This window comes from Pelobates fuscus, chromosome 13, assembly GCF_036172605.1.
Source record: "Pelobates fuscus isolate aPelFus1 chromosome 13, aPelFus1.pri, whole genome shotgun sequence".
NCBI classification, from domain to species: domain Eukaryota; kingdom Metazoa; phylum Chordata; class Amphibia; order Anura; family Pelobatidae; genus Pelobates; species Pelobates fuscus.
The window spans coordinates 19,630,251-19,702,339 of NC_086329.1; the positions used below are offsets into that span (position 1 = coordinate 19,630,251).

The 72,089-nt window shown below is 42.4% G+C and overlaps 1 protein-coding gene and 1 long non-coding RNA gene across 2 annotated transcripts; both read right to left on the reverse strand.

Moving 5' to 3' along the window:
* Window positions 1-26,112: 26,112 nt before the first annotated feature.
* On the reverse strand, window positions 26,113-47,331 carry LOC134582967 (uncharacterized). Its single transcript, XR_010086289.1, has 3 exons — window positions 46,836-47,331; window positions 45,896-45,985; window positions 26,113-26,303 (listed from the first exon to the last, which is right to left on the reverse strand). It is a non-coding gene; the product is annotated as an uncharacterized LOC134582967 (long non-coding RNA).
* A 719-nt stretch (window positions 47,332-48,050) lies between these two features.
* SPTSSA (serine palmitoyltransferase small subunit A) lies at window positions 48,051-55,679 on the reverse strand. The gene is made up of 2 exons (XM_063440307.1): window positions 55,333-55,679; window positions 48,051-48,691 (listed from the first exon to the last, which is right to left on the reverse strand). Exons 1-2 carry the CDS (start codon window positions 55,469-55,471, stop codon window positions 48,588-48,590), a joined length of 243 nt encoding a protein of 80 aa, XP_063296377.1. The 5' UTR covers window positions 55,472-55,679; the 3' UTR covers window positions 48,051-48,587.
* Between the last annotated feature and the right edge of the window lie 16,410 nt (window positions 55,680-72,089).

The window sequence follows — 72,089 nt, forward strand, 5'->3', positions numbered from 1 at the left end:
CTAGGCCCCGCCCCCCGGAAGCTGCATTTTTAGTGAGAGGAGGGACAGTGTAGCTGCTGCTGATTTAATAGGGAAATTGATAGCTAGGCTAGTGTATTCAGTGTCCACTACAGTCCTGAAGGACTCATCTGATCTCTGCTGTAAGGACAGCACCCCAAAAATACTTTTTTAGGGCTAGAACATCAGTCTGCTTTTTTTTTTTTTTCCGGTGTAATCTAATTGCAGTTGCCTGCCTGCCTGCCAGCGTGTGTGTCAGGCTCACAGCGTATACTGTGCCCACTTGCCCAGTGCCACCACTCATATCTGGTGTCACAATAGCTTGCGTTTAAAAAAAACAAAAACAAAAAAAACTTTTTTGACTGTAATATAATAGTCAGTTTCCTTCACACATGTGCGTTTCAGGGCCTGCCAGGGCACAGTGTCACACCAGTGCAACTCATATCTGGTGTAACAGTAGTGTACATTTAAAAAAAGAATACAGGGGGCTTGTTGTCACCTTTCGGGGACCCTTGGTGTTGTACGTGGCTGGCTGGATGAAGAGACCTTTAATGACATCAGTGAGGACAAGGAACGGGACATGGCTAGCTTGGTATCCAACCTTGTGCAAATGGGGAGTTTGCGGTTGTGCAAATGAACTGTTTGCGGTGCATTAAACGGGGAGTTTGGTCTGTCATTGTGAAGCGGGCGTAACCCTTACACTACCTGATCAATACAACATCATACCTGATGTTTTAAAGCACGTTATTCCAAACAACTTAGGAATGTTAGGTGATTTATGCCCTTTATGGATTAAAACCAGACTCTGCATCAACTATGTAATTTTCCATGGGAGTTTTGCCATGGATCCCCCTCCGGCATGCCACAGTCCAGGTGTTAGTCCCCTCGAAACAACTTTTCCATCACGATTGTGGCCAGAAAGAGTCCCTGTGGGTTTTAAAATTCGCCTGCCTATTGCAGTCTATGGCAGTTCGCCCGTTCGCGAACATTTGCGGAAGTTTGCGTTCGCGAACGGAAAATTTTATGTTCGCGACATCACTACTTCTTAGGTTGAGATTTATTAATGTATGTTGATAACAAGCAGGAGATTGGACAATAAGGAAGCTGAAGATGATGGGGGTGGAGGGGAGGTAAATCTAAATTGAACTTGGAAGTCAATTGTTACATAAGTGAAAGAAAACAAAAGGACAAAGTAAGTTTGGGTAGTGTCAGAGTAAAGATGCATACTTACCGGTATATTTCTCATCTACTACTCTTGGCATAGGAGAGGACGGTATTCATTTTGGTACTCGTTTGTTTGTTCCTTTAAATGTTAAACATTTGGTACTAACAGGACTGGCTTACGTGCTACAAATAGAATTCAAACAAATATCTGGCAATATGTTATAGTCATGACATCATCCGATTCACTTAAGAACTTTCTAATCTAGATTGTCACTCTAAATTAAAAGTGACGTCAGGGTGCGCGTTTAACATGTGTTTGTCCATCAATATATCTTCTATATTGGGGTTTATGGAGTATTTAAAAAGTGTGGTTTGTGTCTTGCATATGCACATCATATTTTTTTTCCCCCTGTAATTCTGGGAACTTGCACAATAACCCGTAACAAAAACACTAACATGAAAGAAACTAGGAAGGATTTCTTCCTTCAAGATGAACGTCAACAAAACAGATTTTCTTAGGCTGGCTTTATAGAGTTTTGTTCTGTTTGCCTTTCCACTTGGTCAGTCATCCAACTGATGAATCGTAATTAAGAAGTGTCCATGATCTTACAGAACAGTCCTTATTATCTTGGTCACCTATTCTGCCATCCTGGGTTATCCTGGTGTCCCATTTTCCATAGAAAAAGCCCCCCAAAGCAAGACCACCTATGCAGCACCCTATGCATTAACAGCTGCATGGAAGCCTAGCAAATCCTGTGTCAGCTCTTGCATGTCAACACACAATATGGTTCTTCGAGGCAGGGCCAAGCTGCTGACCGAGACGGACGCATGTCGGATGAGCTCCGACAATTACCGCCGCATTTTGGCAATTTCTAACCCCTTACCACCGCTGGCAAACCGGACCACGGGTTCTAATAGTGGTCATGGGCCGCAAGCTGAAAAAGCAAAAGCCCGACAAGCCCAAAGCGGGCATGAACATAGGAGATCTACTCCGGCAGGCCCACGGCACAAGCGGGCCCAAGATGGCCGCTGACATGGATGAGTACTCAGACTCCTCGGAGGACTCGATAATGGGGATGGGATCCGCTGTGGTCCCCCTCCCAGCACGGCCCCAGACAGCTCCAAAGAACACTGACTCCGCTCCGGTGACAAATGCCACTCTGAAGGAGCTACTACACGGCCTCCAACTCACCTTGCAAGCCGACATGGCCTCACTCAGGGCAGATCTAACGGGCCTGGTGGGCCGCTTGGGGACGGTGGAGACGACAGCGGCTGAACATGCCCAGACGATCACCACTCTCTCTGGTGCAGTTCGGACCCTCCAGGCACAGCAAGCCACCTTGGAACAACGCTTGGCTGTGATGGAAGACGGCTGAAATAACCTCAAGATACGGGGTGTCCCAGAGGCGATCCCAGACGCAGAACTCCCGCACCTGGTAAGAAGGCTGCTAGGGTCGCTACTTACGCCCAAGCAGGCAAAAAGCATTATGACTGACGGGATCTTTCGCATACCAAAGCCTCAAAAAGCCCCCGAGACCGCATCCAGGGATCTGGTGGTCAGATTCAGCAGCGGCAGGGAGAAAGCAGCGGTACAGGCAGCAACCAAAGGGAATTCCCCACTTTCCTTCGAAAACATGGCACTCACGTTTTATTCAGACCTATCTGCGGACACCCTGAAATGGAGGAAGACTCTCCAACCACTTACCTCACTGCTGCACACCCACATCGCTGGAGACCACAGCGGCTACTCCACATCCTGAAAGAGGACTCTGTGCACGCGGTCAGGGACATTAAGGAGGCGGCGGCCATGCTGGAAACCATCGGCCTCCCACGAGATGCGCTCGCCCAAACTGGCCCGAGCTATACCGCTAACGCGCACACATGGGACCCCTCTAGGGTTACCCCGTTTGTCCCTCAGAGGGCCCGCTCGGATACCAATGCGGTGGCCACAACATGAGGTGAAGCAGGACTATCCAGGCTCCAAAGGGACATCACCCACTATTTTTTTTTACCCACGGTTTGGGGTTTTATATGAAACTCCTCTTCAATAAGTTATATGTTAGCTAAATTGTATATAGTACATGATTTTTCTTTAGATATGACAACCTATATAGTCTCCTTTAAGCTAGACTAGTTAGAGGACAGTACTGGGTTAATGTAGCTTGGTATCAGTGTACTATTTATCAGACCTGTCTACTGTTTAGCCATATCCTACACGTGACTATTTGTATATTGCTAGACGGATTGTATGCCATCTGCACTTGTTCCTAGGGAAAAATGTTGTCCTATTTTAATTAACATCACTCAGACGACACACATAGATGACTAAGCGTGTATAATATAAAATGTATGCAACCTATCATGCCACTGTCGGAATATTGTGGAAACTGATGATACGCTGATGTGGTGCCGACCTATAGAATGTTTCCTAACTCACTCGTTATGTTAAACGAATTTACTCTTATGTCCCTATAAAAAAGCAAAAATGTGAAAAAAGAATATTCACACTTGTGCATTGGCCTGTGGGTCTCTGTTAAATCTGTTAAATCTACTTACAATTAAACGTACACCACTTAGAACAAGCATAGCTGTTTCAAGACACATGCAGGGAGATGCATCATCACGACTATACACATTGGTTATACATTGGTTATACCAATCCAACTTGCGAAGTGTAGCAAATAGCTTGTTTACTTTACTATGTTATACCATGGTGTAAAAACACGGCAAGCGAATCCTATTTCATTGTTTTTTATCAAAAGTTAAAAGCCTGTTGATATCACGTGACGCCTCAAGCTAGTTATACTAATTTTGTTTTATCTTAACTTTTTATTCTTATGTTCAAACTCTGCATGTCAGCGATATCAGGATGCCGCAAGCAAGCTCGATCACACACAAATAGATATCGTTTAGACATGTCAGCATAGCATATTACGTTTAAAAAACAAAAATTGTGCAAAATCTTCCAAGCCACTGTATAATCTATCTATCTATGTTTAAATATGTATGCACGCTGATGTGGCGTATAAATGCGCTTTGTATTTTCCTGCACAACAAAAATAAAGAATTAAAAAAAAAATATATGGTTCTTCACTGAATCTAAACCAGTTGTCTTGGAATAACTCTGCAAGCGTTGCTTGCATAAAAATCATTACATAAAGATCTGTTAGATCCAGAACATTTTATAAATCGCCCACCTCCTAACAAAGACAAACCTGAATTTCTCTGCGTAGAATACGCAAAGTTACGTATCCAACAACCACATTTGCTTATGAAAAGTCTTGGATTCAGTTATATAAAGTGTTGTCAACTTTGTAACCTCTCCCGCCTGTCTCAGCCTCATTGAGGTGGATAGTTCAGTGTTACATTGGGAGCAGAAGGTACAGTTGCATAAGACAGAGCTAACGTAACATTCTGAAATAAGAACTCAACTTATGTAAACATTCTTAGACCGAGCTAATCTCTGTATATACTGGTATTACCACTGGGCTGTAGGCTTCCAGTCTGCATTTTCCTCTCCCCGGCAGGGGTTTATAGGATATAATAGTGAAGAGGTTGGCAGGGATCAATTCACAGAAAGTTTAAATTGAATTGATGCCTGGGTTTCAGCGCCTCCTCGGATGATGGACATCCAGGGGAAAGCTTATGGTAGCTGCCTTTACTGCAAATCAATATAGTTATAATACCTAATGGTTTGCAGAGAGACAAGGAAATGGGTCCTGCTTGCAACACAACCTGTGCAGGTTACATTTATGGAAACTGCGTGACAATGTTGCCAAATTGAAAGTCTCTTTTTTATGTGTAATGTATGAGTCGGCACTGTACGTCCATTTTATATATATATTATTCGGTGCATATTGCCAATTTAAAGTAATGTCTGTATCTTTAAATAATCAGCCCTCTGGTGAGGGTGGGGGGAGAGATTCTAAGGAGTGTAATTTACTAATTAGTCAGCACTAATTGCAGACTTAGATCTCAAGAATATCTAGACAGCATGTCTCTGTAAGCAGTTATAATTTAGGAGCCTCCATGACCCGCCTTTTGACATCCTTATCTTCTCGCCCTTAACCCCTTAAGGACACATGACATGTGTGACACGTCATGATTCCCTTTTATTCCAGAAGTTTGGTCCTTAAGGGGTTAACTAGTCTCCAGTCACATGCAGGGATGGACTGACAGCCTTCTGGGCCCCCGGACAAAATTTGATCCAGGGCCCTACGAAGACAAAATATTAAAGGAGCACTATAGTGCCAGGAAAACAAACTCGTTTTCCTGGCACAATAGGGTCATTAGGTTCCCCCAACCTGCTGGGCTGAAGGGGTTAAACTGTTTAAGAATAGTTTGACAACTTACCTGGGGTCCGCTGGGATATGAGGCTGTAGTAGGGCATAGGAGCAGTGGTGTGTGTGAGTGGTGCAGTGTGTGTGAAAGTTTCAGTGTGTGTGTGTGTGTGTGGGGGTGTAGTGAGTGAATGTGTAGGGTGTGTAGGGCAATGTGTGTATGGGGGCAATGTATGTGTGGCTGTGTGTGTGTGTTGGCAGTGTATGTGTGTGTATGTGTATGGTGTGTGTGTGTGGGGGCAGTGTATGTGTGTGTTGGGCAATGTGTGTATGGGGAGCAGTGTGTGTGTGTGTGGCAATGTATAGATGGGTGACCAGTGTATGTGTGTATATGGGTGGGCAGTGTATGCAGTGTGTGTGTGTGTGTATATATATATATATATATATATATACATACATACACACACACACACACACACGTGGGCAGTGTATGTATATGGGTGGGCAGTGTATATATGGGTGGGCAGTGTATATATATATATGTATATATATATGGGTGGGCAGTGTATGTATGTATATGGGTGGGCAGTGTATATATATGGGTGGGCAGTGTATGTATGTATATGGGTGGGCAGTGTGTATATATAGGTGGGCAGTGTGTATATATAGGTGGGCAGTGTGTGTGTATATATATATATATATATATATATATATATAGGTGGGCAGTGTATGTATATGGGAGGGCAGTGTATGTATGTATGTATATGGGTGGGCAGTGTGTGTATATGAGGGGGCAGTGTATGTATATGAGGGGGCAGTGTATATACATGGGGGGCAGTGTGTACATATGGGGGGCAGTGTGTACATATGGGGGGCAGTGTGTACATATGGGGGCAGTGTGTACATATGGGGGGCAGTGTGTACATATGGGTGGGCAGTGTATGTATATGGGTGGGCAGTGTATGTATATGTGTGGGCATGGTGTGTATGGGGGAAGTGTGTGTGGGCGGGGCAGTGTGTATATATGGGGGGCAGTGTGTATATATGGGGGGCAGTGTGTATGTATATGGGTGGGCAGTGTGTATATATGGGTGGGCATTGTGTGTATGGGTGGGGCAGTGTGTATATATGGGGCAGTGTGTATATATGGGGGAGGCAGTGTGTATATATGGGTGGGCAGTGTATGTATATGGGTGGGCAGTGTATGTATATGGGTGGGCAGTGTATGTATATGGGGGGGCAGTGTGTGTATATGGGTGGCAGTGTATGTATATGGGGGCAGTGTATGTATATGGGGGGCAGTGTATGTATATGGGGGCAGTGTATGTGTATATGGGGGGCAGTGTGTGTATATGGGGGGCAGTGTGTGTATATGGGGGGCAGTGTGTGTATATGGGGGGGCAGTGTATGTATATGGGTGGGCAGTGTGTATATATGGGTGGGCATTGTGTGTATGGGGGGCAGTGTGTATATATGGGGGGCAGTGTGTATATATGGGTGGGCAGTGTATGTATATGGGTGGGCAGTGTATGTATATGGGTGGGCAGTGTATGTATATGGGTGGGCAGTGCATGTATATGGGTGGGCAGTGCATGTATATGGGTGGGCAGTGTATATATATGGGTGGGCAGTGTATATATATGGGGGGACAGTGTGGGTATATGGGGGGCAGTGTATGTATATGGGGGCAGTGTATGTATATGGGGGGGCAGTGTATGTATATGGGGGGCAGTGTATGTGTATATGGGGGGCAGTGTGTGTATATGGGGGGGCAGTGTGTGTATATGGGGGGGCAGTGTATGTGTGGGGTGGGCAGTGTATGTGTATATGGGGGGGCAGTGTGTATGTATATGGGTGGGCAGTGTGTATATATGGGTGGGCATTGTGTGTATATGGGTGGGCAGTGCATGTATATGGGTGGGCAGTGCATGTATATGGGGGGACAGTGTGGGTATATGGGGGGCAGTGTATGTATATGGGGGGGCAGTGTATGTATATGGGGGGCAGTGTGTATATATGGGGGGCAGTGTGTATATATGGGGGGGCAGTGTGTATATATGGGGGGGCAGTGTGTATATATGGGGGGCAGTGTGTATATATGGGTGGGCAGTGTGTATATATGGGTGGGCAGTGTATGTATATGGGTGGGCAGTGCATGTATATGGGTGGGCAGTGCATGTATATGGGGGGACAGTGTGGGTATATGGGGGGCAGTGTATGTATATGGGGGGGCAGTGTATGTATATGGGGGGCAGTGTATGTGTATATGGGGGGGGGCAGTGTGTGTATATGGGGGGGCAGTGTGTGTATATGGGGGGGCAGTGTATATGGGGGGCAGTGTATGTGTGGGGTGGGCAGTGTATGTGTATATGGGGGGGGCAGTGTGTGTATATGGGGGGGCAGTGTGTGTATATGGGGGGGCAGTGTGTGTATATGGGGGGGCAGTGTATGTGTATATGGGGGGGCAGTGTGTATATAGGGGGGCAGTGTGTATATAGGGGGGGGGCAGTGTGTGTATGGGCCTGCTTACCTGTACAATGTGATGTTTTTCTCCCTCCATCTTCCTCCAGCAGCACTCTGGAGGCCAGGATCCTCTTCTCACTCTCCATCCATGCTGTCAATGTGCTCCGTGTGAGAGGGAAGCAGGGGGTGTGATGTCACTTCCTGCCCCGCCTCCCATCCTCACACTGGGCACTGAGCACGGAGCACGGAGCGAGAGACCTGGCAGTGAGAGCTGGTATAATGCTGCCAGGTCTCTCACGGAGTGGAGTGGGGGGATTAATGGGTAGCAGGGGCCCTTGGAGTCATTATGGGCCCCTGCAACCTTCTTACAGCACATTTTGCATAACTTACTTCTGCTGTGGAGATCCTTGATCTCCACAGCAGAAGCATGACTGTGCTGCCGGGCCCCCTGACTGCCTCGGGCCCTCGGTCCATGACCGATCTGCCCGACCTGTCAGTCCGCCCCTGGTCACATGGCTCTGCACTGCACCTTACACACTGTACAAGGATGTAAAAATCAGTACCTGCAGTCTTAGAGAAGCTTTATCTTGTCTGAATAGCCTTTAACGGTGTTATTGTCTCTTTTACTCAGTAATGGAGTTAAAACTTGGGTCCAGGCTTAACTCCACTGCATGAAGAAAGTCTTTCAGTCCATGCCACTTATATGTCCCGTACCATCACTGTGCAGAAAATAAACTAGAAATATAGTATAGGACGGAATGGGCACAGTTTTCCATTTTAACATTTCGTTGCATTCAATGTTAAAGTTGTAATACCATAAAGGCAACGTGCTTAAACTGGTTGCTAGGCTCCAAAAACCCGAGGCTCTAGCCAAAATGTGATGTCCCTGACATCTATACCACATCTAAAGCCAGTCCCTTTAATCATATCCAGCCAGTCCCCCAATCTTTCATAACCCCCTTGACACTCTCTACCAATCTACTGCGGCCCAAAAAGCGTGATCCTCAATGCATACTTTGGATGCCTTGCTTTGTAAGTATGCTAAAAATATTGAACTAAACACACGAAAAAGATTGTCCCCAAAAGGGATTAAAGGTGTGTAGAGGGAACTCCGAAAAAAGGAGTAACCAAGAAAATTACTTGAATTGTATACAAAAATGACCAATTGGACATGAAGTCCAGAGGGCACAATGAAGTCCCGTTTAGAATTGGAAATAATTAAAACAACAATTTATTAAAATATATTATAGAAGGGCTTCATTGTATTCAGGTACAGTGTGTAGTTTTTTAATTTTTCGCAATCCTCAGGTATATGGTAAAATGGTTAGAGCTTCTCAAGGTCACACCTTTAATTATTGTATTATTTATATAGTGCCAGTAAATTCTGTAGTGCTGTACAATTTTACAACGTGAGCTAAGCCTAAACGTTACATCAACTAATTGCGCAACTGTTCCTAGATGCATTTAGAATTTACCTAGTCATACAACAAAGTCACGATTACAAGAAAAGCTGTTTTGGGACACAAAACACAACAGGTTTCCGGTTTTGAAACAGATGTTGGTAAGAAATGCATGTCGCTCACGAACTTTACCAGCTAAATAATTTTTTACAATAGTTTACAAAAAAATTAAAAATAAATAAAGGTATTTTCCAATTAGATTTAGTAAAAACACACTAACGTACATTGCAGGGAAACAAGATGGTGTTTTACACGGCCTGCAGGATATGCTTAATGGCACAGAGTGTGTTTATAAACATGGGCTGATGTGTTATTAGAGCTGGCAAGCAGTATGCGGCGCGTGCACTGGTACAGGACGCAGAAGGAGTGCCGGGTCTCCTCGGCCTGTTCATAGAAGTAATATTTCTGTTAATCATTTCCTGATGGAAATGTAAAGACATTCCAGAGTGTGGGAGGGAGAGTTCTGAGGAACACAGAGTCAGATTGGAAACTTACTTTAACCTGTTGTGAACCGACAAAGTTATTCTGTAAAGCCAGTGATGCGGATCCCAATAAGTATGTTTTCCATTTCTTAAAACGGCTGTAGACATGAACATTTCTACAGGTATAAACCAGTGTGAAATATTAACCTACTGACCACTCAACTACGTCACCTTATTGTGCTAAAGGGTTACTCCAACACTTAACTAAATTCTTTTCAAAATCAAGAATAATAATTCTTTAGGTACCCCCCCATTAAAAACGGGAAAATAATTAAACTTTTTTTTTATTACTCAATTGCAATTCAGCACTAGGCGAAGGGAAAACACAGAGAACGTCTGTCACCAGCGTGCTATGCCTCGTCATAAAGAACTTGATGGGCAAGTGGAAAACAACTATAGAAGCCAAGTACAGGGCAATAACACAAGTGAACATCAAATGTGGCATATACCAAGGTGATTTGCCATCCCAAATGCTGTTCTTCATAGGCTTTAACCCCTTTAGCCAGGTAATCAAGAAAAGTGGATATGGATACAGGTTCAAGTGTGGAGCTACCATCAGCCACCTACTCTACATGCACGACATCAAGCTCCATGCCAAGAGTCGGTGGGACACTGACTCATTGATCCACCTAACTAGGATGTACAGCAAGGACATTGGAATGTCGTTCGAACCACTTAACTGTGGAAGGATGATGGAAGATGGTCATGACAGAAGGAGTTCAAGTACCAGAAGACCAAATAGGAGATGTAGAGAACAGCTACAGGTACCTGGGGGTACCATAAACAAATAGCAACCATGAATACTACAATACACGAGGAAGAGGTAAAGAAAATAGCAACATCCAAGCACCACCAGAGAGTTAGACAGGTCCTGAAGTCCCAGCTCAATGGCAAGAACAAGATCCAAGCCATCAACTCATATGCCCTACCAGTCAGCAGGTACCCAGCTGGAATAATAACCTGGCCAAGAGAAGAGCTGGTCACCATGAATGTCAAGACCCGGAACTACTCACTATAAATGGAGGATTTCACCTGACTGTACACCAGACGGAAGGAAGGAGGTCGTGGCCTAATGAGTGTCAAGGCCACAGTCCTGGATGAAACTGAATACATAAGACAACAGCATATAGAGTATGCTGAATAGGAGGAGGTTCCATGGCAAGACAAATCTCTCCATGGGGTGTACCACCGGCAGAGACTGGATGTGACTCACAGCCGCCCAGGTACCCAACCTTTAGAGACCCTGCCGAAAGGAATGGTGGGGCCCTTGGACGTGCAGCGAAAGCTCATTTAGAGGCAGGGGCATCACTGGGGGTACACCATGCAGTGCCCCCCCCAATCAGGGCCGGCGCGTCCATAAGGCGGCACAGGTGGCCGCCTTAGGGCGCACCGGCTCTGGGGGCGCCAGATTTCAGTGACCAGCAGGAGGGAAGCGCTCCCATCTGCCAGGTCACCTTCTGGACCCCGGCAGTCGGCAGTGTTCTAATGAGAGGCGGCGAGGGAGCTCTAACCTGTCTGCTCTGCTCCCTCGCGCGCTGTCTGCTGATTCTGCGGGAGCCGGAATATGACGTCATATTCCAGCTCCCGGCATCAGTAGACAGCCCGCGAAGGAGCAGACAGGTTAGAGCTCCCTTGCCGCCTCTCATTAGAACACTGCCACCCGCCGCACTGAAGCCCCACTGGACCCCAGGGACAGATCCACGTCAGCTCTCCAGGTAGGGAGGCTGGGTGGATATTATTAATAATTTGTGTATGTGTGAGTGTGTGTTTGTCTGTGAGTGAGTGTCTGTGAGTCTGTGTATGTGTTTGTGTTTGTGAGTGTGTGTGTTTGTCTGTGAGTGTGTGTGTGTATGTGTGAATGTGTGTCTGTGTGTGTATGTGTTTGCCTGTGAGTGTGTGTCTGTGTGTGTATGTGTTTGCCTGTGAGTGTGTGTATGTGTGAGTGTGTGTGTATGTGTCTGTGTATGTGTTTGTCTGTAAGAGTGTGTGTGTTTATGCATTTGTGAGAGTGTGTGTGTGTCTGTGAATGATGGTATGAATGTGTGTTTTGTCAGTGTGAGTGTGTCTATCTGTGTGTTTGTGAGTGTCTGTCAAATCAGTGAGAGTATGTTTGTGATTGAGTGTGTGTCTGTCAATGAATGAGTGTGTGTCAGATCAGTGAGTCTGTGTCTGTCAGTGACGTCTGTGTGTTTGTCATTGAGTGTGTGTGGCTGTTAGTGTGTATACACCACTGAGCGTAGCGTGGCGGAGCGGAGTACAGGAGCTTCTGTTTTCTGTACCCAGCCAGACTGACAGGAAGTGCTCACTGAGAGAGCACTTCCTGTCAGTCCAGCCAGGTACAGAAAACTGAAGCTCCTGTAGAGGATCTGCTCCGCAACACTAAAAGACAGGTAGGAGGCACACCAGGAAGGGGAGTGTGACCGCTAAGAGGGTGGGGGGTGCATCAAGGGACAGACAGGGGATGGGAGAGAAACACCAAGGGACAGGGAAAGGAGGGGGGAGGGGAGAGGAACACTAAGGGACGGGGAAGAGGGAGGGGCTGGTTAGGAGGCACATAGGTGAAGATGTTAATTTTAGGGGGGGGGGGCGGAAAAATGCATCTTTGCCTATGTACCCAAAAATCCTTGCACCGGCCCTGCCCCCAATTGAAATTGAAGTCGGGAGCCCTGAGTCTCTCTGCAGCTGATGGGCCCTCCGGACCGGCAGCAGAGCACACAGGTGAGATGGAAGTTCCCCCGTGTGTCCAGAGGGGGCGCTGTGCTGGGAGGACTTCCTTCTGGGTCACAGAGAGCAGCGCAGGGAGAGGAAGCTCAGCTGCACAGAGTGTGGGGGTAATGAGGCATCCAATCTGTGTGTGAGTGAGCAGTCTGTGTATGTATTGGTCAATCTGTGTAAGGAAGCAGTCTGTGTGTGTGTGTATGGGGGGGGGGGGGAGTATGTGGGTTTGTATGGGTCAGTCTGTGTAAGTGCTTGAGCTCCAAGAGAGATACCTCTCATCTTGTGACCTCCGCTGTACCCGAGCTTGTCTGTAGTGAGCTTGTGTGTGTATCAGTGAGCTTGTCTTGTCATTGATAAACTCAGCCATGGAGGCGGGTCCAGCAACAACAAAACTGGCACGGCGTGGGAACATTTTTTTGTAAAAACACCTCTCTCATGCGATCAGAGAAGGCAGGTACCTAAACATACACTCACTGACAGGCAACACACACATTCTGACAGACATACACTGACAGGCACACACTATCTGACTGAGACACACACACACACACACACACACATTTTCTCACACACTCACAAATTGCTATTTTTATTTTAATTGAAATCCACCCAGCCTCCATACCTTTGGGAGAGCTGAGTGGATCGTTCCATGGCATCCAGTGGGGCTCCTCTCTAATCTTACTGCAGTTTCTCTCTGCTCCCCTTTCTGTAGGATGCCCAGGCCGGAGTAAAGTCATGTCACTAAACAGTGTGCGAGGGAGCAGAGAAGAACTGCAGGAGGGTTACTGCTCCAAGTGGCGGCCAGCTTCAATGTATATTGCGCGGCTTAGAAAAGGGCTGACAAATCCCAGGTACCATGGAGAAATGTCTTGTTGCCATGGCGACCTGGCGCCTGGAATTTGTCGAGCCCTGTGTATGTATATGTGTATATATATAAAATGAAGAAAAATACCGGCACTCTAGGTCTTCCAATGAATGTAGTTTAATTTGTCAATCCAAAGTCAACGTTTCAGCCCTGGTTCAGGGCTTTCATCAGGACACACCATATATATATATATATATATATATATATATATATATATATATATATACACACACACATACAATATATACACGTTTTATAACTGCCCCCCTACTTTTGTCCTTGGCCCCTTATGTGCCCCCCTAAATATGAATCCTGGGGACGCCACTGCTTAGAGGCCGGGACAGGGAGGAGAAGAATCTTGGTGCAGCAGAAGTACCACAGCTCGCACACCTGAAGCTTGGCTGTCCTTAAGGTACACCTGGGGGGCGAGCATTGCCTGGACTGGAGCTATATCTCAGTGTGACCTGTGGGTGGCATGGGATGATTTTTGGGTAATTATGCTCTTGCTTCATCATAGCTAGCCCTATATGCAGAGCAGAGACTTCCACACTTAAATTGACACGGTTCTACTTAGTAACAAAATAACCAGGGGCTTTACTGCTACCTAGTTAAATAGTGCAGCATATCATGATTACCCATGTCTTTATCTTGTAATATTCCATTATGCTATGTCTTACTACTGAAACATGTTATTCAGTCTGCACTACAAAAATAAAGAATTAAAAAAAAAAAAAAAAAAATTCAACAAAGTAATAGCGCTTTGATGTAAATACTCATAATTATGAAAATTATAAAAAATTATAATTAAAGTGACATTACTATCTAAAACCTCCTCAAATTAATACTTTTCTGTGGTCACCTACGAAGGGGCCTCTGAAGCTGGCGGCCTGGATTCCAAACATAGTAAAGACAAAAAGGGACCCGGACCATGCATCTCACAGGAATGGTGCTGCCGTAGTGACCACAATTTTTACATAATACAGATTAAGGAACAGCGCACACATTAGAAGTATATTTATATATATATATATATTAAAAAAAAATTCAACTTCAGTTGACCCTTCTATACAACTATTTTGCTTACATTATATAGTAACTTTGTGTAATCACTTCAGTTACTGTTACATCTATCTATTGTGTTGTGTGTGTGTAGCGCTGAACATTCCGCTCTGCCAGGAAACGGTTACATCTGATGGAATTCTACACACAGCTGTAGAGAGTTCTCAACCTTGGCAGGAACCAACGAGCGCATATTCGGAGAAAAAGCCGGATGCCATCCCCTTGCCCTTCTCACACGGACGCTCTCTTAATTAAATCTAATTGTTTCCATCAAGTATCATTGAAAGTGAGGAATAAAGGGGCAGTGTGGGAGCAGCTTCGTCTGACAGAAGCTCTGGCATCTAACGCAGCATAGTGGAAATAATTAAAGTCCCTAATTAAAAGATATGTAGTGCTGATGAGGCCCTCGTAATGCGTGCCCCCCCAACCCTCGCCCATCGGAGACAGACGTGTTATGTCGCGGCCGTAATCTGCATGAATGTTAATTAGCCAAGTGCTGGAAGTCCTCTAATTAATATGTAGATGGGATGATTGTTTCACACAAAGTGATGTGGGGGGGGAGGATGTTAAACGGTCGAGACGAGGAGTAGAATAAAAAAACCTGAAATAAATATTCTAGTTGAAGACTTCAAAGTCAAAAGGATCGAACTCTTTACAAGAACACTGTCGCAAAGCCAAAGAAAGATCTCAGACTGGGAGGGACCATAATCTTTAGGAGATTAACAGAGGTATTCCCTACACTGAGAATTGTGGAGATTTGACTACGGTAGCGCTGCACAAATGGTAGATCCCCAGATGTTGTAGAACTACAACTCCCATGATGCTGTGCATGCTTTTAAAATGCCTTAACCCCTTAAGGACCAAACTTCTGGAATAAAAGGGAATCATGACATGTCACACATGTCATGTGTCCTTAAGGGGTTAAAGGACCACTATAGTGCCCTGAGGGTGCCCCCACTCTCAGGGTCCCACTCCCGCCAGGCTGAAGGGGGTTAAACACTCACCTTTCTCCAGCGCCGGGCTCGCACTGGGGACTCTCCCCCTCCTTCGGTCGTCATCGGCTGAATGTGCATGCGCGGCAAGAGCCGCGCGCGCATTTAGCCAGTCCATAGGAAAGCATTCTTAATGCTTTCCTATGGATGCTGGTGTCTTCTCACTGTGAAAATCACAGTGAGAAGCGCGGAAGCACCTCTAGCGGCTGTCAATGAGACAGACACTAGAGGCTGGATTAACCCTAAAGTAAACATAGCAGTTTCTCAGAAACTGCTATGTTTACAGCAGGCAGGGTTAATCCTAGATGGACCTGGCACCCAGACCACTTCATTGAGCTTAAGTGGTCTGGGTGCCTATAGTGGTCCTTTAAGAATGACCAAGCATTGTGGAAGCTGTAGCTTTAAAACATCCGGGGATCTACCTTCTGGGCACCCCTGGAAAAAGTTATTGCAAATTGTTAGGTCAAAAAAAAAAAAATAACTATGTTCTCTACAATTCCTGGTGTACTGAGTAAGGCATTTAATATCAGCATTTTGCTATCCGATAAAAAAAAATAATGTGCAGGGTTATTTGCTAAATTGAGAATATGGGGTATTTAAAATTATGTTCAAATTTAAGGTCAAAGTAATTGAACTGGAAAATTCTCAGTCAGCTGTGCTTCAAGGTTGGCTAGTTTTGCCTTAAATTGTCTCAGACATTCATGGCAATTCTTACTTCAGTAAACAACCCTGGTATAGTTCACGTTGAGGTTCTTCTTATACAAAGAATCATATACATACCTATCAAGCCTGCAAAAGAATCCCAAGATAGAGAGAATTGGAACTCCCTCATCACGACATTGCCACCAGTAGGGTTTGGCTTAGTGTGGAGGGTCTTTCCCTTTGGGATCCTAGCACCATAATCACTGCAGTCAGCCGTAGTGGTCATGGTGCCAGGAGGGAAAAATCCAGTTTCCAAAGTACAGTTTTAACTGCAATTATAGGAAGTGAAAAATGGAATCTCAAAAATGAGTTAAACGGTGATGATATGGAGAATCTGTCATTATGGTATCATGCTCAGCTTTAAGAGAACCAATAGAATAATTAAAGGCCCAACTTGCATATTTTGGTAAGCCCGGAGGGAATTTTGCTTTTGTGCAATTCTAGGTGACCGTGTCTGGGGGACTAGGCTGTTTATTTCTTACTTATTGAACGACCTATCTGGAGTAGTTTAGATATCATATGGAATTCTACAGGTTCACATTAAACTACAACTTTTATATCCAGGTCTGTCAAATGAAAGTGAGACACCTTATAGCAGGTTATCTGTCAAGCTTCCATGTTCTCAGTTACAAACGCATACCTGCCAAGTGTCCCAGTTGGGAGAGACAGTCCCTATTTTTAACCCAAATCCCTCTGTCCCTTTTTTACCCATCTGTCCCTCTTTTTTATCCTAATGCCCCGTTTTTTTAGGAGCTCCATGTTGTTGGTGTGTCTGAGTGTATGACAGGTCTCCACAACAATTATACTCCCAGTAATGTGTCTTTAAACTACAATAGATGTGTTTAGAAGTCATATAAGAGCCATTGTTCCTGTTCTAAATTACATTTTAACTGCTTAAATTATTATTAGTAAGTCACCTAAAATCTCTTTTTTTTTTTTTTTTTTTTTTATGTACTACATAGATTGAATCCTTTTTGAATACCATAATACCATTGAATTGATTAAATGGTGGAAATCCTTAAATCTCAGTAGGCTGTGATTTCTATAAACAATTTTCAGCTAATTTTAGAAATTCCTGTATAAGCTCCAAAAATACACTCAGGGATAGTCCAAGATAATGAGCCTGCTCCCTTGGAAGCATAAGGGTTTGGAAATAAACATGCAGAGTCTCCGAGCAACCTTATCTAACCTGATTTTCAAGAGATATATCTGCTATAAAAACCACAAACACAGAAGTCTTTCAAAATAAAGTGGTATGATTAAACGGTTTGCTAAATTCGTGTTAAAAAGAACACTCAAGGCTCAATTTATGGCCGTTTATTGCACTATCCATTCTTTAAAGTGAAACGTTCACTGCCTAGGACTTTTTATATTATGGTTACCCATCCTCTATAACTTAGCAAACGTGTTCTTGTGAGATCTAAAACATAATGATAAATATAGAAATCCATTCTTCTATCTTGGGACTGGACTCCCCCATCTTGGCTACCTGTCAATCATAGGCAGAAATGTTGCATTTTTTTGCCACTTAATTAAAAAGAAGACACTGACATACTATTTAAAAAGACGACAAGACAAGCAATGCTGTGAAAAACGTTAACACAAACTAGAAGTGATTTTTAGTGTTTTATTCAATGTTGAAATTTCCAGAGGTGTGACAGTTTCATTTTAATATAATTCAGTGGATATTTGACATAGCAAACAAGGGTGAGCACGGGGATATTATTCTGTCTTTAAATCTTTTTTTTTTTTTTTTTAATTGAAGAATACACACTGTGAGATTTATTTTTGTTTTGTTTTTCCATAGTTTGTGTATTTACAGAACAGTTGCGCGACTGCAGTCTTAAAACCTTGAGCAATATTCGGAAGGAAGGAAGATATTGCCAAACAGAGATGCTTAGAGTCTAAGTGTGAGACTAACCGGATAATTCACTAAAGAGATCTGTTGTCAATTCAAATGAAATGTAACATTTTCAGCAAAAAAATAGACGAAATGGTAAAGCCATCCAGTTCAGCTATTTTGGTCTAAAACGTTACCTTGTAGAATTGCCAACAATTCTAACTCTTTAGTAAACAACCCTGTTAGATTGTATCTCTGTATTTGTATACCATGTAACACACGTACAGCTAAGGCCAGATTCTGCAGTTACTTGTCTACATTAAGGGTTCTAGGAGAGCAACGGTGGGGGGGAGGGTGGGGGAGGAAATAAAAAAAATTAAATAGCGAAGTGATTTTAATTATTTCATATGGTGCTAGATAGCAGTCATTCAGACAGTCACTAGAGGCTTTGGATGAAAAGAGAACGATAATTAAATGTATTGGATGTCTGGTATCAGGATGCAAAATATGCCGACGACAGACAGTGAGTGTGTGTCCAATGCCTCTCTAGAACACACAATAGATTGGTGGATTGTGAAGAGAGGGACAGCATCTATACACCATAAACACTACATTAAGCTAAGGTGGCTCTGGTGCTTCGATTATCCGCTTAAAGCAAAGATCTGTAAAGACTGCATCCTTCCTTAAAATCTCATTTTAAAGCAGTTCTGTCACCTTCCTGGGTTCTTGCATATTCTGCATAGACGGCACATGGTGACTGCCCCACTTGTGGTGTGGTGGCCGCGGAGTGCCGGGGAACGTAGGTTTTACTAACATAACTCTGTCCCTCATGGGGTCGCCATCTTCTTCTGTAAAGTCATCTTCAGCTCCTGGGACTACCTCTGCCAGGAACTGACGTCATCGCTGTACTCTCGCGCATGCACAACACTGAGACAGCAGGATCCTCCATAGAAAGACCCTTTCCCCCCCCTCAGCCGTCATTACGGACAGCCGAGGGCTTGACAAGAGGTAGCTCTGCTTTTTGTCTAGCATACGAAAAACACATAGGACAAACTAGCCCCTATTTTGTCTTATGACCTCTTTTGACTAGGTTGGAATTCCAGTGAAATGTCAACCCAGTCCTTATGAGCCCTTCATAAAAGATTTTATCTTTATGAAATGCTTTTATTTTCTATTTTTCTAAAGGGTGGGGGTGGGAGGCGCATGAACTGACAGAGCCGATTTAAATAACCTGTTGAAATGCACACCCAGGACATACTTGAAAACAAGAGAAATCTCAATGAATCTTTCCTGGTAAAATATTTTATAAACAAATAAAATACTGTTGGCGTCTTGCAAATGTTTTTGGTGCCAGTAAATAGGTTGTAATTTTTTACTTGGAATGCCAAGCGTCACTGCAGGATCCTCTGTGGTGTGGGCTTATTGATGGTGCGAGTCCAATCTGCTGTAGCACGGCAATAAACGGAACGTTTTCTGCAAGCATTCCACTAGTTAATATAACCCGAGGAAAGCAGTGTTCTCCTTAATTCTTCCTCCTCTGCTGCTTCCAAACTGGTTTGGCCCAACTACCGATGGAGAACAGAACTGCTGAATTTGGCAGCTATTCACATATTCAAAGGGCATCTCAATACTATCAGATAGTCAGTAAAGGGTTACATTCTACAACTCTACATTTCGTTGAAATCCGATTAGCGTGTCTGGAGGGATTATAAAAATGGACATTATGTTCCTTAACATGTGTGTCGGAATTCTAAATGCAAGCCACTGATGTAAAACTATATTACTTAAATGCTCTCTTGTGCACAACTCTAATATTTGCTGTAATTTATGCCATTTCTTGGGTACTGAGATAACGTCTTAGCACTGCTGCCTTGACCCCCTTCAGCTAATTAATGCAAGAGCTGTAAAAACATTAAGGGCAAAAAGTACATTTTCTTTTAATTTGTTAGATTTGTGACAGTTTGAGTAAACTGGAGTCCTTCAAAACAATAAAAAGAAAGCAGGCCAATGTCAAAGATCTAAACCATAGTTACTAATGTCCATTGACCAATACTGGTAAATAAAACATGATATATTGAGCTTGTGATTACATGCCCAGTATATGTAACACAATGCTATATTACAATACAAGCAGATCATCATTTCAAAGACATAGAATACATTAAAAACCCCACCTTATACAGGGAAAGTGGACTCAAAAAACAACCCCCACCCCCCCCCCCCCACACACACAAGACTGCTTAAAGGGTTACTCCAGGAGTCTGTATGTGGAGCATTTATTCAGGGCAATCCTAGCTTGTAAACCTAAGGCACACGTGCAATTCTGTCCCGGGATGCCCAATATAAATTCTGTGCAGAAATGATGCTGGTCATCAGTGCTAGCAGCGTGTTGGCGACAGATATAACCAGCTTCTACATAGGGGAAACTTGATCTCCCCCTTGTCAATCGGTTTACCGTAGTTATTGTTAATAATGCACTCCCTCAGTGCATCCACGCATCCCTCCCTCCGCGGGGCACATACCGTCTGAGCCAGGCAAACAGTCCAATTAAATGCTTAGCTATGAAAAGGAGAGGGAAAGAGTGACACAGCGTTACCTTCTTTTGTAGAATGGTATTACAAATTTGGTTGTAGGCATGCCAATAGTGCAATATGTATACATATAAAGTTGGAGTAACTCATGCAGGTTTGGCACCTACAAGCGTTGAGGCAAAAAACCAAACCATCCCCCATTACATTTCAGGGGAATATACATCTTTAAATGACTTTAAATATGGGGTAACGCAAGATCATGACCTATAAGAAAGTTTAAAGAGGATTCAGACTTGGGGATTGTGATGCAGTTGATTAAATGTGTTTACAATTTCCCGACCAACTTATGTAGAGCTCGTTGAACTAGTCAACTTCCAAATCATAAACAATACATTGGGAAAAAAAACAAAGGTGCTGTAATCTGGATAATTTATCATAATTCCATTCCTATTAATAATTCAACCTTGCCAGGTTTGACTTATTCATTAACCTAATCTCTTGCTCAACAGTAATCTGATTAAGTGGCAAATTAATTTCTCGTCATTCTGTATTGCACATTTTAGAGAACTACTGGATTTTATTTTCTTAATTTTTATTTTATTTTAAACTAACTAAACCATGAGGAATATTGCCTGTGCGTACCCAGGGACTATGCAGAACACGTTGCCAAAGCTCTGTCGGTCAGCCTTTTAATATCTATGTGATATAGTGTGAAATTCTAAAATGCTCACATTATCTCCTTTATGTGCCATTGAGTTTACTTAGTCTTTAAAAAACAGAATCAAATACATTGTTTTGGAAAAGCCCTGATCACTTTATCACAACGTCCTCCTAAACCTTACTCGTCTACCTGCTTCATTTCCGGGTCAATGCTTCTAAATGGAAACACTGTTACCATTTGTAAACCAATGAATAAAATATTCATTTTTTTTTTTTTTTACCCCTTAAGGATACATGATGGAAATTTTCTGTCATGACCCTCTTATTCCAGAAGGTGTTTCTTTAAGGGGTTAAATGGAACCATTGGTAGGGCCTGATAGCTGCTCAGGAAACAATCTGTGCATCAGTGGTGCTGGAATCTTAAACCAATATATCTTTAACATTTAGCCACAAAGAGCTAGACATGTACCCTACATTTCAAATGCCTGATCGAAAGCCGACTTCCAGTAGGGCTTTACGGACCGCTGGTTTTCTGTAATGAGATATCTAGGGGTTAAAAATGCCATAATTACCCACATCAGGAAGTTACACCACTCCTTGGTGTTTGGGCATACAAAAAAAAGTCACTTCACAATTACAAGTACTGAACACAAAATTAAGTTCCCCTGTTCCCCACAGTCCAACACAGAGGCTTTACACTCGCACTGACCCTCATTACTCAACCGGCATTTTCTGCAACAGAGATTGAGACGGTTTAATGATTTAACCAAAGTTAACAATAGTAAACTGGATCTTTCTCACTAGAGTGTAGCACTGGTTGCAACAAAGGCCCCATTCCCTTAAAACTCGACCACCCACTTTAAAGGACAACTGGCGTAAAAATGCACAAACTTTGAGTAAATGAGAAGTGAAATTTTGATAACGGTTGTCCTTTAAATACCAGCTTGCAAAATGAGAGAGAGAATGTGGATGTTTTCACATCCTTTATTTTTTTTTTTTGTGGTTTGATGCATGTAACTTAGGGTATTTCCCCCACATGAAAACCAACAGAACTTAAAAGTGAAGTGGAAAGAAAAACGAGGGAAAAAAATACCCATGAAAGTTAAACCCTGACAATATGACAGTTACTTGCATTATTTGCTTTTTATTTTGAGGCATTTCACACCGGGTGCTGCTATTTTTTACATGTGATGATTGCATTGATTATACATTTTGGGTTCTGTAGAAATTCCATTTCTCATCATGTTCGGTAAAATAGGGGGCAGGGAGCAAGTTCCTTGTAAGAGTTTCTTGCATGGAAACACAAAGTCATAATAAAGTGTTATCTGCAGATAAAGGATTCCCAAACAGGATAAGGGCTGTTTATATCCCCTGCTTCTGCCAAGTATGTAGAGCAGGTGTTTTAAAGCAAGTGCTGCGTTGCACGTCTGTGTATCCATTGCCAAGGCCTGGGTGTGCCAGAATCTGACACATGGTATCATTTATCATCAGGGGCCTAATCCCCCTCATTGTGTCCAACACCTTCATTTTTATCCGCTGTCCTTCTGAGGCGAGAAGGGAAACACAGGAAAGAGATTTAGAAGGATGGTGATACACATCACCAGCGTGTTTAAAAAGAGAGAGAGACTACATGAAAGAAAAACTACAAAACAACGCGTGAGAAAAAGAGAAGAGTGTGGGCGTTCGAGAGAAGGAGGAAAAGAAGTACTAATGGTGGATGGTTAGTTGAATAATTAAAAGGAACAAAAACAAAAAAAAAAAATCGATCGGTAAACCCTGGTTTGTCCCCTGGTGTTCTGCATCCGGGTAAATGTCCCCAGAGTGCAGGGAGTACATCCATAAACATACTTACGTAGAGTAACCTCATGGAATTAATTCAGTGGCAGATCGTTTAAACAAGGGGTGTCGAATAGGCAAATCCCCAGATGTTGCAGGACTACAACTCCCATGATGCTTTGAATACATTTATAATAACCTTTGGGCACACCTGGTTTAAACCCACAGCAGCCCTAAGAGGGGAGAGTTAGAGCAGCCTACTCTGCATATATACCAGGCTGACAACAATTCCCCCCGCCCCCATTTTGGACGGTGCTGCTCAGTTTTATTGGGGGGTGCCTGCCTTTTTACTGGGTGACTTTACACCTAGTCAGCACCTCATGGTGGCCTGTCCACCCCAGCGTCACGTACATTGTATTATTGATTGGGGTCTCCTCTTCATAATCAAGACACAATGATATAAAGAAGCTCTACTAGCTAGACCAGTCTAAGATCTAAGATGCATCAGTGTTTGTGCAAACATATTTGTACTCCAAATCAGTCGGTTGCAGCGACCAGATGTAGCAGCTCCAAATTTTGCTCCAATAAACACTAGAGAGCTGTGTACAAAGCTGAAAATTATAGACAATGCATGTTTCATAGAATCACTGCTTTGTCTCTGGTGTACAAAGATTGCTCAGTAACTGATCATATCTGTCTAGGTGCTGGGCACTTTATAAAGAGAAGTCACGAGCAGTTTAACTAGATCTTTTGCAGCTTGTTCTGCGAGAGGAGTGGTATAATGTTTTGCCGTTTCTTTCAGGAAGCAAACATTTAAAAATAAAGTAAAGTATAGGAAACTAGCCAATAAACACCTTCCAGGCCCAGCTATACAGACATTTTTTGCATGTTTGAGTCCTGAATTGACATACATTGAAAGAACAATTTTATTTATTATTAGCCTTCAAGGCCAAGTGATCACCTGCCTAATACTTTGGTACTAGACTGCATTTGTGGCTTGATCAATCGAATATGTAAATTGTCTATAGAGGCTTCCTACGTAATGGCACATGTGAGCTAAACTGGTTGATGATTGAGGGACTAACTGAACAAGTTTTTACTTTTTTTCTGTTATCAGTGCCCTCTAACTTTCTGTTTTGATTACCTCTGGGGACATTTTAGAGCGGAGCACATTGTACAGACTTCAAATATCTGGCAGGGCCCAAAACGGCAAAGTTGATAAAATCTCAGCTATGATTCTAACGTGAAGACTCTTGCCTAAAGCAGCGTTTCCCAATTAGTGTTCAGCGAGAACAAAAATGGGGTTCTGCTGTAATATCGCCAACCAAAATGGCCACCACAATTTTATTGCTTAACAGGGGTCTGGTTGGGTGCCCCAACCCTGTTGTCTTGGCCGTCTGGGAGGAAGTAATCACTTCCTCCCCCTTCACAGAGTTGCAGCCGCACGGTAGAGAGGGAGGAGGAGGCTGGAGAGGGCCGCCCAGATGGGCAACAGCAAGGATGGCAGAGTAGAGGCTGGAGCTGCTGCATGCTCACTCCCATCAGCCTCAGCCAACACCACCAGGTCCACAAGCAAGTCACCCGCCTGGACACACAAGGTAGGCTAACAGGAGGGTGGCTCTGATGTATGTCAGATTGTGTGTGTGTGTGTATTTGTGTGTATATGCTAGTTTGTGTGTATCTGTGTGTCAAGGTATGTGTCACTGTGTGAATCTGAGTGTGTGTATGTGTATGTGCCAGTGTGTGTGCATCGGTGTGTCAAGGTTAGTGTATCAGTTTGTTTGTATATGCCAGTGTGTATCTGTGTGTTTATGTCAGTATGTGTGTATCAGTGTGTTTGTAGTGCCGGTGTGTGTATTTAAGTGTGGGTATGTATCAAGGTGTCTGTGTGTATGTGTGTCACTGTGCGTATAAGTCAGCATGTGTGTATAGGTGTGTTTGTATATGCCAGTGTGTGGGTATGTATCAAGTTATGTGTGTATCTGACTGTGTGTGTGTGTCGGTGTGTCAAGGTTAGTGTATGAGTCACTGTGCATATCTGAGTGTGTGTATATATATGTCAAGGTGTGTATCTTTGTGTATGTATTAGTGTGTATATGAATGTATTAGTGTGTATGTGGCAGCGCTAAGGGATGTGCTGCGCTATATAAATAAAATAATAACAATAATAATAATAATACATCCCAGCAATAAAAACACCAACACAACATGCAAACACACCCCTGCAAATACAAACATTGCATACAAAAACACCCCTGAATTCAAATGCCAAATTTAGATCGAACACTCAAACACCAATACTACACACAAATGTACCTCCGCATTTAAAAACCAACACTACATCCAAACACACCACTGCACGCAAATGCAAACATTACATACAAACACACCCCTGTATCAAAATGCTAAAACGATATACAAACACCAACTGGGGAAAATATTATAATTTATACAGCAAATTCCGTAGACACACAAAAGCACACCTACTCCTAAATACCATATGTTTACTATCTGCGCTATGGTGAAAAAACGTTTTTGGGGTTCCACGATGTGTATACAGTATGTCAAAGGGTTTCCACGGGTTAAATTAATTGGGGACCCCCTGGCCTAAAGTATGAAGATGTCAGTAGTTGCTGCAATTACCGTCTTTGTAAATACACTTCTAAATGAAACATCTGTACATTCCAGCTAACTCTACGCTTAACATAAGGCTTATTTGTCAGATATAGGGCTTTAAATGTCAAGATTCATTGAAAGATTAGGATGCTATATTAGAGCTCCCTCTGCAGGTCAAAGAAGTGAACACACGTTACGGGCGATTTTAATGTTTTTTCAGTTGCATGATTTCCAGAGAAATGACAATTCCCCTCTACAAACAGAGAGACATCTTTAACAATATTTAGATATGGATTTATGCCAACACAGAGCAATACAAATAGCCCTCAATTAAGTAAAGTTAACCCATTAAATCAGGAGAAAGTGGTTTCAGATTGTAGGATTTTGATATCATGTCTATTTACCTCGTGTCCTCTAAACGTTTTCCCAGGTGTAGGTGAGAACTTCAATTAAATGGAAAAGATACATTTAATAGGAAGAAGCAGGTAGAAACTAACTTACCTCTGCTGCACGTCTGGCCGAGGGGAACCATGAACTTCACAAAAGGCCCTGCCTGCGCATGCACGTACGTTAGATGACATGTTCTCATGATTCTCAAAGCCCATATTCTTGTTCACTGCCCAACATCGGGAATTATTCATCTCATATCTGCACCGAATGTTAAGCTGTTCCTGAACGATCTTTCATCTGACACAACTCTAAATAAAAACAAAAACCTGGTGATTAATGGACAGGGAAAAAATATATAAAGTTCTACCCGCTCACCTCAACTATTAGAATTTTCATTTATCTCCAACACAGCAATTGCTCCGAAGCCAAACTCTAAGCAACAGATCTACTACAGAGCTCTGTAATGCTAATGTTGCCTTGAATGTCCTGGACCCATCACCTGGTTTAATATCAAACAGTTTATGGACAATTTGATGTAACCTGTGAGTCTTCCAAGCACCCAAGGGCCACCTCTTCTGACATATCTCCCAAGGGTTCCTATTTTGGAGGGACAGTACTTATTTTGGACCTCAATCTCTATGTCCATTTTTTCTTGGAGCTCCATATTGTTTATGTCTGAGTGTATAACAGAACTCCAGCAATAATACTCACAGTAAGGTGTCTTTAAACTACAATAAATGTGTTTAGTCTGTGTAAATCAGACACATTGTTACATAGTTACATAGCTGAAAAGAGACTTGTGTCCATCAAGTTCAGCCTTCCTCACATTTGTTTTGCTGTTGATCCAAAAGAAGGCAGAAAACCCCAGTTTGAAGCATTTCCAATTTTGCAATAAACTAGGAAATAAAATTCCTTCTCGACCCCAGAATGGCAGTCAGATTAATCCTTGGATCAAGCAGTTATTACCCTACATTGAGAGATTATATCCTTGAATATTCTGTTTTTGCAAGTATGCATCTAGTAGCTGTTTGAACATCTGTATGGACTCTGATAAAACCACTTCTTCAGGCAGAGAATTCCACATCCTTATTGTTCTTACAGTAAAAAAACCTTTCCTTTGCCTTAGACAAAATCTTCTTTCTTCCAGCCTATATGCATGACCTTGTGTCCTATGTAAAGTCCGGTTTGTGAATAGATTTCCACACAATGGTTTGTATTGGCCCAGAATATATTTGTATAATGTTATCATATCCCCTCTCAGGCGACGTTTTTCTAAACTAAATAGGTTTAAATGTGTTAACCTTTCTTCATAGCTGATATGTTCCATTCCTTTTATTAATTTTGTAGCCCGCCTCTGCATTTTTTCTAGTGCCATAATATCCTTCTTTAGAACAGGTGCCCAAAATTGCACAGCGTATTCAAGATGTGGTCTAACCAGTGATTTATAAAGAGGCAAAATAAAATGATCATCCCGAGAATGAATGCCCTTTTTCATGCATGGCAATACCTTACTGGCCCTAGCCACTGCTGATTTACATTGCACATTGTTGCATAGTATGTTGTCTATAACAATCCCCAAGTCCTTTTCGTTTGTTGTTATCCCTAAGTCGCTTCCATTAAGGGTATACGTTGCTTGTGCATTCTTTACGCCGAAGTGCATAACTTTGCATTTTTCAACATTAAATTTCATCTGTCATTTTAATGCCCAGTCGATCTCAAACCCTCTGCAACAAAGTAATATCTTGCTCACATTTTTATTACTTTACAGAGATTTCTGTCATCTGCAAACACTGAAACATGACTGTGGCGAAACCAACCTCGCCACTATGTTCTGGAGAAGCCTGGTTGCCAGCCTGCTACCTCTGGACTATTGCACTGTGTTAAAAACCTTTATTTCTCCCCGCAGAAAGGCTTGTTCGTGCCTTTCTGCCAGGGTGTTCGGTGAATTAAATTTACCGAACAAACGCACGAATGACCGGACCACCTGGGTATGGAGTGTGCAGGCAATTGATCTCCCAGAAGCTGTGGTTAACCGCAGCTTAATTGACGAACGCTGGGTGGCTGTTGTTCGTATAGCTGAACACGTCGCAGCGGCCATCTTAAACTGCCAAACGGCCAGCGGTGTTCAGCTACAAAACTGTGGAACTAAAAACAGACACTTATATTCACAAACACCGCTGAGCCGCCGACCTCCCTCCTCCTGCATTTATCCAAACGTCCATTCAGTACTTTCTCTGTGTGAACAGTGCTACCCCAGATAGCTATGCCATTCGTATAACGAAAGACTATGGCTCCATGGCGATTAAACTGTATGTATGTGATCTGAGTGCCATTCAGTAATAATGTGCACTCAGATCTAAGCTATCTGGGGATATGTTGAACGTATATGTTTTATGTATGTTGACTTTCAATGCTTTTTTGAGGATCATTTATGAACATGTCAAATAGAAAGGGTCCCAGAACAGAACCCTGAGGGACACCACTGACACCTCTGTCCAGCTTGAAAAATTAGCCATTCATGACAACTCTTTGTACTCTATTTTTAAGCCAATGTTCTACCCAAGAACAAGAAATTTCATCTAGACCGATTTCTTTCATTTTGAACACTAATCTATTGTGTGGAACTGTATCAAATGCCTTGGCAAAATCCAAATAGATCACATCCACTGCAACACCCTGATCTATACTTCTACTTACTTCTTCATAGAATGCAATCAAGTTAGTTTGGCATGACCTGTGCTTCATAAAACCATGCTGATTTTTGCTGATTACTTTGTTCTTCTCAAAGAATTTTTGAATATTATCCCTTAATAATCTTTCAAATACTTTTCCAGCCACAGAAGTTAAACTCACAGGTCTATAATTTCCAGGCAAGGATTTTTTTTTTAAATTTATTTATTTATTTATTATTTCGTTTTTGCTGGTTGAACATTACAAGTCTCATATCTTGGTTAGACATTGGTATAAAGATATAAACAAAACGGTATTCATAAAGCTTACATACATTTCACTTACAGTACAAGTTTGGTTACAGGTATTGTGATAATGATATAAATAACATCTCAGTAATGTTGATGGAATGTCATAACTCTTAAATGTGTATATTGTGGTATAACTTATTTAGGTTGAATAAAAGTGTCACTTTATTTGTCAATTTGTCGATTCTTCCCTTATGTACATATGTGTGTACTTGGCCTGACATTTTTTCCCGTATTTTTATAATTTATTTTGAGCTTAGTAGAAAAGATTTCCATGCCATATTGATTTATATAATTTGCCTAAAGAAGACATTCTTAGTTCTTCCATTCTGTGAATTACTTAAATTTTCTGAAACCATTCCCTCCTAGACGGTCTTATATTTGTTTTCCAAAGTCCCGCTATGACAAGTTTAGCTGCGGTTAGTAGGTAGAATACCAGAGAGTTTTTGAATTTGTGACTAGAGATAGGGGTGTGGTAGAATAGGAGTGTTTCGGGGGTGAATGGTAGTCGGATATCACTGGTTTGTTCAGTGATTCTCTGCACTTCTCTCCATAAGCCCTCTACCCTACTGCATTCCCACCATATGTGTTTGTAAGTACCCTGTACTTTCATACACCTCCAGCATAATGATGAGGTGGTTGGATCAAATGTGTTGATATCTACAGGAGTGATGTACCATTGGGACAGGAATTTATAATTTATTTCTTGTAGTGTTATACTAGAGTGGGACTTCAACATTTTATTGAAGATCGTTGTCCATTGCTTCTTCTCAATTGGGGAAGAGAACCAGTTGTTATTTCTTTTTGTATACCACGGGAGATTACCCGTTTTTGTGTTTTTGTTTTTTTGTATCAAGTGATAGCATGTGGAGATTATTTTCGTTTTGGGTGGGAGTGAGCAAAGACTTTCAAATTGTGTAATCTCTCTAGGTTACCACTGTAGGAGCCCTTCTTTAGATAGGAAGTGTTTTATCTGAAAATATTGGAGAGTTTGCGTCATTGTTGGGTGTTTCAAGTCTGAGAGGGCCGTAAGTGGTGTGAGACCGTCTGAGGAGACTAGGTCTTGTAATGTCACTCCTCTATCTCTAGAGCTAGGTCTGATATTAGCCAGGATTGCGTTGTCCCTTCCTGGGGGGAATCTGGGGTTATGAGATATCGGGTAGTAGGGAGAAGGTGTTGGTGTAAAGTCTGCGTGCAGGTGCAGTTTTTTCCATGTTTGAAGAGTGGCTGAGACAGTAGGCAGGTCTCGTTTTAACCCCTCCTCACCTGTGGATATAATCCAGGGAAGAGATTTCAGAGGGGTCAGTAGCTGTGCTTGTTCTAAATTGACCCACGCTTTTGTGTTTCCCTCTCTAGACCATTCTAAAATCCTTCCTAGATGCCTTATGGTATGTTTGTATGTTGGGGCAACCCAGCCCTCCGCTTTCCTTAGGTTTGGTAAGTAAATTGAAAGCAATCCGTGGTCTTTTGTGGGCCCATATAAACGAGGTGAGCATAGTTTGAATAGTCCTAAAGAAGATACTCGGGATGTGTATTGGAATAGTGTTTAAGAGGTATAGAATACGTGGAAGAATATTCATTGATATAATGTTTATCCTACCCATCCATCTGAAGTGGGGTTTGTCCCATCTATCAAAGTCTTTCCGGATTGCTGCTATTAGATCAGGGAAATTTTCTTTATATAGAGTTTTGTGTGATTTGGTTATTTTAATCCCTAGATATTTGATGGAATGGGGAGCCCATTGGAACGGGTATATTTGTTTTAACTTCTTGACTTGATCTAATGGCGTGGTAATGTTAAGAATTTCGCATTTGTCTGTGTTGATTTTGAAGTTGGAAAATTTGCTATATTCCTCTAGAGTTTTTGTTAGATGAGGTAGGCTGTGTGTAGGATGATCTATGGTGAAAAGTAAGTCATCTGCAAAGGCCGAGACCTTATATTCGTGTTGTTGCACTTTAATGCCTCTAATATCAGGTTGGTGTCTGACCGCCTGTAGTAGAGGTTCTAACGACTGTATAAATAGCAACGGGGAAAGCGGACAGCCTTGCCGGGTGCCATTACTTATCGTGAAAGGTCTAGAAAGTTGACCATTCACCTTTAGTCTGGCTGTGGGGAGGGAGTAGATGGCCCTTATCCATTGAATCCATCTTGTACCAAATCCCAGCGACTCTAGAGTGTTGAACATGAATGCCCAGTCTACCCTGTCAAATGCCTTTTCGGCATCAATTGCCAGGAGTAGCGTTGGGTTGGTTGTGTATTTTGTAGCATGGATTAAATTTATGATTTTAGATGTGTTATCCTTTGCTTCTTTTGCTGGGACAAACCCTGCTTGGTCTGGGTGTATGAGATCTTGGAGGAAAGGCTTAAGTCTGGTCGCTAGCATTTTAGTAAAGATTTTTATGTCCACATTTATCAGGGATATTGGCCTATAACTGGCACACTTCTCCGTGTCTTTTCCTGGTTTGGGCAGAAGTGTGATTGTCGCCTCCAGAGCTTTGCTCGGAATGCTTTCATGGTGTGGGATGGAATTAATTGCTTCAAGTAGGTGTGGGATGAGCTCCTTTTGGAAAATCTTGTAGTAAGATGCTGAAAATCTATCAGGGCCCGGGCTTTTATTGTGTGGGGTTTGTTTTACTGCCATTTTAATTTCCTCGATAGTAAAGGGCTCTTCTAATGATCTTGTTGCAGCCAGGGGGAGAATTGTGTCAAATTTGTTTTCTAAGTATTTTTTAATGTAATTTGTGTTGTTCCCTTTCTCCTTCAAATTGTATAGTGAGGTGTAGTATGTATGGATGGTTTCAGCTATGTCTTCCGTGGTGTGGGCGTAAGACCCGTCTGCTCGTTTGATTTTAGGGATGTATATGAGTGTTTGTTTTTGTTTTAAGGCTTGTGCAAGAAATTTCCCGCATCTGTCTCCTTGAGCATAGTGTAATTGTTTAGTCCAGAGAATTGCTCTTTTCGCATTGTCTTGTAAGAGTGTTTTAAGGTCGGTTCTAAGAGCTAGAAGTTTACAGTATACTGTGTCTGACATATTTAGTTTATGGGAATCTTCTAGCTGCGAGATTTCGTTATGTAGATCATCAACTTTTTTATGTTTTTCGCGTTTGAGTTGTGATCCCCATTTTATCAGTTCCCCTCTGACCACTGCTTTATGAGCTTCCCATTGTGTGAAAGCATTGGTATCAGGGTTTTTTTTCTCTTGGAAATAGAGCTTTATCACTTCGTTAACTGAGTCTTTTACTTTTTTTGTTTGTAGTAAATTGGGGTTTAGTTTCCAGGTCCCTTTCGGGCGGGGGAGAGATGGTATGGTTATCGTGAGGTATATTGGTGAGTGATCAGACCAAGTCATTGGACCTATGGAGGTGTCGGATATTAAGCCCAGGTCTCTATGTCCTACCATTTAGTTACTGCAGCACCCTTGCCTTGAGTTAACCAATTACAATTTTTCTGCAAGTTTTTAGCAGCAATCATTTGCACATCTATTTCCATGGGTTCTTCCTTAATACATACGGAGGAGAAATAGTTATTTCAAATTTCTGCCTTTTCTTGGTTTTCATTAACTAACACCCCATTCCAGTTTTTATAGTGTACCTACACTTTAATTTTTTTTTTTTTTTAGAATTGATGTACTTAAAAATGCTTTGGGGTTGGTTTTGCTCTCTCTTTTCATTTTGAATCTAATCACCTTTTTGCACACATTGTTGGCTTCCTTATATCTTTTATAGGATGCCTCTGATTTGTCCGATTTAAATGCCCTTTTCTTATTGTTTTCCGCTTGTCAGCAATGCCACAACAGCATTCTCAGACAGTTTGAACATACAGATTCGTTAACTGTTATATAGCATTTAGATAGAACATACACATTTTCTTTTCTTATTTTTAATCTCGTTTTACTTCTCTACTAAGCCACATTGGTTTCAATTTGTTTCTTTTATATTTATTACCCAATGGTACATACTGAGCAGTGGCGTACATACCAGGGTCGCAGGGGTCGCGGCTGCGACCGGGCCCGGCCCACGATGGGGCCCGGCCGCCCTGCGACCCGTTATGTACCCACTGTGGCCAGCCTCTTCCCCTGGTGGCCCAGGAGCCGGCCACCTCAGGGCCCTAGAGGCTGGCCGTGGTATCACTGGGCGGGAAGGGCAGGCAGTCTGGCAGGCACGCGAGGGAGCACTCTCCCCTGAGTGCTTCCTCTTCAGCTCCCTCGCGCACCGCACTGATACCGGAGCCTGGAAGATGACGGCGCGCGAGGGAGCTGAAGAGGGAGCACTCAGGGGAAAGTGCTCCCTCGCACGCCTGCCAGCCAGATAGCCAGATAGCCCGCCCAGCAGCACCACCACCACTGGACCCCAGGGAATCCCCTCAGCACTTCCAAAGGTAGGGAGGCTGGGGGGATTAAATTAAAAAAACAAAAAAACGTGTGTGTGAGTGACTGTGTGTTAGTTAGTGTGTTAGAGAGTGTGCGTCTGTCTGTTAGAGTGTGTTTGTCTGTCTGTGTTAGAGAGAGTGTGTGTGTCTGTTAGTGTATGTCAGTGAGTGTGTTACTGTGTGTGTCTGTTAGTGAGTGTGTGTTTTGTCACTTACCTTTCTCCAGCGCTGGACACCCTTGGCGCTGGGGATCTCTCCGCCCCGATCTGCCACTCAGCTCCGAATGCGCATGCGTGGCAAGAGCCGCGCGCACGTGCATTCAAACCGCCCATAGGAAAGCATTACTCAATGCTTTCCTATGGACGTTCAGCGTCTTCTCACTGTGATTTTCACAGTGAGAATCGCAGAAGCTCCTCTAGCGGCTGTCAATGAGACAGCCACTAGAGGCTGGATTAACCCTCAGTGAAACATAGCAGTTTCTCTGAAACTGCTATGTTTTCAGCTGCAGGGTTAAAACTAGAGGGACCTGGCACCCAGACCACTTCATTGAGCTGATGTGATCTGGGTGTCTGTAGTGGTCCCTTAAGTGTATGTGTATCTGCATGCACTGGCGTACATACTGCGGTCGCAGGGGTCGACCCCTGCGACCAGGTGCCCGCCGCCATGAGTTGCGGACCCAGCTCGCGCAGAGTAAGCGCGGGGGGGCACGGATTAGTTTTCGCCCGGGGCCCCATGGGCATAAATTATTAGCAAGTCACTTAAAATTTCTCAGAACAGCCCTGCCCCTGGCTACACCCCTAAAATGCAAGTGTCCAATTTTGTCCATGTGAAATGTTTGGAGGTATGGCTGCTTATAAATTTACACTTCTGTATTATCATCAATATCAATTTCATACGGCTTGGGCAGCACTGGTTGGCTGATAGGTGGGAGAGTCAGGAGCTAAATTTGGAGTGACATGTCAGCAGAAAGAGTACTGTGGTTGCCATAGTAATTGCCCACGTATAGCACTTCACCAAAGTTATTCTTCAGATAGTAAAGTTTGGAATAAGTCATCTGCCACCAAGATATGTATGATGGGTTTCCTGTTTTGTTAGTATTTCCCCTTTAAAACTAAAAACAAAGAAGCCCACAAAACAAAGGGAAACATAACTGATCATTCTTTCTTGTTACATAAAATACAATCCATGTCAGCTAGCAGTGGAACTACCGCCGATGCAGGTATACTAGGCAAACATGCTGGCGAGGACCAAAAGGGTGGTCCATGCACTTTGGGCCACACGGTTGGCATGTGACACCGGTTGTTCTCTGTGGCACTTTAAAGGGACACTGTAGGCACCCAGACCACTTCAGCCCATTGGGGTGGTCTGGGTGCCAACTCCCATCACCCTTAACAAGTAATTATCGCAGTTTTTATAAACTGCAATAATTGCCTTGCAGGGTTAAGTCCTCCTCTAGTGGCAGTCTATCAGATAGCCACTAGATGGACTTTGGGTTCTTAGACGACTTTTGGTAGCCTAAACTACCCTGGATGTCCTCACGCTATGGACCTCTAGCATTGCCAGAATGCCCAAAGGAAAACATTGAATAGTTTTCTTATGGGGAGATCCTAAAGCGACTGCGAGCATTGCTGCGCATTCGCATTAGGTCTCCTCCGCCGGCAGGGGAGGAGCTGAGCCAGCGTAGAGGGACATCAGAGCCGTGGGAGGGGGCCTTGACAGAAGGGAAACCAATAGGCACTATAGTTTCTCTTTAACCGCAATGCCGGGCTCCTTCATATCTGCAGCTAGTGCTGGGAGGAAGTGAACGCTTTTTTGGTTCAGTGAACCTCTGTAGGATTGTGTGTATGGTACTTCAGTGGGGTCGGATCAGATGGCAGTCCCACCAGATATGGAAGAGTGGGCCTATCCCACATCTGCATCTCCAACACACGTCTTTAGGTCCGACAAAACCTGTCTCCCAGCATTCTCCTGAAGACTCCTGCCTCCAGTCCTGGGGAGAAATTATTTTAATAATGTTTTATTATTATTATTTTTTTTTATTTAATTATTATTATTTTTTATTTTATTTAAACTTTTTTCGTCCCCCCTCCCTGCTCGATACATGGCAGGGAGGGGGGCTCTCCTTCCCTGGTGGTCCAGTGGCATTTGGCAGTTCAGTGGGGGGGAGGGGGGCTGGCGGAGAGCACTTACCTCTCCTGCAGCTCCTGTCAGCTCCCTCCTCCTCCGCGCCGGTCCGTGCAGCTTCTCTGTCAGCTCACACTGTAAGTCTCGCGAGAGCCGCACTATGACCCCGCGGCTCTCGCAAGACTTACACTGGGAGTTGACAGAGGTGCTGAACGGACCGCCGCGGAGGAGAAGGGAGCTAACAGGAGCTGCAGGAGAGGTAAGTAAGAGCTCTGCAGCCCCCAGTCTGTATTATGGCAATGCAAATTGCCATAATACAGACATTGACTCGAGTATAAGCCGAGTTGGGGTTTTTCAGCACAAAAAATGTGCTGAAAAACTCGGCTTATACTCGAGTATATACGGTATGTACTTTTATAAAGTATTATTGTCATACAATAAATAACGTATGGAGAGACTAATTGGTCAAGACTATAACCACCTGGGTGCTAATCCTCACTGGTATTCCCTCAAATACCAATATAAATAGTCATCATCATCATAATAGAAAAGAGAATGCACACCAAAAACTCATAATAATTACTAACCTGGTTTTAATGAACCAATTTCAAATACAGGCAAAAAATAACAATAATCACTAAAGTGATACAAAATAGGCACAAATCATGAAACAAAAAAACAATAAAGATTTACCAAGAGTTCTCACAAGCCTAATAGGGCAGAAACAGGAAACAAAAATAACCCCCCAACGTTTCGGCACCTCCTGGTTGCCTTTATCAAGGGTACCCTTGATAAAGGCAACCAGGAGGTGCCGAAACGTTGGGCCCAATGTCTACTCTTATGAGATTAACCCACTGGGGGAAAAAATTCCATCTGGGGCTCTCTGCAGTACAAGGCTAAATAGGGTCCTGGGATGAGGCACCTGTGACAGGGAGGGGTGCAAAACCAAGGAGTTGGCTATACTCCCAAATATATATATATATTTATATGAAACAAAGGGGGGGGGGGGACTGCACTCACCTAAACATAAATGGGGTGCTGCTGGGGGCCAAATTATACAATACACAAGATCCAGCACACTCACCTATCCACTAAACAGCAACTTCAATGTTGACAGACATTAGGCTGTTAGAGTAGGACCTGCCAAAGATGGGGTACATTGACGTTGTGGTAGGCTTATGCAATGTATGATCATATAATGTAACTAAACTCCCATTATTTTTGCCTAGATTAGGTGTTTCTTTAAAAAAAAAAAAAAAAAAAAAAACTAATAAAATCTGTCAACATTGAAGTTGCTGTTTAGTGGATAGGTGAGTGCGCTGGATCTTGTGTAATATATATAATATATAAATAATTTAAAAAATGTATAATATTAAATCATTTGAAAAAATTTTCTAAAAATATTAAATCACGGCCTTAATGTTCACATTTCTTGTCAGATAGTGCCCTCTAGTGGGGGAAATGTATTTTGTTGCGTTGTGAAGAACTTCAACATCCTATTGTAGCCATAACATTGCAATGTGGCTATGGGTGCAATCAATGTCAAATCCGGAGGAAACCCCAGCACGTCAAAGCACGCAACATGATAATAAGGAAGTAATCAGACATATTTGTACAGAGTCACCCCTGAAAAACCGCTTTCTAAAGTCCCATCATTTTGCCAGCCTCACTCATAAAATAACACTAATCCTGCTGAGGTTTTATTATTTACAGCAATTAAACAGGTTCTGCCATGCACCTTTCTAATTTAAACTAATTGTGTCTGCGTTTTTATTGGGCAATACTTGGTTGATATATAACTAGCAGATAAGGGAATCGCCATAATTTAACCTTCAAGCTGCAAATGCATTAAAACTGATAGACTGGGGCAAGGCAGTTCCACTCACCGAAATTAAAGCCACTTTAATTGCAGCACTTTCATTTTCCAGGCACAGTGTGGAAGGTGAAAATATATAGCTACTGTAAGCCTCTTTATTGAAGTATTAACAGCCATTTAAAGGAACACTATTGTGTCAGGAATACTATAGTCTTAAAAGTGCCATTTAGGTGGCCAGCCCCCCTCATCTGCCTTCAAAAAAGGTGTTTAACTTACCTAAATCCCCGTATTTCGTCAGTCTCCCCGTGGCTGGCTCCGCCATACACCACCTTTGGGTCTGAGGTCAAATTTGACGATCTTAGCCAACCCAATCCTTTTTCCATAGGAAATAATTGGGAAGGGTATACAGTTAGGGCAAACCTGAGAGACAGGCAGATCTCGCTCATCAGGGGCTTGGTTAGGTTCTCCGGCCCTATGACAGTGCGACCGGGCCACTTTAATATGTGCACAGAGTTCTGGGAGGAAGTGACTACCTGTTTACAGACAGCGTGTGTTAGTAATAGAGAAATTGTTATTTATATGTGTGCCAGCTTGTAAGTTTAGATGTGTGTGTGTATATCAGTGTGTTGGTATGTATGCCAGTGTGTTTGTGTATGTGCACCTGTGTATGTGTGGGTCTCTGTGTGTGTGCACCAATGTATGTGACTGTGAAAGTATATAAACATATACTTTCACAGTCACATACATTGGCGCGCACACACAATGTGCGTGTGCCAGTATGTGTTGATGTGTGTGTGTGTGTGTGTATGTATGTGTGTGACAATGTTCTCAGGGAGGGGCAGTATTTTATGCCCAGCTAATGAGTGAACTTCCTCAGGTCAACTTAGATGGACAGGTAGGAGCCACTGGTGATGTCCAGCCCCCTAGTGCTGCAGGCAATGTCAAGAAAACAAGGTTAGAACCAAAGTTTAGAAGTGGCACAGAGGCATGAACTCAGGCTTAGGATGCAGAAGGCCCCAGGTTCAAATCCCTGTTGGGCATGCCTGGCTGTCTGGATGGCAAAGTGAGAACCATTTAAGAACGCCATCCGGGCATGAACAGGTTCTTCGTAGAGGTAGTATTTCTCACTGTCAAGGTCCTCATCCGTAGAATAACATCCCTTGATATCAGAGTACTGTTCCTTGAAGAAATTGAACTTCTCGCTGCAGCTCTGAAACAGTCTGGGCCAGGCTGGACAATTGCTGGGTAAGCAGCTTACACATCTCTGCGAACTCCATGATGGTCAGTTCATTATGTCACGGCTTACCTTAGTAGGCAGAGATTTGTGCTCACCCTTGCAGATAACCAGATCAGAAGCTACCTTCTTAGGCAGGAACAGTAACCGGGTACTAGGAATCCAGAAGAGTAGTCAGACACAGTTCCAAAAGTCAGGCAGGCAATAACGAATAATCCAAGGGTCACAAGCCAAGTCAGTCTTAGGAAACAGGATACATAAAACAACAAACTGACAATGTTCTCGGGAGGGGGGCAGTGTTTTATGCCCAGACAATGAGTGAACTGCCTCAGGTCAACTTAGATGGACAGGTAGGAGCCACTGGTGATGTCCAGCCCCCTAGTGCTGCAGGCAATGTCAGGAAAACAAGGTTAGAACCAAAGTTCAGAAGTGGCTCAGAGGAAGGAACTCAGGCTTAGGATGCAGAGGGTTCAAATCCAGATCCTCTGTTGGGCACTTCACACTGTCTGGATGGCACAGTGAGACGTGTGACAGAGGCTAGTTGGGAAGTAGGTGGTACAGTCTCCTGATGACAGGCATAGCTGCTGGGGGATGAAACTCAACACTCCTGTTGGTATACAGTCCATAAGCTCCATCATGTTGGAGACAGGTGGTGTTACACTTGTCTCCAGCGAGCATAGTCCTGTTTGAGCTTGCACTCCAAGTTAACCTGCAATTCCACCACCAATGTAAGCCCCATAAGCGAGCAAACACCGCTAAACGCGTTCACAGGAACAAGATGGCCGCCACCCCGCGTTCATCCATACGAATGGCAGCCACCCAGCCGACAGCTTAGAATGTTGGGGTTTTGAAGTGCACAGCCTTCCATAGGTCAAAAGGGTCAATTGGCAACACACCCCTTGCGTGGTCCAACTATTTGGGAGTTGTTCGGTATTCGAACACCACAATTATAATCCGTTCGATGAACTTCAATTACTGATACAATCCAAAATAAGGGTAAATAATCCAAGTAGGTGGCTGGTTCCGCCATACTTTCTTTTAGGTCTTGAGATTTAGGATGTATGTATTTATAACGTCATTCTAAATGTATTTTGATTTAAATATATATGTATATTAATATCAAAATACAGTTAGAACAAATTTACACCGGTATATTATTATTTTTTTTTAATCACATGGCCGAAGGGGGTGGTGGCGGGGAAATCAGCCTCATGGGGAATGCCTGGGATGCCACCCAAAGGAGAAAGGGCAGAGATGCACCCTGCCGAAGAGGAGCGTTTTCCCTCGGGGTAAAATGACCCTTCATGTTTTCCCCACGCTACTCTTAATACATGTGTAATATAAGGTGGAGCATGGAGGGCTGAATCCTGTGGCTAAACTCGTTATCCTAGATAGGTTTAATTTTGTGCCAGTTATGATCTTTAGCAATTTCTAGCAAGCAACATGAGTCTAACCTATGAGATTTTATATTATAAGAATACTAGCCTATCTGTATGTCTAGATATTTTTTTCCGTAGACAAGCTAACCACAACCTACCGCATACACATGCATTATCAGCCTAAAGGTTATTGACTCCCAGACTTGTGTAATTGCATCCAACTTTTATTAACATATCTACGCTTCGCTTAGTAACTCTCTCTTTAAAGTCAACCTAGTGATATACTGCTTGGCCTGTACTTATTATCCAAAAAATGTGCATGTTTTTTCTCACTACCTCAATTGTTATGCGGGATGATTAGCATGAGGACTGCTGTTGGGGCACCTGAAGCGTGTTTGTAATGTCATTATGCACTGCAAAAATACAAAAAATACAAAGAATTGAAGGAGGCATTCATTGAGACCTCGAGGTTGGACCATATACAAAGAGAGCAGTTAAAGGAACACTATAGTCACCTAAATTACTTTAGCTAAATAAAGCAGTTTTAATGTATAGATCATTCCCCTGCTCAATTCACTGTCATTTAGGAGTTAAATCACTTTGTTTCTGTTTATGCAGCCCTAGCCACACCTCCCCTGGCTATGATTGACAGAGCCTGCATGAAAGAAGAAAGAAAAACAACTGGTTTCACTTTCAAACAGATGTAATTTACCTTAAATAATTGTATCTCAATCTCTAAATTGAACTTTAATCACATACAGGATGATCTTGCAGGGTCTAGCAAGCTATTAACATAGCAGGGGAACAGAACTTGCAATAAAGAAAGCCTAAATAGGGCTCTCTTTACAGGAAGTGTTTATGGAAGGCTGTGCAAGTCACATGCAGGGAGGTTTGACTACGGTTCATAAACAAAAGGGATTTAACCCCTTAACACCGCAGCCAAATGTACAAGTTGTGAACGAAACAAAACGTAAACAAAACCTGGCATTTGCGCTATATGTCTGTCCAACCGTAATTCACCTCTTTCATATTAAATGCACCCCCCCTTATTATATATCATTTTATTCAGGGGAAACAGGGCTTTCATTTAATATCAAATATTTAGCTATGAAACATAATTTAATATGAAAAAAATGGGAGAAAATAAGATTTTTTTTGATTTTTTTCGTTCTTCATGACATTTTAACTGTCAATGTCATAATACTGTTTGCTTTTACTGCAATAAAATACACATATTTGTATTCAGCAAAGTCTCACGTGTAAAACAGTACCCCCTATGTACAGGTTTTATGGTGTTTTGGGAAGTTACAGGGTCAAATATAGCGTGTTACATTTGAAATTGAAATTCGCCAGATTGGTTACGTTGCCTTTGAGACTGTATAGTAGCCCAGGAAATAAATTTACACCCATAATGGCATACCATTTGCAATAGTAGACGACCCAAGGTATTGCAAATAAGCGATGTCCAGTCTTTTTTAGTAGCCATTTGGTCACAAACACTGGCCAAAGTTAGCGTTTGTATTTGTTTGTGTGTGAAAAATGCAAAAAACGCCAATTTTGGCCAGTGTTTGTGACTAAGTGGCTACTAAAAAAGACTGGACATACCCCATTTGCAATACCTTTGGTTGTCTACTATTGCAAATGGTATGCCATCATAGGGGTAATTTTCATTCTTGGGCTACCATAGGGTCATAAAGGCAACGTAAGCAATCTGGCGAATTTTAATGTGAAAAAAATTAAACACAAGCCTTATATTTGACGCTGTAATTTTTGAAAACACCATAAAACCTGTACATGAGGGGTACTGTTGTACTCAGGAGACTTCGCTGAACACAAATATTTGTGTTTCAAAACAGTAAAAAGTATTGCAGCAATAATATCGTCCCTGTAAGTGCTGTTTGTGCGTGAAAAATGCAAAAAACGTCACTTTTACTGGCGATATCATGGTTGTAATACATTTTACTGTTTTGAAACACTAATATTTGTGTTCAGCGAAGTCTCCCGAGTAAAACAGTACCCCCCATGTACAGGTTTTATGGTGTCTTGGAAAGTTATAGGGTTAAATATAGTGCTAGCAAATTAAATTCCCTATACTTTCGGCATGGGTGGTCAGGCAGGTCCCGCTAATTGTAATTAATTAGGATACCTAATTATGTAAAATTATTACATAAATATATGTGTAGAATTAATATATGTATATATATACATATGTGTATATATACGTATATATATATATATAATTTTTTTTTAATATTTTTATTTATATATAGGTATATATATAGTGATATATACGTATATATTTATGTATATAGATATATATATTATTTCGTTATAAGTGTATTTTGATATAAATATATATATATTAATATCAGAATACAGTTAGAACGAAATAAAACACATCTATATATTTTTTAATATTTTATTTTTAATTATTTTTTTTATGTATTTACATATTAATTTTTTTTATATTATTTATAAATATATATATAACAATAATTATATATATATTTAATCCGTATCAGTCTACGTGTAATTTGATATTAATATATATATATAATTATATATATATTAATATTAAAATACACCTAGACGGTGTATGTGTATGTGTGTATATGTGTATATATATACTTAGATCATATATATATAATATATATATATGATCTAAGTATATAATTTATTTATTTTTACACTGTTTTAAAACATTTTTATTTTATTTTCAGCCAGCAGGGGGACCAACTGTCATTACAGTTAGTCCCCCTGCTGGCAATGCAGCAGGCAGCTATACCGGCCATGTGATTGTGAGGTCCTCGCAAGGACCTCACTCTCACATGGCCGGGAGGGCTCCTGGAGGGCGGACGTGCCGCGGGGGGCTCCCTGGGAGTCCCCCGAACCGCGATCGCCGGCGTGGGACCGCCAGCGACCGGGTAAGTTACTAAAAACCGGAGGGCGTACTATTACGTCCGGCGGCGTTTAGAGCCGCTTTTAAAAGGACGTAATAGTACGCCCTCCGGTCTTAAGGGGTTAACTCCTAAATTGCAGGGGCATGTTCTATACACCAAAACTGCTTCATTAAGCTAAAGTTGTTCAGGTGACTATAGTGTCCCTTTAAAGTGCTTGATATGGGTAAAATGCCCAGAGTTAGGGCTGTGTGAGCATGTTTAATGTAAGTTACGGGTATAAAGGGACCCCAAAATAATATTTGGAAAAAGTGTACATTAAATGAACACGGTAGCCATCCCCCTGCTGTTTTTTCCCCATAAATCAATGTATCCAGGAATATAAACATAGTAACATTCAGTTTTTAAGCTAACCTTTTCAATCTCTCTGAGATAAAATGAGCACGCCAGCAGCTTGCTCCCCCAGTACTTCCTGCTTTCTCCTCAGCTTCCTGCAGGATCCAGACAGATATTGGCTGTCCATGTCTGACCCGGTATTGGTGAAAGGACCTGTCAGTCACTGCCTAGCCACGCCTACTCCAAGGTTGTTCTGAGATTTTAGGATTATTATTAGTAACAGTTTATGCAATTTACTCCATTTAGAACAAGTTATTTTATACACAGACTGATACCTAATAACACTCACTGTATTTTACAAAAACATTCCTGGGAGTATTATTGGTGGAGCTCTGATTTGCACTCAGACACACCAACAATATGGATCTCTGAGAAAAGAGAGACAGTGGGATTTGGGCCCAAAACAGGGACACTTGGGAGGAATGCAGTTACACCAACCACTGCTCTTTACCAGCAGCCAATGACAGTGCACAGTTTAATGAGTGACGGATACCTCCACCAGTAGCACAATGTGCGCAGTTAAATGACTTACCACCAATAACAAAAGTGTAGCATTCGGGGGGCGGGGCTGGACCGCCAGGCTGAATGGATGCACAATGGAGTAGCTCTTGTAAAAACCTCCAGTTTTAACCCCCTGCCCCCCCCAAAAAACCCACAGCTTTACACATACCTGACAACTGGCTGCCGTGCACCGGTGCAAGAGGCCACCCTGGTCCCGAGGAGAGGCTTCCAAGTCACACGAAGCAGACCGCTCGGGCGGTGAGCGAGGTAGACGGCCGCTGCCTGTCTATCCTGCTCACCAGCGACAAGGCAGCAACCCGGGGTTAGGCAGGTTCGGCTCCCCCCCCCCTCCTCTGGGCCAGTGGGGGTGATCCCAGTAACCACCCTGAAACCCATCGGAACACCACAATGCCGGCGCTTGGAGCAGAGGCAGAGAAGGCACGGCGCACAGGCCGTTTCCAAAATGGCGGAGACCACATGGCAAGCGACTCTGATCACAGCCGAACCAGTCAGAGTGAGAACCGGCAGAGTGGGTACTAAGACCCCAGCCTAAGAAGAGCTCAATAACTAGCATGCAAAACTTTATCACTAGCAGTTATCAACTACTTGAATGGTAATGGTGTATTTAGCGGGATAGAATACGCATACTTATTTACTGCAGTCACTAGTATGTAGCTGATATTAGCTTATACAGTCAGCAAACCCACTAACGACAATCTACTTATGTCTGTATAGTCGAATTAATCTATATAAATGCTACTCTAGTACTCCAAGCGTGACATTTTACAAAATCAAATGTGCTGACAACTCTGCCATGATATTGTATGCCAAAGTAAAGCTTGTACTCGCTGTTGTGGCGCTACAAGCCTGTTTGTGAACGTATGCACAAGAAAAATAAAGAGTAAAAAAAAATAAAGTGTAGCATTCAAATTTACAGATTTTGAAGAGAGGGAGGGATGGTGGAAACGTGTGTATGTGTAGATATTGTTACTAAAGCCCGCCCTTTCCATATAAAATAAATACTTTGTATACAATGCCATTTACAGGACATTCCATGTTTTTATGCTGGTATCAGGTAAATGATTCCATTTATATAAATAAGTTTTAAAAAAATTCTGTTTTTGGTTGCTATAATTTCTGCTGCTAGGATAAACTACAAACATTTAATTTAATAAACTAAGGCAAATACTCAGAATGTGTGTGTAACCCTTAAAAAAGCAAGTGTATTATGCTGTAAGAAGGGGTGTGTGTGTGTGTGTGTGTGTGTGTGTGTGTGTGTATATATATATATTTATTTGTGCTTGGAATTTAATACGTAATGGATAGTATCAGTAAGTGCAAAGTTGGTTGTGGTGTGCCGAAACCACCGTACGGGTGGGCCGGTAAATAAAAGAGGGCCCACCAAGGAGAAAGTAATTGTAACAGGGTGTAGGTGGGTGGGGACAATCAACTGAACGGCAGAGGTGAGTAGGGGGTGGGAGTTTATTTTAGAGATATATATATATATATATATAAATAAAACCTTATACATGCAGAACATAATTTTAAACCAGTTAGTCTTTGCAAGAAAGACAGAAAAAACCATTAGTGGCTCTTAAAGGACCACTCTAGGCACCCAGACCACTTCAGCTTAATGAAGTGGTCTGGGTGCCAGGTCCAGCTAGCTTTTACCCTTTTTTTTTAAATAAACATAGCAGTTTCAGAGAAACTGCTATGTTTATACTGAGGGTTAAGCCAGCCTCCAGAGCCTCTAGTGGCTGTCTCATTGACAGCCGCTAGAGGCGCTTGCGTGCTTCTCACTGTGAAAATCACAGTGAGAGCACGCAAGCGTCAATAGGAAAGCATTATGAATGGCTCCTGCCGCGCATGCGCATTCAGCCGATGACGTCGCGAGGAAGAAGAGGAGGAGGAGGAAAGCTCACCGCCCAGCGCTTGAGAAAGAGGTAAGTTTAACCCCTTCCTCCCCTCAGAGCCCGGCGGGAGTGGGTCCCTGAGGGTGGGGGCACCCTCAGGGCACTCTAGTGCCAGGAAAACGAGTATGTTTTCCTGGCACTAGAGTGGTCCTTTAAGGTAGTACTGGGGGAGTGTGTCTAGGTTTGCTGATCTATAGCCAGAACAGTGCAGCTCTGGTTGGTTTATTTTTGTTTTTTTTTTACGATGAAATCAAATCCTGTTTCACTTATGCTTTATTTTACACCCAACTTACATCATGCAGTACACAGCAAGCACGTGGGGGAGGATAGCTCTGTCAGTAATTTCAGTTAAGGTCGTGTCCACACCTCACTGACTCAATTTCCTGGAATTGAAGAGAATTACGTTAATAGGACAGTTTAATTTCTTGTTACTGCCACAAAATATCACTGCAGGTTTTACATTCTGACCTGGACAGGACACAGGCCATTGCGGTGATCTTTTGGGAATGGGATCCATCCTAATTTAAATCAGTTTCCAGATTAAATTCAGCAAGTTTTTTTAATTTTTTTTTTTTTTAAATGAATACGGCTTACTATATTGCAGTTCTGGTAACAATGTTTAAAACGTCAGGTGTCATATGAACGAAGATAATGTTTTGGCCTCCAATAACCTTGCTAGCAAAAAAAAGAATACCACCAGGCAAGTCTGTTTTTAATACAGAAGGCAGTAGCTTTGGTTACAATTAAATGATTCGCGCCGACGTCACAAGAAAGCAAGCAGTCCAGATACAGAGGTTGAATGCGAAATTCACATTATCAGGGACTTACCCGATTTCTTCTTATTAAAATACAGATGGGTATTACATAACAATGTGTACACTTTAGCCTAAAATAACCAAGCTATTATACATTTCAATAATTCAGTGATGATTACAGGTATCAGGTTAAAGGGGAAAATTCCATTACCGCTATCCTTCTGAGCTATTTTCGCTCTCACAGGAACGCAAAAGCCTTATCCTCGCACAAACAATACCTATACAAATAAAAGTCCTCGGGCTCCAATCTTTTTCATAAAGCGTCCTTTTTAACTCCTCAAAATGGTTTCAAACTGAACGCAGGGACAATGCCAGAGAAATCCAGACACTATAACCAATTCAAGATAAGTGTCTGTTTAAAACACCAAGGGGCTTTTTGTGCAAAACTCTAGGTTTCATATTTGTGATGACTTCTCACCATTCCAGGAAGACACGGATACTTTCAATGTTAATGGGCACAGAAAGGGTTTCAAGGAATTGTAATTCAAACATCAGCTTTCTCCAGTAGTAAGCATTGCAGCCTGTATATGGAAGTAGTTGAGGAGCTAGGAATGTCGTGAACCATATAACATGTCAAACAGTTTGCCAGCTTACCTGTGATTCACTGGGCACCAATCACCTACTCCACAAGAGCTGAAGGCTCTCTCCATTGAGCCAAGTCCAGCATTGCAAGGCTTAGCTCACTGGCTGAGAGTGACAAGTTAAAGTACAGCTAATGAAAAATGCACTCCACTAGCTTCTGGGGAGGGAAGAGGCTGCGCTGTCTGCAAGGGTGAAAGATGATTACATCTGTCGCCAGTGCGTGTGGACATCAGACAATTTTTACAATAAGTATCTCTGAATGGAGACACTTGTGCCTGGAGCTCAACTATCAAGTAGAAACGCTGCATACCAGTGGTGTACATACTGGGGTCGCGGGCCCGGCGACCCGGTATGTATGCCACTGTGGCCAGCCTCTTCTCCCTGGCTGAATGCTTCCTTGCGAACCGCACTGATACCAGAGCCGCTCCGGTATCAGTATGCGGTGCGCGAGGATGCTGAAGAGGAAGCACACATGGTAGAGTGCTCGCGTGTCAGTGAGACAGCCACTAGAGGCTGGATTAACCCTCAGTGAAACATAGCATAACATGTTTTCAGCTGCAGGGTTAAAACTAGAGGGACCTGGCACCCAGACCACTTCATTGAGCTGATGTGATATGGGTGTTTGTAGTGGTCCTTTAAGAGTATGTGTATCTGCATGCACTGGCTTACATACCGCGGTCGCAGGGGTGGCAGCCCTGCGTCCAGGTGCCCACCGCCATGTGTTGCGGCCCCAGCCAGCGCAGAGTAAACGCGCACGCGGAGGGGGGGGGCCCATGGGTTATGTGTATGCCACTGCTGCATACACATATTCCTACTTCCATGACCATTTATAAAAGCTAAAGTGGTCATGGTGGTTGGAGTAACCCTTTAAAGGCACAATTAATAAAGACAAGGAAAATGAAAAAAAAAAAATAATTTAATTGTCAAAAACATTAACTTACAGTAAAATAGTCAACACTCTACACACCAAAAAAATAGGACTTAATTATCTTTGGATTCCTCAATTCTTGTTCTTTGTTAAATACACATATCAAAACACAAAAACAGTTAATGTGGGGTAACTGCATTTATTGATTTGCTTTTTTTTTTTATTGGACCAGCAGCAAATCTGTTTAAAGCAATTAAAATTATGTTAGAGCAATAGTGAGAAGTGTTGCAGTCACACAATACAAAAAAGCCAAGTGCACTCTTATTTGTGTACAAAAGCAGTCACAGCTACAAAGCTTGACAAGATATATATACACATTGGAATTAGCTGAACGTTAAAACAAAAAATAAAAAAAGCCATTTACAGTGCAATATTAAAATTCATATTACAAACAAGAAAATAACACCAACACTTGTAAAGGAGTGCCCTGCATGGTTTTGCAGACCCTTCTGACTACAAATGTATTAGACAGCAGTTGTCTCTGTTAACGCAGAACTTCAGATGTCATGTGGAAGTTCACTGATGATACATCGTTCCACCACTGGATGTTCACGTTTCAAACACGATGCCAGCGTCCAGCTCCAGTGCCAGGTATGCCCTCTGAGAGAAATGAACCGTGCTTCTCTCACAGCCCTTGCTGAGCAGGGCTCTCCCCCTTGGTCACTGAACGATCTCAAAGTAATGCAAGATAGCCAGTATATGCTGAGGCATGAATATATATCCAGTGTACAAGGCCATTCCCATGATGGATATAAGCATGGAATCTGAGGTATGAAGGGTTAAGGAATTCTAACAACTGCGTACTAAAAAAGTTAAACTACAAACAGATCCAAAAACAGAATACAAATTGATCCCCGTTTATTTTTTTGGGGACAGCTTCTGCAGATGCCCAGGCAATCACAGTGACACTCAAATGCCGTGTAACAGCAGACCTCACCCCAGTAAACACTTCAATAAAGTTCAGTAGACTTGTGCACAAATCTTTTAAACCGGCTACAAATTAACCAAATTGCTGTTAATCTACTCCCGAACAAATTGACCCATCCAGGATTTACGCGACAGACTGATTTGTTCAGGCACAGAATAACAGGAATTTGATTTCTTAATCACAGGTGAAAAGGATTTGTGCACTAGTCTAGTTATAACATTCAGTGGTCTGCTTCAAAAATTTCATTTTTCAGCGATTTATACACTTAAACCAAAGCAGCATTTTAAATTAAGCACAATATGCTCGGAGCATTATTACATGACATCCCTTCACTCTGCACCAAGGTCGAAGCCGGATGCAAATGTTTAGTTTGCAGGACTCCCAACAGAAGAGTGACAGAGCTGACCCTGCACGGTAACCAAGAGTTATACAAACACTACAGGAAATTCTCAGTGAAATTCAGGAGTGATTGAACATGCCAAAATATAAACAGATTTATATGCCATTGTACATCCAGCAGACAAAAAAAAAAAAGCGTGCATTTTGAATATAAATATTTCTAGCAAACTCTGTGTGCTTACCAAGTGCAGAGTTATTAAATGTGTATCTTTTGTTGATTATGCGTCAGTAAATCAGGAGGGAGCATGTGTTGGACTAATTCTGTTATTCAGGATGACAGATCCTGTGGTCTCTCAAAAGCTCAATGTTATAGACAGGGTTCTCTTTTTTTTTTCTTTTTAGAATTCAAAGACATCCCACGTGAAAGCCATGAAGAGAACATAAAAAAAAAATAAAAAATTCTGCACCAAAGCCCAGGAAACATTTCAGCTATCTCCCCTTACCTTGATCTCTCCAATGAGAGAACCTTACATACCCCATACTAAATCCCTATGCAGGAACTTCTATTTCCACAATGAGCATTTACATGCTATACAAGCACCCCAAAGCAAAATCACTCAGGTTACGTTTTGTACAGCATAAACAAATAATCCCAGACCTTGAAAAGATAGGGGGAAGCTAGGTTTGCCCTAGAACTTTAAAGAATGGAGGGTGGTCATATAACAATGCTCATGTCGATTGATGAAGCTATAAAGGGACTCCATGGGCACCAAGACCACTTCACTTCATACTGACAGCCATTAGAGGCACTTCCCCTAAATAGTGGAGTAAAAGTCCACTATTTCAATCTGATGGTCAGATAAGACATAGGATTGGGGCAGCACACTAGCCTCTCAATGCTTTCCTATGGGAAAGCACTGGATTGGATGAGATCATTGACCACAAGCCAAAGAGAAGGAACTGCCTTAATGCTGCGACGGAGAAAAGGTAAGTGAAATCCCTTTTAACCCTGGCAGTGGGGGTCTTCCTAATGCTATAATGTTTAATATAACCTATACAAGAAACACCAGTAGTGATGTGAGTTTTTATGATCCAGACTACAAACTAGGAAGTAGTCATGGCTATATATTCCCTTTTATTTCTTGTTCCCTGAAGCATTACTTGTCCCCACCATGTTGTAGCATGGAAACCACAGTAATAAACTTGGAATATTATTCTAAGATCGGTTTGCTGGCAAGCAAGCGTGTGGATGTAACTTTCCCAGTTTAATTCATCCCATTACGTTAATATGGCCAGATAGGCTATTAAAAAAAATGCACAGCTGTAAGATTGTGCCTTCGAATTTTATGTAGTCACCAACAAAATATAAATAAATAGGAATCAATGTTCAAGCTGCTATTTAAATTATACAATTGTTTGTTCACTATACGCTGATTTGTAGAGAAGTGAAGTCCAAATTGGCTAAAATAAATAAATTATAAAAAAGTCAGAATTTCTCAAACCATCGGTTTGCCTTAATTGCAGGGCTGATATTTTACTTCCTGATTTCAAGAACAATGTGGTTTGTTCCCTCCATGTGTCAAATGCAACTACACTAACTTGTCATACACAACTAATGCAATCCATGTATAAGAATACATAATTATCTACTTATGACACAATGTAACTATTGTAATACTACTTAGCAACACATACCATATACACACACATACACGTGCAGAGCCCAGTGTGCCCACACCCCTGCAATGAGGCTACTTCACCTTTTACTTGTTTAGAATCAATAATGGCAAAATCTAAAGCCTTCTTGCTTACTCTGAGAAAGTAGCTGTCCAATTTAAGGGCTTTCCTGATATTAAAATGGTCTATCAGCTATCAATTCAGTCTGGTTGTATGTTTGGAATGTAGTCACGTGACTCACACTACACAAACTGCATGGTCACACAGAAAGTGACAGAGAGCTCTCAAACTGACTGTACTACCCCTCCCAGAGGGGAAGGGATGCTTGGCACTTACTAATGCAAATTTTTATATATGAAAGTGGCAGGGCAGCATGCACTGCAGTGATTTCTTAGCAATGTTGCACCTGAATCTGCTGCCCTCTTAAAGGGACACTCCAGTGCCAGGAAAACAAATTGTTTTCCTGGCACTGCAGGTCCCCTTCAGTGACTTACCTGAGACCAGCGCCGATGTCCCTCGGCTCTGGTTTAGGGTCCGCCCACGCACCCAGACCACTCCCAGGGTAGTGGGAGTTGGCACCGTGGTCTGGGTGCCTGGAGTGTCCCTTTAATGCCTGGTGTCAGGGTCCCCCCTGCCCCAAAATAAGTGGTGTCTGATTTTTGGATTCGTTAATCATGTCATTTGGAGTTAAAAAAAAAGAGTCAACTTCAAGTAATTTCAAGACAGCAGCTGACATCACTGGATTTTAGGGGCTAGGGAATTCATACATAATGGGCTTGTTTTAAAATGATATGATTCAGGTAGGTAAAGATCGAATCAATGCATTTTTGCAAATTTAAAGATTTTCATTGCAATTTGTGCTCTTATATGAGGTGCATAAAGACACTCCGAACACTGGTAAACTTTCATTGAACATGCAGATTTGTATTAAGCATGTGCCAATATACAGCAAGAATGTTGTCCTTCCGCAGTAGATAGGAACTGGCAATAATGCTTGCATTTTACAGTTATTTTGATTGACCGTTGATAGTGACCAATGATTTTGAAGCATACATTTATGACAGGCAATTGGTTGGCAACAAATAGGAGAATACTACACTCAAAACAAAACCCACCAAGTCAACACCCAGCAGCCTCATAACAAATAATGTGAGTAGCTTCCTACACATGGTAAGGGCTGTTGCATGCCACCGCATATTTTGTGTTCGGGGTTAGCTATGCATGTGACAGTTCCAAGCAGACTGTAGTTTTCATTTTAAGACCAATGACAGAGCACTCAAGCACAAGATTTTCCAAAATGTGTTTATAAAAAGTAATTCAATCATTAATTTGCTGGTACACTGCATCAATTAAAATGTATGATTGTTAAAGGGACACCAAATCAGTCGCAATGACAGGTACACTTTAAATCACAGTTCACCAGTCTCCTCTGGATTCAATGAATATTTAGGATAAAACACTTTGCAGTTGAAGACTGACATTGCCAAATAAATAAATAAATAAATAAATAAATAGGCGTGCTGAACCCAGAGTGAAACTATAGATTACACAACATGCTTAAACAGGCTGCAATTTAGGGAGTGTTGGAGAGACGTTTCGGTCAGTACACCATAAAAAAAAGAAAAAAAAAAAAAAAGTGGAAAGGGTTATTATGGGGTCTCTAAATGGGAAAAATGACTTTAGTATGTGACAAGGAGTATTTGTGCAGAATTAACAAGGGACTAATAGCCAGCATGGAAATATAATGGTTAGAGAATATTTCAGATTCAGCTATATGGCCCTAGAGTTTACCATTTTCTATTGAGTGACCTCATAATTACCTTTTCCACATTTTTTCTGTTTTACAGTTAGCGAAAAGTCTCTCCAACACTCCCTAAATTCTAGCCTGCACTGACTGTTTGGCAATCCATAATTTCCCTCTGGGATTGGCATTTTGTTTTGTTGAAAGTACAGACCAAATAGAAAATAAAATATTGGTGCAATTGTATTAGATGTGAAACAAGGATTTTAGTGTCCAATATTCCCCACAGTAACCAAACGTTTTAGGGATTACTGTCCAATTGACAGCACTTGCAGTGTGCAAGAATCAAGTCAACCTACAATCAGATATTGATAACCAATACCTAAATCTACACATTATTTCCTGTTCAAGAACAGATCATTTCCTTTTGTGGATTGCTTGCACAACATGTATCACACAATAATAGTATAAATAATTGTTTAAAAATGAAAATCATACAGAGAAAAATGAATGACAGCAGAATTCAACATAAAATAAGGCAGGTCTTATTAGTTAACAAATATATAGCAGTTAATTTCCATTAGACAATATTCAATCTACAAATTATGAATCCTATAATTCTCACAAATTCTTCTCTAAGAATATAAAAATACATTAAACCAAGTAGCCACACAGTACGGATCTAACGATTCTCAAAGTTATACATAGTTGCTTCCTAAAATATGCCAACACCTTGAATATTGACGAGTTGGTAAGTTTCCCAACATTCTTATTATATGGCACTTAAGTGCAAAGGTCATACTTTAATGAAATGTGCTCTACACTGGGCTTACTAAAACTACAGGGCTAGAAAGTTAGGTGTTAACGTATAGGTATCTCATGTAAAAATATTTAATTCCATAGACTTACTAAACCAATAGATTGAGACTAATCTTAGACAATCTCACAGCTATTCACTAAAGTGTACACAGCTGGGAAACAAACAAAAAAACACTGCTGAATTTTCCAATTCATTTATGTGAAAACTAAACTTTAGCAAAGAACACTGTAAGCAAAATAAATAAACCAATATCAAGCTTGGCTATTTTAAACTAAATGTTGTAAGTATATGTGTTCAGTGATTAAATCCCTACCTACCCTGTAGTCTGATAATCACCCTATTGAGCACATAACAAGCTGTGTTGAGCAAGGCACTGTACAGTACAAGTGTTAAATTGTGTTGTGTAAAACAGGGGAGACCAAAAATAGATGTCCAGTTGTCTAGAACTACAACTCCCATGAGGCTTTCCCAGTTCTAGAAAACATGGGGATATTATTTTTGGCTGCTGGCATCCCTTGTATAAAAAGTGTCCCCAATATACAAGTAACGAATAAATCAATAAATAGCTAGAAGTTGATAAGAGTCTGCCATCTGTGGCTCCCTGACTGCTATATTACATGTACCTGTGTACACCCTGGCTATAATTACACTATATCAGAGAACACACAGCCTGTGTACACCCTGGCTTCCAGCCTTTTGTTTAAGAGCTTTTCTGGGAAACTCCCACCCTACCTGAACGCAATGCTTTCCCCGGCTGTTCCCACTTCCTATAACCTCCGATCCAGTACCAACACTTTACTTAGTCTACCTCAATACAAAAAGAAAGCAGCCCGATCCTCCTTCTCCTACAGAGCACCGCATTTGTGGTACGACCTCCCGCACAAATTAAAATCTTCCCTAAGCTTAAAGTCCTTTAATAGATCCCTCAAAAAAGAATGCACCTGTCAAGGTTGATTATATATTTCCTACCTGTTCTATGTTAAATTTTGTATATATTGTATATTAATATTGTTTTTGTATTTTATTGTACACTAACTGTAACAATGCAATGATTTGTGGACCCAGGACATACTTGAAAACGAGAAAAATCTCAATGCATCTTTCCAGGTAAAATATTTTATAAATAAATAAATATTCTATATGACATTATAATATTACTCCCTGGCTCTAGGACATTATTATATTATTCCATGGCTATGTTACATTATATCACAACCTGGCTATAGGACATTATTATATTATCACACCCTGTCTCTCTATGTTACAGTATAATAATGGTTATAATGTAAAGGATACTGAAGATGGTCCTCTCCCAGGGCTCCAGCATGCAGAGCGCTGCTCTGTTACAGTATTATATTATTATTATCACACTGTCTCTCTCTATGTTACAGTATAGTATTATTACTCTGTTACAGTATTATAATGGTTATAATGTAAAGGATACTGAAGATAGTCCTCTCCCAGGGCTCCAGCATGCAGAGTGCGGCTCTATGTTACAGTATTATATTATTATCTCTGTTATATTATTATTGATAAAGGATACTGAAGATGGTCCTCTCCCAGGGCTCCAGCATGTAGAGCTCTGCTACAGTATATTATTACTCTCTGTTATATTATTATTATTGATAAAGGATACTGAAGATGGTCCTCTCCCAGGGCTCCAGCATGTAGAGCTCTGCTACAGTATATTATTATAACTCTGTTATATTATTATTATTGTAATGTTAAGGATACTGAAGATGGTCCTCTCCCAGGGCTCCAGCATGCAGAGTGCGGCTCTATGTTACAGTATATTATAATATTATTACACCCTGTCTCTATGTTACAGTATTATATTATGACTATGTTACAGTATATCATTATTATCACTGTTATATTATTATTGTAATGTAAAGGATACTGAAGATGGTCCTCTCCCAGGGCTCCAGCATGTAGAGTGCGGTTACCAGCAGGTACTGGTAGTACAGCCAGGACATGTGTTTCCAGGCTCGGCCCAGGGAGCCCCAGGCCCCGGACTCCGCCTCACACGAGGCCTTCATCCTCCCGCGGCGGGGAGCGCTCCGGGGCTGGGCGGCCGGGGACGGGAAGCTCGGAGCCAGGGTCACCGGATCGGTAAACACGACAGAACGACCGTATCCTCAGACAGTCTATCCCCCTACTGCCCGGCTCTCTATGGTCTCCGTCCACTCCCTGTGACAGTCTATCCCCCTGCTCTCTATGGTCTCCGACCACTCCCTGTGACGTCAGCGGCCAATGGTGTAACCGCTTTTCCGAGCGCGAGCTTGGTCAGCCGCAAGATCTCGCGACCTCTAGGGGGTGTGTCACGCTCTGACCACGCCCCCTTTATAACAGCTTCCCTCTCACACAGTGTGAGTCCTAGCCTGACTGAATGACCACGCCCCCTTATAGAGCTTCCCTTTCTTACATTGTGACTGTCATAGGCTGACTGAGTGACAGCATCATGGCACGTGACCCACACAGAGCCCCGCCCCTTTGTAAAGCTTCCCTCAGAGTGACTCCTGGTCTGAGTGACAGCAACATGTCACGTGACCCACACAGAGCCCCGCCCCTTTGCAGAGCTTCCCTCAGAGTGACTCCTGGTCTGACTGAGTGACAGCAACATGTCACATGACCCACACAGCATCATTATTATTATTATCGCCATTTATATAGCGCCAACAGATTCCGTAGCACTTTACAATATTATAATATTATAAGAGGGGGGATGTAACTATAAATAGGACAATTACAAGAAAACTAAATATAGAGTACCTATCTGGCGACCCTTAGGCAGGAGCTGCATACTAGTCACCTACCGGTTATACTTCCAGTAATAGTAACTCAATATACTAAAAAATGTGCTATGTTATTGATGCCAACAATTGTTAACCTACACTGAAAGAACAACTTGCATTAGCTGTTGTGGTACTTCAAGCCTATCTGCACCGTTTTTTGCACTACAAAAAAAAAAGATGTACCTCAGTATATAAAGTAAATATAATATTTCAGAGGTGAACATACTGTGCTACATTCCTTGTGGAATAATATGCAATATGAGCTAATGTTCAGCCGGCCTTAGGCAGTAATTTAATATCATTTATGTTTTAGTGTGACAATGAAAGTGAATTAGTAATTATCACTGCACATTCATCTATACAGATCCTAAAATTGAAAACTAAATTGCACATTTAAAGCCAATATAACAGAGTTTTAAAAATCAGGTTAATAAGAAACCAAGGCCAATGTTAAATGCCAAAAATAATAAAAGTATAAAAAATATACTTGTGATGTAAAAAAATGGCGTTGGTTGGATGGAGAGTTTGTGGTGGAATCTTGGTAAAAATAAATTTAGTAGGCCGAGATTACCACGTGGCATGTGTACGTGCATATGCTGACGTATCGATCAGTTGGTTGCACGAGGCAAGATACGATCAGTAGTGTACGGAGCATGTGCAAGAATACAGGATGTAGTATCCCCCTCCTCCATTGTGCTGGACAGGCCATGCGGTCAAGAGAATGTGCGGGTGGAGCTTAATATGGGAGGAGTTATGTGCCTATATAAGGAGCCTGCACTATTGTCCGGGGCTCAGAACTTGCTGTATTTTGGTGACATTAGTCCCTCTGAGTCCCGATCGGTGATCCAATAAAGAATCTCTTCCTTCCTGAAGAAACCTGTGTCCATCTCTCTGTGCTTGGCTTCCGTCAGTTTCTCCGGTATCATTTGGTGCATTGGCCGGGAAGCTCATCGTTCAACGGTAGCTGAGAGGCAGAGGCGTGAGACGGTCTATCTTTGCCCACGTTCTCTACGGCTGCACCCCTGAACTTCTGCGTGGACTTCCCTTCGTCTCGGCGCCACTGGTCTGTTGTCCAGGAGATCATCGGCCTCTACGTAAGAAGTGCTGGGGTGTCCCCGTCGATGAGTGTGAACTCAGGTTCAGGAACGAGGAGGTAAGACAACTGCTGTTTTAGACGGCAGACCCACTAGGGGTATACCGATTGTGCGGTAGGCCCAAAAGGGGTTTAAATCTGTGTATGGAATCTGCCCCCTCTGTCGGAGGGAAGGAGCGAAGGCGCACCGCTCAATCGAACGCTCTTTAGTAAGACCGTTTGATTTGGTTTGGAGTCAGGCGGGGTCCTGTGTAAATAGCCCTAGCCGGACACCGGTGTCTTGTCTAGACTAGCGTTCTAGGGTGTATATTACGTTCGCTAGGTCGGAGGGACCGGGAGACTAAGCGGCGCCTGTGTAAATTCGGTTCGCTAGATCTCAACCTATCTTGGCTAAGTGGGAAGGCGTGTAAATTTGGAACCCACTAGATTTTTGATAGAGTAAATAGACTAAGAGGGTTCTGTTGTAAATTCCGCCCTCTAGTTCGCTATATGTGGTGCTTGGGCAGTGTGGCTAACCAAAACGGGTGTAGATAGTTTTAGGTAGTCCATTCAAGGTACTGGCCAATAGTTTAGTTGGGATTGTATATGTGTTAAAGATTGTTAGTAAAGTGTATATCTTGTTAGATAGCGCGAGCTCAGCCGTCTAGCGAGAGTGTTAATAGTGTGTTGCTGTATCATAGTGCACGGTACCATAACCCTGTATATTTACTGACACTGTATATAAGTACTAATCATTGTCGTCTATTGCATGTTTAACACCATAACCACTAATAATTGTATTGTGACCTTAAATTGTGCTTTGACCTATGCTAACCGTACTGTAACCGCTGTTTGTAAAAGACGATGTTACTGGGGTGTGTTATAGACGGGTAATTCATATATAGAGAATTATAGCGTGGGTGACTGTATAGTTTCGCCAAAGGGCATAATATTGATCATTTAGTGACTGGTGTAACAGCTGTGGGTGTACGGGAATTCCCTGAGTGTTCATTGTGTTATTGTGTACGTTTCACTTGGTAACCGTACCACGTGGTGCTGTTGCCGAAGGAAACGGGTGTGACTGTTGAATAGAACACGTGCATAGTATTCGTTGTCAACGACGTTCCATTGATAAGTATGGGCGCGTCGGAGTCAACGATTTTGGATCCCTTAGGTTGTATGGTAAAGAATTTTAAAAAGGGATTTAAAACATGTGATTTTGGGGTTAAAATGTCTCCTGTACGTTTGGTCACTTTGTGCACTAGGGAGTGGCCTACTTTGGTTGCGGCATGGCCGCCACGTGGTAGTTTGGATCCAACTCTGGTACAGCGTGTACACGTGGCTGTATCAGGTAGGCCTGAATTTTACGGACAGTTTCCATATATTGATTGTTGGAGACAGGCCGTAAACGACTCGCCAAGATGGATTCAGATATGCCACGAGGAGCAATGGCGCCTCATGGTGGCCAGGACTTGTTTGTCCACTAGGACTATGGTTAGGCATTTTGGACACGCCCCCTGAGTCCGAGATCCCTTTGCCGCCCCCTTACTTCCCTATAGGAAGAGGTGACGCGAGTGCAGGAAGTTCTATACCCCTTCCCTCATTGCCCCCATCCACTTCCGCTTCCTCCTCCAGTACAGAATCCACCCCCCCTTGTATTAAATCTCCTCTTCCGGAACCAGAACCAACCCCCGTTAGATCTGAATATCCTGATTTGGCGCCACTTCAAACTTCCGGTCAAGCTTCTTCTAGCTCGGCTGGGAGTATTCTATTTACCAACTTTTCCCAAAATCAAGCTCCCACATCCTCATGCCTTACCACCCCCCGACTGGAACCTCTAACCGACGCCCCTTCACGTAGCCCTATACTAACCCGACAACTGACCGGTACCCAACAACTCAAACATTACCAGATGCCCCTTCGTCTGAATCCTGGGTCAGCCTATCTCGATGCCGCAGGTCAAATGGCATATGCTGACCCAGTCTTCGTATGTGTCCCGTTCACGACTACCGATCTCTTGAATTGGAAGACCCACAACTCCTCGTACACTGAGAAACCACAAGCTATGACCGATCTGTTCACCTCGATAGTTCAGACACATAATCCGACATGGGCTGATTGCCATCAGTTATTAATGACATTGTTCAATAATGAGGAAAGGACTAGGATTAACCAAGCGGCCATTAAAGCGCTAGAGGATGAAGCCCGTGCTTTAAACCAAGCCAATCCAGCAGCATGGGCCGCAACACATTACCCTAACACCGATCCCGACTGGAATGTTAATGGCGCAGATATGGTTCAACTAAAAGCCTATAGAGACGCTATAATTGCTGGCATGAAAGCCGGAGGGAAGAAAGCTATTAATATGTCGAAGACCGTTGAGGTGATTCAGAAAAGTGATGAAGCGCCCAGTGTCTTTTATGACCGATTATTGGAGGCATACCGCCTGTATACCCCCTTTAATCCGGAAGACGCTGATAATTCCCGAATGGTAAACTCCGCCTTTGTCAGCCAAGCTTACGGAGACATTAAGCGCAAGCTGCAGACGTTAGAAGGGTTTGCAGGAATGTCTATCACTCAACTAATGGAGGTAGCGAATAAAGTGTACATGAACAGGGAAACAGAGACAAAGAAAGAGGAAGAGCGCAAGATGAGTAGAAAGGCACATATGCTAGCGGTAGCAATCGCAGGCGTAGATAGACGGGGAACAGATAGAGGCGATAGTAGATGGAATAGGGAGCCTTTGAGTAGGAATCAGTGCGCGTATTGCAAGGAAGAAGGGCATTGGAGAAACAAGTGTCCGCAAAGAGAGCAGTATGAGAGAGACCTACCCAGGGGAGGTTACGGAAACTTTAGAGGCAGAGCGAGAGGTAGAGGAGGCCCCGGAGGGAGCAATGGTAATAGAGGAAGTAATGGGAACAGAGGAAGTGTAAGGGAAGATAGGTACTATCCCGCAGCGCAAAGGTCCCGCGATAGAGAAGGTAGGGACTTTGTAGGATTGGCTGACACGGTCATGGAGGACTATTGATACCGACCGGGCTCCATCCCCCTTGGTCGAGCGGAGCCTATGGTCGATGTATCAATAGGGGGAAAAAGGAGTGCGTTCATGATCGACACTGGTGCTGAACATTCGGTGGTGACTAACCTAGTTGCTCCTCCATCTGGAAGAACTATTACTGTAATAGGAGCAACTGGAAGAAGTGCTGAAAAACCGGTTCTTAAAAGTCGACTCTGTACATTGGGAGGCCACGTAGTAAAACATCAATTCCTTTACATGCCTGAATGTCCAGTCCAATTGCTGGGACGTGATATGCTATCCAAATTACAAGCGCAGATTACGTTCCTACCAAATGGAACAACATCCTTAAAGTTTAATGGACCTTCAGGTATTATGACATTATCCGTACCAAAGGAAGAAGAGTGGCGACTTTATACAGCGTTGACTATCCAAAACCCTAGGAGTGATGAATCCTTATTCAACATACCAGGAGTTTGGGCAGAGAACAACCCACCAGGACTGGCCCGCAATATTCCACCTATTAAAATTGAACTAAAACTTGGGGTTTATCCAGTGAGCCTACGGCAATATCATATCCCGCAGAAGGCTAAGAAGAACATCCAATCTTATCTGGATAAGTTCATACGGTATGGTATCCTAAAATTCTGTACTTCCCCCTGGAACACCCCATTGCTGCCTGTTCAAAAGCCCGGTACAGATGAGTATCGACCTGTGCAGTACTTGAGAGCAGTCAATGATGCGGTTGTTAGCATACATCCAGTTGTACAGCCAAAAAAAGTTAAAGCGCACACACACACCAAACAGGAGTGATTACCTGAAGTATAGCAAATAGGTATCTCCTCCTTAGTACACAATGATTAGATTGATTAATGGAAAATCCCTATACAAAAAATATAAACACAAAGAGGGACATAGTGCAACCTGTATAATATATATACTATAAAGGGAAATTTGAGATGGAGTCACTCACACTTTTTTGAGCCATTTAGAAGTAGGCTCAGGACTTATACAGCTTTCATGTCACTTAAATGGGACATGCACATTTCCTTAAATCCTCAGGCCGGTTCCCCTTAGGTCTCAATGATCATCAAGTTTGGAGTCAGGAGCCAGGAGCCAGGAGCCAGGAGCCAGGAGTATCAGGATAAGTAGTTTATTTTAACAAGTAGTTAAAAGATAAGTTATAAAAAGCAATATTGCACACACAGCGCGTTTCAACCAACTGTTTGTGGTCTTCCTCAGGTGCTCTGCCAGAAGAGCACCTGAGGAAGACCACAAACAGTTGGTTGAAGCGCGCTGTGTGTGCAATATTGCTTTTTATAACTTATCTTTTAACTACTTGTTAAAATAAACTACTTATCCTGATACTCCTGGCTCCTGGCTCCTGGCTCCTGACTCCTGACTCCAAACTTGATGATCATTGAGACCTAAGGGGAACCGGCCTGAGGATTTAAGGAAATGTGCATGTCCCATTTAAGTGACATGAAAGCTGTATAAGTCCTGAGCCTACTTCTAAACGGCTCAAAAAAGTGTGAGTGACTCCATCTCAAATTTCCCTTTATAGTATATATATTATACAGGTTGCACTATGTCCCTCTTTGTGTTTATATTTTTTGTATAGGGATTTTCCATTAATCAATCTAATCATTGTGTACTAAGGAGGAGATACCTATTTGCTATACTTCAGGTAATCACTCCTGTTTGGTGTGTGTGTGCGCTTTAACTTTTTTTGGCTGTACATGTTTCTTTAAGTATATATAGTGGTGATATACTTGGTTTTGGCTGCACCATCCACCGATTTGATCCTTTAGCGCCACTTCTATACTATTTCTTGTTACCTGTATACATCCAGTTGTACCCAATCCATATAACCTGCTTGCTTTAATTCCGGGCGGGGCTACTTATTTTACAGTCTTAGACCTCAAAGATGCCTTCTTTTGCCTCCGAATTGCCGCAGAAAGTCAATGTATCTTCGCTTTCCAATGGGAAAACGCTGTGACGGGCTCAAAACGCCAAATTACCTGGACAAGACTGCCCCAAGGGTTTAAAAATTCACCTACCCTATTCGGTTCAGCTCTAAGTCAAGATCTACTGGATTTCGAGTCCATCCCAGGAGAGTGTGTATTGTTACAATATGTAGATGACTTGTTGATAGCAGCAGTTACAAAGGAAATATGTCAGCAAGCAACGCACGATCTACTACACATTCTCTGGAAGGCAGGATACAAGGTGTCTAGAAAGAAGGCTCAGTTGTGTTTGCCAACTGTCAAATATCTGGGATTCCATATCTCTGAAGGTCAAAGAATTATGGGGCCAGAGAGAAAAGAAGCTGTATGTCAAATACCGATACCCAAGAATAGAAGACAAGTGCGAGAATTCTTGGGGGCAGCAGGCTTCTGTAGGATATGGATTCCCAGCTACGCGATACTGGCAAAACCTCTGTACGCAGCTATCAAAGGTACAGAGCACGACCCCTTCTTATGGACTCAAGAACAGCAAACGGCATTTGAAGATGTGAAGAAGGCTTTGATGAGTGCCCCAGCATTAGGTCTACCTGATCACACACGACCATTCTACCTGTATGTACATGAGCAAAGAAGAATGGCTGTGGGAGTATTGACACAGTACTTGGGATCATGGCAAAGACCTGTTGCCTACATGTCTAAGCAACTGGATGCAGTGGCCAGCGGACTTCCACCTTGTCTAAGAGCCGTAGCTGCAGCCGCCCTGCTAGTAGCTGAAGCCGATAAACTCACTCTGGGTCAAGAACTTTATGTACGAGTCCCACATGCAGTACAGACGTTGTTGGATTACAAAGGAAATCATTGGTTTAGTAACAGCCGTATGACCAAGTATCAAGCAATGTTGTGTGAAAACCCAAGAGTGCATTTAGAGACTGTAAATACCTTAAATCCAGCTACCCTTTTGCCACAACCTACTGAAAGTCAACATGATTGTTTGGAAGTGATGGATGAAGTATTTTCACGTAGACCAGATCTTCGTGATTTTCCCATCCAGAACCCCGATGTTCAATATTACACCGACGGCAGTAGTTATGTGAAAGAAGGGATCCGCTATGCAGGATATGCAGTAACAACGATAGACAAGGTGATAGAAGCTCGGCCACTGGCAAAAGGAACATCAGCACAAAAGGCAGAATTGATAGCACTGACACGAGCGTTACAATTGGCTGAAGGTTTAAGAGTGAACATCTACACGGACTCCAAGTATGCGTTTTTAACCACTCATGCCCACGGAGCTTTGTATAAAGAAAGAGGACTATTGAATTCAGAAGGCAAAGAAATCAAGTACGCAGCTGAAATCCTACAACTATTGGAAGCAGTATGGGAGCCGAAAGAAGTCGGTATTATACATTGTCGAGCGCATCTGAGAGGAGATGGTGATGTAACCAAAGGAAATCGGATGGCAGATAGTGCAGCTAAGCGTGCCGCTGAATCAGAAAGACAGGAATATGTGGAGCATATAGCTCTTATACCAACTCCACTGTCTCAATGGACTCCAGTTTATACAGCTCAAGAAGAGGAGTGGTTAAAGACTGAACCTGGAAAGTATTTGGAGAACAAATGGTATCAGTTAGAAGATGGAAGAATAGTCATTCCAGCATCACTAGCGGTAGAAATTGTCCAAAACTATCACAACGGGACACATTCTGGGAGAGACAGTACAGAAGAATCTCTCAGAAAACATTTCTACATACCAAGATTGTCCAACTTGACTCAGGCCATTGTACGAAGATGTGTAACGTGTGCTAAATATAATGCAAGGCAAGGACCAGTAAAGCCACCAGGAGTCCAGTTTATGGGGGGACTCCCCATGTCCGATCTACAAATTGACTATACAGTAATGCCTAAATCTGGTGGACATCGCTACCTACTGGTAGTTGTGTGCACCTATTCAGGCTGGGTAGAAGCATGTCCTACTCGTACAGAGAAAGCAGGAGAAGTTGTGAGATTCCTGCTACGAGAAATAATACCCCGATATGGACTACCCTGCTCTATAGGATCGGACAATGGTCCAGCTTTTGTTCATCAGTGCCTACAACAACTGACTCATATGCTTGGTATAAAGTGGAGGCTTCATACGGCATATAGACCCCAGAGTTCTGGTAAGGTAGAGAGAATGAATAGAACTATTAAGAATCAGTTGGCTAAAATGTGTCAGGAAACCCAAATTAAGTGGAACGTTCTCTTGCCCATAGCTCTATTGCGAATCCGCAGTACACCTACCAGAAGGATGGGCCTCTCTCCTTTTGAAATCATGTATGGGCGACCACCTCCCGTACTTGGTAACTTAAGGGGGGATTTGAGTCAGTTGGGAGAAGGAATTACCCGGCAGCAGGTTGTAGAGTTGGGTAAGACTATGGAGGAGGTACAGAAATGGGTACAAGATAGATTACCTGTGAATATTTATCCCCCAGTTCATAGTTACCACCCAGGAGACCAAGTGTGGATTAAAGAGTGGAATAATGTACCGTTAGGGCCCAAGTGGAGAGGTCCTTATGTTGTTCTTTTGTCTACCCCTACAGCGATAAAAGTAGCCGAAGCCGTGGATACATCACTCCAGGGTTAAACCAGCAGCAGTCGATTCTTGGCAATCCCTGCAAGATCCGGTTAAAGCGCACGACTCAGTCGGAGTGACGAGGGAACCTTGTGGATTACAAATTTTATTGTTTCAGAGATTTGGTAAGTGAGTGAGAAGGCCATAATAAAGCCTGTCCGCTCACCAACGAGTGTATAAGTCAGGAAAAGTCTCGAAGGGACCCCTGTGAAGACGAGCAGAACTCCATTCCCTGCAGCCCTTACATCCTGGAAGCTGAGGTGCCTTCGCACGGACGAAGACTGAGGATGACGACGAAAGATGTATTCTTAATAATGTTTTTATATGTGTATTTTTATATTCAGGAAGGTAGAGGTACCGACACTCCTAGCTGTGAGGTATGCATTAAGACTACAAGAACAGGTAACCATATTTCCTGTCACGTCTAAACATTTGTTATGAAGGAACACAACTGCAGATTTCTTATAGTTTGAATATTTATTATAAAAAGTAAAAGGTATTGACTTTAAGTCCAAATTACAGGTACTGTAGCTTTAATTAGTAAACGATAACTGAAGTCCACAATTACAGGCACTGTAGCTTTAAGTAGTAAACGATAACTGAAGTCCACAATTATAGGCACTGTAGCTTTAAGTAGTAAAGGATAACTGAAGTCCACAATTACAGGCACTGTATCTTTAAGTAGTAAACGATAACTGAAGTCCACAATTATAGGCACTGTAGCTTTAAGTAGTAAACGATAACTGAAGTCCACAATTACAGGCACTGTATCTTTAAGTAGTAAACGATAACTGAAGTCCACAATTATAGGCACTGTAGCTTTAAGTAGTAAACAGTAGTAATTAGCAGACACTGAATCAGAAAGAGTCTCTTAGTAGTATTAATGAATTAGGTGATAAGAAGTTACAATAGCTGTTCCATAGCCTTTAACTGAAGCAAGACAGATGCAGCTAACGGAGATAAAGTATGAGTTGAAGTTAGCTGTAACGGGTTTGTTTTATCGAAGGACTTTGGAGACAGGAAATAACAGCTTTGAGATGCAACGCTTATCACAGAGGTTTTACTTAGCTTCCGGCACATAGAACACTGGTTCCCGAGATCTCCTCAGAGGCGGTTATCCTGGATGGAGAGAGTTCAGCTTTAGTCGAGGATGAGGAGAGGTGAAGGGAACTTGAAGTCTTCCAGTCCGGTCCGGTAACAGAGGGCTTCCACAATGATGTTGTAGCCGGTTCGTGAGTACGGAACGTAGTTCAATAATCCAGCGTCAATCAGCTGGTGCGGTCGGATTAAATAGGGAGACCGTGTCATAAAGGGGTGTGGCTAAGCTCCGTGGAACCAGGAAGTAAGAGGATACCATAGTTAAGGCATGACATTTCCCAGACCCTAATTTGGCATTCGCAATACGAGTGTAAAGGAGATGTATCAAGATGTAGATACTTAAATATAGAATATAGTGTGTGCCATTTAGGAGTAGGAGAACCTAAGTGCTTCAGTCCAGAGTATCAACCCCGTACGATTTGGTTGACTCTCAGGAATGGAGATCCTCAGGGAACCCTAATTAACAAAACGGTGTTAGAATCCGTATATTCTTCAGGTGTTCTGCTATTTGATGCGTGTAAAGCGATATCGAGTGGTAGAAAGCCGTGGAATGTATGTGGGGATCTTAGATGGGAGAGAACGTATGGGTCTAACGATAAATATATTTGTCCCAGTAGTAAAAATAAGTATGTGAGCCCTAGATGCCCAAATAGAGATTATAACTTTTGCCCATATTGGTCTTGTGTGGGGTGGGCAACTTGGGGACAGACAGCAGACAAGGACATGATTGTGACTAAGTTGCCTACCAATCCATACTGTAAGTCTATGGAATGCAATCCAATCCATATACTTATAAATAACCCTGATAAGTTCTTAGATAAATATGGTAATTTATTTGGGTTTCAAATATATGGGACGGGCTTAGATCCTGGGACAGTATTGTTTATAGGGATAGAGACTGATACGGTATCCTCCCAAACTCATCAAGTATACCATTCCTTTTATGAAGAGATGAGCATAGATAATAAGATCCCCCATAATGCTAAAAACCTGTTCATTGATTTAGCTGAAAGTATTGCCGGTAGTCTTAATGTTACCAACTGCTATGTGTGTGGAGGTACTAACATGGGAGACCAATGGCCTTGGGAAGCAAAGGAGGTAATGTCCGGTTCTGAGGCAGTTGACCAATTAATATCTTCACAAGCCGATTATCATATGAGTGTTAGAGGTAAATCTGAGTGGAGATTAAAGACCTCCATCATAGGTTATGTTTGCATAGCGAGGAAAGGAATGATGTATAATACTTCTGTAGGAGAATTAACTTGTCTAGGGCAAAAAGCTTATGATGATGATACAAAGAATACAACTTGGTGGTCGGCTTCAAATGTCTCAGAACCATCTAACCTGTTTGCTAGATATGCCAATTTAAAGGACGTGTGGTTTGATTTATCCATCACATCTAACTGGAGAGCCCCAGCAAATTTGTACTGGATCTGTGGTAAGAAAGCCTATTCGGAGTTGCCACAGGACTGGGAAGGGGCATGTGTGTTAGGTATGCTCAAACCATCCTTCTTCTTGTTACCTATCGAAACAGGTGAGACTTTAGGTGTTAAAGTGTATGATGTGAATCATAGGAAGAAAATGGGACCTATAGAGATAGGTACCTGGGAAGATAATGAGTGGCCTCCCCAGCGTATTATAGATTACTATGGGCCAGCCACGTGGGCAGAGGATGGTACCTTTGGTTATAGAACCCCAATTTATATGCTCAACCGTATTATAAGATTACAGGCAGTGGTTGAGATCATTACTAACGAGACATCACAAGCGCTCAATCTTCTAGCGAAGCATAATACCAGGATGAGGACAGCAGTATACCAAAATAGATTAGCCTTGGATTACCTTTTGGCAGTAGAGGGAGGTGTATGTGGGAAGTTTAACCTGAGCAATTGCTGTCTTCAAATAGATGACGAAGGGCAAGCAATAGCTGAGCTTACTAGCCATATGGTTAAACTAGCGCATGTGCCTACTCAGGTATGGAAAGGGTATAATCCAAGTAGTTGGTTTGGTAGTTGGTATGAGTGGTTTGGAGGGCTTAAGGCAGTGGTAGGTGGAGTCCTACTGATTTTAATGTTGTGTCTACTCCTGCCATGTCTTATACCCTTAGTAGTTAGGTCTGTGCAAAGCCTGATAGAAAATATAGCAGAGAGGAAGGCTGCTGCACAGATAATGGCAATTTATAAATATAAGGCTCTGGATCAGGGAGAACCAATGCAGGAAGATGAGTGTTGAAGATTCACATCATAGATAAGTCTGGTCTGGTTCAAGGTAACTTGCGGTGTATGCAAACCAAGGTTAAGTGATGCCTCAAGTAATTGTGAAATATCAAGAGGCATCAAAGGGGGGAATGTGGTGGAATCTCTGTAAAAATAAATTTAGTAGGCCGAGATTACCACGTGGCATGTGTACGTGCATATGCTGACGTACGATCAGTTGGTTGCACGAGGCAAGATACGATCAGTAGTGTACGGAGCATGTGCGAGAATACAGGATGTAGTATTCCCCTCCTCCATTGTGCTGGACAAGCCATGCGGTCAAGCAGGAAGTTAATTCTTATTTGTGTTGATTGGTCAAGAGAATGTGCGGGTGGAGCTTAATATGGGAGGAGTTATGTGCCTATATAAGGAGCCTGCACTATTGTCCGGGGCTCAGAACTTGCTGTATTTTGGTGACATTAGTCCCTCTGAGTCCCGATCGGTGATCCAATAAAGAATCTCTTCCTTCCTGAAGAAACCTGTGTCCATCTCTCTGTGCTTGGCTTCCGTCAGTTTCTCCGGTATCAAGTTGTCACTATGCTAAGGGAGCATGTTTTTCACTTTTATGAGAAAATATACCCATAATATTTGCAGCCTATTTGTTTTTCTTGTTATTATTCTGCCGATGTGAGATGCATTTATATAAGATAAATGTATTGGTCCAAAATTACTGGATTAAATATCCAGAATGCCAAATTAATTTTGAACGTGAGCCATATTGACAAATTTCTCCCAGTTTAGCAACTTTGGGGTAAAATTTGAATTCACCTTGAATTCTTAATAATTCACACAAAAAATTTGGAAGTAGCTAGCTATTGATTATAGGAGCACTAAGGGCACGCACTGGTCTGGGTGCAGTGCTCCTTTGGTTTTAACCCTGCAATCTAAAGCATTGTTGTTTGGTAAATATAGCAATGCATACACTGAAGGGATTACTACACCTTTACCGGCTGTCAGCCTGACATTTCTGGAGGCACGTCTGCTGTAAGAACCAAGGCAATCTGGATTGTCACAGGTAACCTCCACAGTGACGTGGCGCATGCACCTGTTAGTCCCAAATGTTCCTCAATGGGTAGCATTGGACTGGACTGTAAAATGCACCGGGGGGGGGCAGCTGCATCTAAATAAAGAAGAGAACATTATAGCGTTAAGAATACAGGATTGTATTCCTAATGCTATATTGTTTCTTAAATATAAGTGGCATCCTTTGGAGGGATGGTTATTTCGAAGTCAGTAGTGCAGAAACAGGTGGGGGTAAGGTAAGGGGTGCAGTAGAGAAGCTTCAGGATCCAGTCTAAAAGTAACTCACAATGAATTTCGAATTATTAGGAATTGGACATGGAATTACAAATTAAAGGGACACTATAGTCACCCAGACCACTTCAGCTCAGTTCAGTTCCAGAGAAACTGCTATGTTTACATTGCAGGGTTAATCCAGCCTCCAGTGGCTGTCCTGACAGCTGCTAGAGGCGCTTCTGCAACGCTGGATGCAAAAATCGCATTCAGTGTGCAGAATGTCCATAGGAAAGCATTGAGAAATACTTTCCTATGGACTGTTTGAATGCCACGCATGCGCATTCCGCTCCTCTCGGGAGCTGACGTCGGCGGGGGAAGAGAGGTCACCAGCGCTGAGGGAGCCCGGCGCTGGATTAAAGTAAGAAACTGAAGGGGTTTTAACCCCTTCAGCGCCAAGTGAGGGGGGCCCTGCGGGTAGGGGGGGGACCTAAGGGTTGTATAGTGTCAGGAAAATGAGTTTGGTTTCCTGACACTATAGTGATCCTTTAAGCATGCGAAGCTGGAAAAAATTGCTGACTTGGAAAAGATTCGCTATTTTGTCCTAATATTTGTCATCAGAGGAGTGCACTCATTAGCTCTAAGCTGGTTACAATGTTGCTTGGAGTGTCCCTTTAATCTGCTGTCCCATAATTCAACGGCATAAAGGTCACCTTAGTAATTTAGACCATAGCATTAAATAAATCAATTTTCTACACGAACAGCAAGTATGGAAGGTTATGGTTCATATATACACAATAAAAGTACAAAGTTCAGCTCATTACAATAATTCTGTAATGTTTAATCGGCAAACAAACCATTTTACAGCTGATATTTTCTAGGAAACTCAACAAAAGAAAGGTGCTGAGCAACTTTTATTTAAAGAGACACTCCAGGCACCAGTACAAAACCGGAACAATGTACAAATTAATTCCCACTTTATCATCTCTTTAATTTATTTTACTAAAAAGAATAATTCGGAGTGAATCTATCAGCCTTAGCTACGCAGCCACTCTGCTTAGTATTCCAGAAAAAATAAAGGACTTGAGTTCAGGAAAAGCAAAAATGTTATTCTGGAGTTGGCCGATTAATATTTACAGTTATTCCATGCTAGAATTCAGTTGCGCACAGGGAAGACTGATGAATACTGTATGTAGATGATGTGGACAAACTACCTTGCTGCTGATGTGCGCTCCTATGTATGTTTTCAACCCTTCCACCTGCTTAGACGTAACTAATATAAGTGGCACTAATGTGGCCAGTGACACAGTAACCCTAAGTTTAATTATGATGCACAACAAGCCGCTTTCTTCAGCCAGTCTGCACTGGTGTCTGAGAGATCAGATACGAGATCTCTATAGATAATGAACTTCAGCACGACACCAGCAATGCGAACCAGAATGGGGCAGCTTCATGGGACATGGTTTGGGTTGAGCAAGATATGTCATCTCCCTAACTGGACTGGATTGTGTTAAAGAAAACATACATGACGCTATGTTTGAGCTAGCCCCTTCAGCATTGCCTGAATCCCTCTCATGCAGCCCTGTACTCAAAATAATAAAAATACGTAGATTTCTTTAAAAGAGCCACAGAGAAGTCTTTTAAAAAGTGATGCAACTAAAATAAGTGAGACATTCCTGCTGATCTCACTGGTTTCCATGCGGATTGCTCAACATTTAGAACTGTGTCCTACTTTTCTACTAGTGATATTTTTTCCTTAATATTCCAAATTGTGTTTACCTGCATGAGTTCATTCCTTACTTTACATGAAATATGAGTATTTAATCTCATCATTTTCCACACACAGTGCAATTTAGTTAACAACATGACCTATAAAACAGTTAATGTATAACCTTGGAGCTTTGACTCATCCCATCATGAATCGTGTAAGCTCACATGTTATCTATGTGTGAGTCGCTGTTGAGTTTCAATAAACTTGTCCATCTCTGGATCTTCAAAAACCGACAGAGCCCAAACATGCCAAAATAATACCTGCTGATATATCTATCATGTGATCAATCTAAAAACATCATTTTCTGTTGGCTTTGAATATTTCATTAAAACGACTACTGGCTGTTGGTACTATGTTAGACTTCATAACTTTACGGATATTCAAAGCACCATAATATATAATATGTAGTTATTGCACAAGTTTTGATAATGAGTTGCGATTAATAATTTAACACATTATGTTTCTTCCTTGAACACATTTATCTGGATTTCGTTTTAATGGCATTGCTAATGAGTCTGATGTTAGCAGCAATTATCTCATTGTATATAAGAGGCACCGTCTGGTATAATAGGTGTAGTATATCTCTGATTTGCTTATTTACCCTGCCCATTATGCAATCTCTGGCTTGTTTTGTGTATTTCCTCCTTAGGATAAGCTTAAAGATTTATTCCAACCCCCATGACCTCATCAGTGATTTGAAGTAGTCATGGTGGTAGGAGTCTGTATGTATATTGTTTCTGTTTGAAATGCTGTACATACAGACACATTTGCCCTTGTGTGATTGGGGCTAGTTACATCCACAGCACAAGTGCCTTAGGCAGGCTGGAAGCTCTGTTCCG

What these genes read in the sequence shown, in the direction of transcription:
- SPTSSA (XM_063440307.1), bottom strand. Translation starts at nt 55,471, where the DNA reads ATGAAGGCCTCGTGTGAGGCGGAGTCCGGGGCCTGGGGCTCCCTGGGC. An exon ending in CTGGGAGAGGACCATCTTCA is followed by an intron (nt 48,692 to 55,332) that starts GTATCCTTTACA and finishes TTCATACCTCAG; the next exon opens with ATTCCATGCTTATATCCATC.